Source organism: Ornithorhynchus anatinus, chromosome 6, assembly GCF_004115215.2.
Source record: "Ornithorhynchus anatinus isolate Pmale09 chromosome 6, mOrnAna1.pri.v4, whole genome shotgun sequence".
NCBI classification, from domain to species: domain Eukaryota; kingdom Metazoa; phylum Chordata; class Mammalia; order Monotremata; family Ornithorhynchidae; genus Ornithorhynchus; species Ornithorhynchus anatinus.
In genome coordinates this window covers 16,237,394-16,302,500 of record NC_041733.1, presented here as the reverse complement: position 1 = coordinate 16,302,500, position 65,107 = coordinate 16,237,394, and the positions used below count along the sequence as shown (strand labels likewise).

The following is a 65,107-nucleotide window of genomic DNA, read 5'->3' as shown; positions in this document are numbered from 1 at the left end:
TGAATTTGGGAGAGTCACAACTTCCCTGGGCCTCATTTCTCATCTGTAAAATGGGGATGAAGACCGTGAGCTCCATTTGGGGCATAATAATAATAAGAAGAAGAATAAGGGCATGAACTGTGCCCAACCTATTATCATGTATCCATCTCAGTGCTTACTACAGTGCCTAGTACATAGTGAGAGCTAAACAGATACCATTAAAAAAAGGTCCTCTGACTCCCCACTCTGGTATGGAATTTGTCAGTTTATTTTAGGGGCATGCTGCTCTCTCAAAAATACATACCTGCCTCTGCTCATGGGGATGGGGAAGAGGTCCAAAGGGGTTTTCAGAACTAGTAGGAAGAAAGAGGGAGTGGTGAGAAATACCAGAAGGAAGGCTGTGTGATCCAGAAGTCTATTCTTCTCACCTCTGGTGTCACCAATGCGTTCTGGGCCAGCCCATGCCTGGGTCGGAGGCCTATCACTGTGGGTCTCAGGCAAGTCACAAATCTCCTCGGTTTGAGGATAAAAACTGCCATCCGTTCCATGGAGATTTTTCCTGGGAAAAATCGAGCTTCCGCCTGCGACGCTCACCACCAAAAGAACGGTTGGAAGGATGTCATGGTTCTAGTGGAGAGGTGGGGTGGCAGGAGAGCAGAGTTCTGCTGAAGCCTGAGACTGCTCTCATCAGCCCTTTCGTGCTCTCCTAAGTGCTTAGAACAATGAACTGCACTGAGAAGTAGCAGAGTCTAGTGGAAAGAATCCAGGCCTGGGAGTCAGGCGACCTGGATTCTAATCCCGGCTCCACTGCTTACCTTCAGTGTGACCTTGGACAAGTCTCTTAAATTCTCTGTCCCTCAGTTTCCTCATCTGTAAAATGGAGATTCAATTAATTAACATTTGCTAAGCACTTACTATGTGTCAAGCAAGCCCTGGAGTAGATACAAGGGAGTCAGGTTGGACACAGTCCCTGTCCCACATGGTCTCTCTCCTACTTTAACTGGAAGTAAAAGGGGCAAGGACTGTGTCCAACCTGATTGTCTTGTATCTACCCCAGTGCTTAGTACAGCGCGGGGCACCCAGTAAACACTTAACGAACACCACCATTTTTATAACTGGAAGCTTTCTCAAGGGTGGAGATCACATTTTATATTTCCCCAAGTCTTGAGTTTTTTGCACTGTGCATTCTAGGCACCCGATTAATATTGCTGACTGACAGACTGATTGAAATCTCTTCCTTCCACTCTTCAAAGAGAGACTTCTAAGGAAGCAGAAGCTGGGGTTCCTGTAGACTTGTACATTCTGGGCCCTCTGGGGAAATTAAGGTTACCCTCTGGGCCCCGCTACCCAGTTGTTAAATGGCCAGAAGGCTTCTCTGTAGATGCCTGAATCATTCTCCCTCACCTTCTCTGTGCTGCAGATCTGCTTTGTCGATGTGTCTGCCCTAAACATAGAAGAGAAAGATCCCTCTTCCAAGGTGAGTCGGTTCTGGTTCTGGGGCTCCTCACTAGGGTGGTGCAAGGACAGATGGGGAAGGGAGCTCCTGGGAGATTAGAAGGTTTAAAAGGGTTTTTTTTTAAGCTTTTTGAAAACTTAAAAGCCCCAATAACCCAGCCAGAGAACTCCGCCAAGAGAGGAAGCAGGGGGAGGAAGGGGAAAGAAGGGTCTTGCCTGAGGAAGAGGCGGAGTTCCAAATTTCAGGATCCATTTGCCCCAAACTCCTTTCCTGGGAAAATCCCAAATCACTTCCTTTAGAGGATAATGGGGAGGAGAAAGTTCAGTCATCGATGGGGAGCCGGTTATCTTGTCTTTATCCCGGTGCTTAGTACAGTGCCTGGCACATAGTAAGCACTTAACAAATACCGTCATTATTCTTAGCCCAGGAAATAGTGCTCTAGGAAAATGGGAGGAGGGGAAAAAAACCACCTAAGAGGGAAAATGACAGGCGAGAGGTCAGGAAGTTGATGGCTTTAGGCTTCTGGGTAACAGGCTCAGAGCCAGTGGGTAGAGATGTTGAACTCATGGTAATTTTTCTTTGGATGGGTGATCTCAGCACTCTTCCTTTCCCCTGCAGGGATGGATAGGATGAGAGAGACACACTTTTAAGTGTCATTCAACTCTAGTGTATTGTACTCTCCCACATGCTTAGTACAATGCTCTGTACATACTAAGCACTCAGTAAATACCGCTGATTAACTGATTGATCCTTGGCATCTATCTGGGGTAAAGAGCAGCTGGTTGAGGGTATGTGGGAGGTGGCGGGGGGAGGCGGCGAGGGGGAGTCTGCAAGTGATCAAGAAGTGTACAATGCTCTGCACACAGTAAGTGCTCAATAAATACGACTGAATGAATTGAATGAATGGGTTGGTAAGGAGAAGCAGCATATTCATCTGTGCCTCATTGTCCTCATCTATATAATGGGGACTAAGACCTTGAACCCCATGTGGGACAGACGCTGCGTCCAACCCGATCAACTTGTATCTGCCTCAGAGCTTGAGTACAGTGCCTGGCACAGAGTAAGGGCTTTACTCTGCTACTATTATTATTAGAGAGGACGAGAGAGAGAGAGAAAGAGAGAGAGGGCACCGTCTTTACAAGGACATTTTCATTCTTCATTTCACAGGACAATGCTGGTTCCAACCCAGATGGAGACCTGGACCTGGAGAACTTAGAGGATAAGGAAATCATTGTGATCAAGGACACAGAGAAACAGGATCAGTCTAAGGTAGCACTTGGGCCTGGAGATTGTTGTCCTCCAGTTAGTGGTGTTTCTTACATCCCCAGATCAGAAGGGTAGGGTTAGTGGGTTTCTTACATCCCCAAGAATTAGCACTGCCAAATAAGATGGATTCTTCTGCCTGCCTCCCGTAGGGCCTAGCAATGCTGAAATTCTCCCACCTCAAGACTGGAAATTCATCTCTAGACTGGAAGCTCGTTGAGGGCAGGGCTTGTGTCTCCCAACTCTGTTGTGTTGTACTACACAGGGTAAGTGCTCAGTAGAAGCAGCATGGAATAGTGGAGAGAACACAGGCCTGGGAGTCAGAAAGTTCTGATCCTGGCTCCGCCACTTGTCTGCTGCGTGACCTTGGGCAAGTCACTTCACTTATCTTTGCCTCAGTTACCTCATCTGCAAAATGGGGATTGAGACTGTGAGCCCCACATGAGACACTGTGTCCAACTTCTCTGTGCCTCAGTTATCTCATCTGTAAAATGGGGATTAAGACTGTGAGTCCCCCGTGGGACAACCTGATAACCTGGTATCTACCCCCGCGCTTAGAACAGTGCTTGGCACATAGTAAGCACTTAATAAATACCATTATTATTATTTGCTCGTATGCACCCCAGAGCTTGGCACAGTGCCTGGAACATAGCACATAACAAATACCATTCTTCTTAGTAGTATTGGTAGTCAATACCATCCGTTGATTAATTGCCATCCCCTGGCTGCTTCTAATGGTCAAAATCCCCAGTTTCCTCTTCTGACCAGTGAGTGACCGCTCCCCCCGACCCACCCACCAACCCCGATTCAGGTATTTCCATTCTATCCAAGATGGGAAGTAGCCCAGACCCTCTGATTCGTGCCCTGTCAACTGGGGTAGGAATTCCAGGCCGGCCAAAGCTGGCGAATGGGGACCCCTGAGGAATCCTGGCTCCTCACCCTACTCTGCTATCTGCTCTGTTATCGAGTCCCTCCCCTCTTTGCCGTTTCTCCAACATCCTTCTGAGAGCCGGAAACTTCCAGCGAAAAGATAGGCGAGATGCTATGAGGAGTTTCAGTTTCAGTTAGGAACTTCTGAGAAAGAAAAATAATTACCAGGATTTATTTATAAATCCAAGAGAGACGGTATTCCTTCCCCTAATTGTAAGTTGGGTCCTGACTCCATCTGACCAGGCGTGACATTTCCAGGAATTAGGGGAGGTTGTGGGAAGGCAGGGGCAGGGAGGGGTGATCCCTGGGGTGGACCGAACGGAGGGTGTGACGGAGAAGACTTTGGACTGTAGGCTCGTGGTGGGCAGGGGATGTCTCTGTGTATTGTTTTGTACTCTCCGAGCACTTAGTACGGTGCTCAGCACACAGGAAATGCTTAATAAATACAAATGAACGAATGGGGACACAGGGAGGGACCCTGGATGGGGAACACGGTCCGACGGGGAATGGGTGGGGCCGGACTACCCGTCCAGGCCCTCGGACCCCTTGCTTGTTCTCGCTTTTCCAGTTCACTACCGGTCCCCTTTCCGTCCCGGAAATTCCAAACCCCAGGGCAGAGCCTTCTGAGGCGTGGCCTAGAGGTTCCCAGCCCGGGGAGAGCGGGGCAGGGAGAGGAACCCCCCGACTCCCCTGCCCGTCCCCCCTCGCCCGCTGACGGCCGAGCGCGATTCTGTTCACCTCCAGACCGAGGGATCGGTGTGCCTCTTCAAACAAGCCCCCTCGGATGCCATCAGCGTCCTCAACTGGCTCCTCAACGACCTGCAGAAATACGCCCTGGGCTTCCAGCACGCCCTGAGCCCCTCAGCCTCCAGCTGCAAACACAAAGTGGGCGACGCGGTCGGGGAGGGCGGCCACTACAGCCGCTCCTCTCATGGCGGCAACTGCTACAGCGTCTACGCGGACGAGCTGAGCGTGGACCTCAACAGGCCCTACTGCCGGAGCTACGAGATGGCGGCGGCCAAGAACACGAACAACAACCAGAGCCCCTCCAGCCCCTCGGCCAAGTCGCCCAGCTTCCAGAGGGCCCACGTCAACCCCGAGGGAGAGTGCTCCATGGATGACCTCTCGTTCTACGTCAACCGGCTCTCCTCCCTGGTCATCCAGATGGCCCGCAAGGAGATCAAGGAGAAGCTGGAGGGCGGAGGCAAGTGCCTGCACCAGGCCATCTACGCCTCGACCAGCGGGGAACGGGGCAACAAGAACGGCCCCCGCAGCGCCGTCAGCAAGATCGCCTCCGAGATGGCCCACGACGCCGTGGAGATGACCTCGGCCGAGATCCGGGGCCCCGGGGAGCAGCCCGGCGACGAGCAGCCGAGGGAGGAGGGCGGGGTCCCCCGCAAGACCTTCCTGTACGGGGAGGTGTCCAGGAAGGGCGGCCCCAAGGGCGGAGACAAGCAGATGTGCCAGTCGGGCAGCAAGGACTTCGCCGACTCCATCAGCAAGGGCATCATGGTCTACGCCAACCAGGTGGCCTCCGACATGATGCTGTCCGTCATGAAGACCCTGAGGGTCCAGAGCTCGGGCAAGTCGCCCATCCCGGCCTGCGTGGTCCTGAAGAAGGTCTTGCTCAAGCACACCAAGGACATCGTGTCCGACCTCATCGACTCGTGCATGAAGAACCTGCACAACATCACCGGCGTCCTGATGACCGACTCGGACTTCGTCTCGGCCGTCAAGAGGAACCTGTTCAAGCAGGGCAAGCAGAACGCCGCCGACATCATGGAAGCCATGCTCAAGCGGCTCGTCAGTGCCCTCCTCGGGGAGAAGAAGGACCAGTCCAAGTCCGGGAGCCTGGCCTACGCCTCGCTGAAGGCCGGCTCCCACGACTCCAGGAGCAAGAACCAGAGCCTGGACTACACCGTCATGAAGGCCGAGATGAAGGGCAAGGACAAGGACAAGGGGAAGTCCGGCCAGACCAAGTCGCTGACCTCCGCCGAGAAGGTCGGGGAGCACATCCTCAAAGAGAGCCTGACCATGTGGAACCAGAAGCAGCAGGGCCAGCAGGGCCAGCAGGCCAAGGGGCAAGGCAAGAGCTGCTACGGGAGGGAGGAGAAACGGGAGAAGATCAGCCCTTCCACCGACTCCCTGGCCAAGGACCTGATCGTCTCGGCCCTCATGCTGATCCAGTACCACCTGACGCAGCAGGCCAAAGGCAGAGACTCGCTCGAGGACGACCAGTCGGGGAACTCCGCCATGGGCTACTCAGCCCAGGGCGCCCACTATGAGAAATCCGGCTCCAACCAGAGCACCAAGGCGCTCTCCATGAAGCACATGGAAGCCACCCGGAACGGCCCCCACGCCGGCCCCTCCAACCAGCCCTCCAAGGAGGCCCAGATGGACACCCACAAGCTGGACATCTCCAACCTGGTGCTGGCCGTCATCCAGAAGCTCCTGAGCGACAACTTCAACATCGACGGGGATCAGGCGGAGACCGAGAGCAGGCGCTCCGACTTCCACCCGCCCAAGGTCTCCTCGCTCACCAAGAGGGGAGAGCAGGAGCATCAGGAGATCGACTTCGTCAGCGGCATCAAGCAGGTCAACCGGCAGTTCGTCGACCAGCTGGTGGAGTCCGTCATGAAGCTCTGCCTCATCATGGCCAAGTACAGCAATGGCGCCGGCCTCCCGGAGGCCGAAGAGCCGGCCATGAGCTACCGCGGTTCGCACTGCGACTCGGTCGTCCCCAGCCACTGCCAAGATGCGCCCGGGCCCGAGGTCATCGTCAACAACCAGAACTCCACCGGAAACTTGCAGAAGCAGCTGCAGGCCGTCCTCCAGTGGATCGCCGCCTCCCAGTTCAACGTGCCCATGCTCTACTTCATGGGAGACGACGAGGGGCTTCTGGAGAAGGTGAGGGAGCGGGGCCTGGAGGTTCGTGGGGAGGATCCCAAGGGGGAGGGAGCGGGGTGGAGGGACCATAAATGGAGTTTTCCGAGCCCCCCAGTTGGAATCCGCAGCTTCGGTGTTCTTCCCCACCATGCGACCACCAGGTAAGCCAGTTGCCCGATCCATTTTACAGGTAGAGAGGCAGTGTGGCTTAGTAGATAGAGCATTGGCCTGGGAGTCAGAAGGACCTGGGTTCTAGCCACTTGTCTGCTGGGTGACCTTGGGCAAGGTACTTCTCTTCTCTGGGCCTCAGCTCCCTCACCTGGAAAATGGGGATTAAGAGTGCGAGCCCCATGTGGGACGGGGATTGTGTCCAACCTGATTACCTTGTATGTGCCCCAGCACTTAAAACAGTTTTTGATACATAGTAAGCACTTAACAAGTACCATAATTATTATTATTATTAAGGAGGCAGAGCTGGCCCAGGGGGAGGATAATAAAGTCAATCAGTCAATCGTATTGAGTGCTTTTTGAGTGCCGGGCACTGTACTAAGCACTTGGGAGAGTACAATAGAACGATAGAAACAGACACGTTCCCTGCCCGCAATAAGCTTACAGTCAGGAAGGACTTAGGGAAGGAAGGAGGAAAGAACTGCAGTTCTTTTGCTGCTCCGAAGTGCCTTGTCCAGGAAACAAGCTGAAGACTGAGGTCTCTCAGCATCTCGGCATAACTATTTTGTATCATCCCTTATGTTTGGGTGAACTTTTCAGGTTTCCTGTCGGAAGGCTTCAGAGCTGCCGGGGGACGAAAGGAGGAGAGGCAGTCAGGGTCAAGGTCTCCAAAGGGCTTCCCACCCCCGCACCTCTCAGAGACTTACATCCGCCTTTGTTCTTCGACTTCTCCCCTCACCTCTTCCCCTTGAATTTCTTCCTTCTCTCAACCCCAAGCCAGCGCTATTTGCCGGAGATTGGGCTAGTAGCAAACAGCCTGCAGATGCTGACTCCCCACCCACGTGAAAACCCAAGACATCTGGTGGTGTTTTTCTTTCTTTTTTTTTTGTTTCCTCCTCTCCTCAGGCAGGAAGGTTGCAAAAGAGATGATGCAAGCTAGGCTGGAGAAGATCCTTTTTTGTTTGTCTCTATTTCTGTCCTGCCCAGACAGTGGGTCCTTGTCTTTAATAAGGAGGTTGCAGGGGGTAGCCCTGGCGGCGGGGAGTGCACGCATTAAAAATAACTACTCTCCAAGCAAGCGGCGGCACTGTTTGACGGGTTACAGATGATAAACAAAACTGGAGAGCTGAATGATTTTCCCGCCCTGAGGCAATATCTTCGTACGGCATTGAATTTTAACCCAGGTCCCAAGATGAGGATTTCAATTCGTTCCTGGCAGATCTCGGCCCCGACCTTGGCCTAGAGAGGAATAAATCCAGGCCAGCTGGAGCATCCTGCATTCCTCCAGCCTACTTCAGCTGCTTGTGGGCAGTGAATGTGTCTGCTACATTGTCGTTTCGTACTCTCCCAAGCGCTTAATACAGTGCCCTGCACAGAGTAAGCGTTCAACAAAATGATCGATTTGGCTGCGGCTGTCGAATCCTGTAGCCAACAGTTTCCATCTTCTAAGAGCCCAGGAATAAAAGGCCCTTGTCCTAGTGAAGAGTCACAGCTCCGGGCTCTTGGTTCCAAGGTGAACCTCAAGCAGATACAGGATGAGTCCCCCCCTCCCCGAACCCCCGCCAACCAGTTCCCTTGGCAGAGGGAGAGAGACCAATTGCAGGTTGACCCGATTCCTCCATTCTGGAGCACATGTGAGTGAATCCAAGTCAGTGGAGGTCAGAAACTGAATTGCTTCGGGAGAGTCTCTGAAGCTAAGAAGCAGTATGGCCTAGTGGATAGACCACTGGCCCGGGAGTCAGATGGACCTGGGTTCTAATCCCGGCTCTACTATCTGTCTGCTGTGTGACCTTGGGTGGGTCACTTCACGTCTCCGGGCCTCAATTACGTCATCTGTAAAATGGTGATTAAGACTGCGAGCCCTGTGTGAGACAGGGACCGTGTCCAAACCGATTATCTTATATCTACCCCAGGATTTGCTTCAGTACCTGGCACATGCTTAACAAATACCATAGCAATAGCCCTGGACTTTATTCCTGGCTCTACCCAAACGAGATTATCAGTAGCTCCCTCCTTTCCTGTCCTGACCTCAGTTTTCCTACCTGGAAAATGAAGCTGATCCTAGGGGAGTGGGGCACGGGGACCCTGTAACCTGAGTCTGTGAAGTTTCCTTGTGAGCGGCGAAAAATGCAAAGGGCAAAGGCAGTCAGGAGCCAGTTCAAGGAAGTCTAATTCCCTTGCTTACTCCCCTGTCTCTTCCCCCCGGCAGCTTCCCGAAGTTTCAGCCAAAGCCGCCGAAAAGGGGTACAGCGTCGGGGACCTCCTCCAGGAGGTCATGAAATTCGCCAAGGAAAGACAACTGGACGATGCCGTGGGAAACATAACGCGGAAACAACTGCTGGACTGGCTGCTTGCCAACCTGTGAACTCGCCCCAACTCCTCCTCCTCCACATTCCTCCCTCCGGCTACGGCCCCAACCTAAGTGGGGTGTCCCCCTCCGCTTGACTGCTCACGTGACACCACCGGGGTCCCGTGCCATGCGATAGCACTGGGCATGTCATGGTGACAGGCCGGGGGGGGGGGGGCAACAACACGGCTGGCAAGACCATGAATAAAAACGCTGCACAAAAAAGGAGGCCTCCTGGATTGCGGTTGAGAAGTCTTCCCTAGTTGGGGGAGCAGGGGGCAAGAGGGCCCAGAAGGGAAGGGGTTGGGTGCGCCTTCCTGGTGGAACCACGTTCATTCATTTATTCATTTGTATTGAGTCCTTACTGTGGCCAGAGCACTGTACTAAGCGCTTGGGAGAGTACATATAACAATCAACAGACACATTCCCTGCCCACAACGAGCTTACAGTCTAACCAGAAGAGAAGTAGCGTGGCTCAGTGGAAAGAACCCGGGCTTGAGAGTCAGAAGTCATGGGTTCGACTCCCGGATCTGCCACTTGTCAGCTGTGTGACTGTGGGCAAGTCTCTTCACTTCTCTGTGCCTCAGTTACTTCATCTGTAAAATGGGGATTAAGACTGTGAGCCTCACATGGGACAACCTGATTACCCTGTATCTACCCCAGCGCTTAGAACAGTGCTCTGCACATAGTAAGCGCTTAACAAATACCAACAATAACCACATGTCCCAAACTGCCAAGTGCTTGAAGAATGACTTGGTCAGAATAATAATAATAATGTTGGTATTTGTTAAGCGCTTACTAGGTGCCGAGCACTGTTCTAAGTGCTGGGGGAGATACAGGGTCATCAGGTTGTCCCACGTGGGGCTCACAAACTTTTAATCCCCATTTTACAGATAAGGGAACTGAGGCACAGAGAAGTTAAGTGACTTGCCCACAGTCACACAGCTGACAAGTGGCAGAGCTGGGAGTCGAACTCATGACCTCTGACTCCGAAGCCCGGGCTCTTTCCACTGAGCCACGCTGCTTCTACACAGAAGCAGTGTAGCTTAGTGGATAGAGCGCTCCCCTGGGAGTCAGAAGGATGTGGGTTCTAATCTTGTCCATCTCTTGTCTGCCGTGTGACCTTGGGCAAGTCACTAAGGTTCCAACCCAATTTGCTTGCATTCACCCCAGCACTTAGTACAGTGCTTGGCACTTGGGGAAGTGCAATATAAAACGGTTGGTGTAATCTCTGTCCCCAGAGAGCTTACAGTCTTTGTCCTCCAAATAGGAAGAAGTGCTCACATACTAGAGTAGGAAATGGCTATGAACAAAGAAATCTGATGAAAGGCTGTGAGTCTTCCAAAGCAGAAGGATTCATTCAGACTCCGATTTGATAAGACTGTAAGCTCCTCGAGGGCAGGAAACATGTCTACCAAGTGGGTTGTATTGTCCTCTCCCAAGTGCTTAGTAGAGTGCTCTGCACACGAGAAGCGTTCAATAAATACGGTAATTGAAGACCACCAGCTGTGAGACTGTAGGGATCCCACCCATGTTCAAGTTGGTGTTAGGGCAGGAACAGCTTTTCATCTCCCACGAGGTGGCACTTTGTAATTAATTATGGTATTTGTTAAGCGCTTACTATGTGCCAAGCACTGTTCTAAGCACTGGGCACCGGGAGTGTTCAAAGCCCTGCAATGGGGTGACTTTGAAGTAATGCAGGGAGGCGTTGAGCGCTTTCAAAAATCAGATCAGCCAACGGCCAACTGAGGTCCACTACCATCTTAGGGCTGATTGGCCTCAAATGTTGGGTCTAGAGCCCAGCTAGAAAATGGGTAAGGTTGTTTTGGGGTTTTTCTTAAATAGTATTTGTTAAGCGCTTACTATGTGTCAAACACTGTTCTAAGCATTGGGGTAGGTACACATTAATTAGACATGCTCCCTGTCCCACATGGGGCTCATAGTCCAAATAAGAGGGAGAACAGGCACTTGTCTGCTGTGTGACCTTGGACAAGTCACTTCACTTCTCTGGGCCTCAATTACCACATCTGTAAAATGGGAATTAAAACCGTGAGCTCCATGGTGGACAGGGACTGTGTCCAACCTGATGTGCTCGTATTCACCTCAGTGCTTAACAGATGCCATAATTATTATTAATTCCCGCTTTACAAGTTGAGGAAACTGAGGCCCAGAGAAATTAAGGGACTTGCCTAAGGTCAGACAGCAAGCAATTGGCAGAGCTGGGATTAGAATCTCAACTGTAAGCTTGTTGAGGGCAGGGAATGTGTCTGCTTATCGATGTATTGAACTCTCCCAATATAGTGCACTGCACACAGTAAGAGCTCAATAAATAAGACTGAAAGAATGATTGAATGAACCCAGGCCCTCAAGACTCCCAGGCCCACGCTCTTTCACTGGGCCATGCTGCTTCTTGGTGTTTCTCATGTTTCTCAACAGGACTCTCTGCTCACTGGTGTTTACCAACTCATAATGTCTCGCTTCTGCTTCCTGACTCTTAAAACTACCCTTTCCCTCTAGCTCCAAACCTGTCCCAATTAATCAATCAATCGATCAATCAAGCCCCCAGACCCTGGAACAACTCCACTGAAGGAAAGCAGTCAAAGCAACTTTTCTGGGCCATAGTATCCACCCGTTCTCTGGGAAGGAAAGAGTGTCATCACCATAAAATAAAAAGCTTCTGGGGTAAAAGTTTATATCCCCTTTGGGCTAAGGAGATTCTTTTCCTTGCCCACTGAAAATGACATGAGAAGGAAAAATGAATCATAAAATGGTCCTCTCTTGGTAGCTTGATGACATAGTTTGAGAGTCAGGAAATGAGTGTATGGAAGATTCACAATTTGACCCATCATCATCATCATCATCATCATCATCATCATCATCATCATCATCATTTCTATTAGTTCTATGACGAGCCTTGCCAAAGGCCTTAAGACAATTAACAAAAAGCATTATTTGACAGTGATCCTCACTGGGTACTGGCAAAAAAAAAAATGATTCAAAGAGAATTATTCCTGTCCCTTCTGGACCTTTCCTACCCCATTATCTCTTTACTCTTCTTTCAAAATTAGTCTATCTTATGAAAAGCTCCCATTATGGGCTTTTCTACACTGGCAGAGTAAAGTGTATTGTCCGGAAAACCATCACAACACATCACTCATGCCTGGCTTTTCATGCACTGGGGTGCAAAATGGCAGATTCTCCTACTTTCCTGGGCTGGGTAGACCCTGACAAAGGGGAAAGAAGTTAACACGGTTTTCCAAAAAACTTGGTGAGAGCTATATAGCTCTGCTTTATTTCCTGAGCCAGGCTGGAAATACCTGAAGACTTAGAGTCAGGAGACCTGGATTCAAATCCCAGCTACACATCTTCATACCCGGTCTCTTTCTCCCTTAGCCTGGGAGCACCATGTAGGGCAGGAATTGTGTCCAACCCGATCATCGATCAATCGATTGTATTTATTGAGAGCTTACTATGCGCAGGGCACTGTATTAAGCGTGTGGGAGAGTACAATATAGCAGAATCGGTAGACCCGTTCCCTGTCCACAAAGAGCTTACAATCTAGAAGATCTTGCACTTAGCTCAGCACTTGGCACAGCACTTGGAACATAGTAAGTGCTTCACAGAAACCACTATTATTATTATCATTATTAACTTACCATGATTAGCTTATTATGCGCTAAGGCACTGAGGGGGACACTGGGGTTCAGAGCAAGCTATGTCAGACAATGGCAGAGAAGCAGTGTGGCCTAGTGGATAGACCACAGGCGTGGGAATCAGAGGATCTGGGCTCTAATTCCATCTCTGCCACTTGCCTGCTGTGTGATCTTGGGCAAGTCACTTGAGTATCCTGTGCCTCAGTCACTTCATCTGTAAAACAGGGATTAAGACTGTGAGCACCATGTGGGGCAAGGATTGTGTCCAACCTGATTATTTTATATCTTCCCCAGCACCTAGTACAGTGCCTGGCACACTTCATACATTCATTTATTCATTCAATCGTATTTATTAAGCACTTACTGTGTGTAGAGCACTGTACTAAGCTCTTGGGAAAGTACAATACAACGATAAAGAGTGACAATCCCTGTCCGCAACGAGTTCGCAGTCTAGAGGGGAGAGACAGACATCAGTACAATAAACAGACGTCAATATAAATAAATAAAATGACAGATATATGTATAAGTGCTGTGGGGCTGGGGCCCGGGGGAGAGCAAAAGAAGTGAGTCAGGGTGACGCAGAAAGGAGTGGGAGATGAGGAAAAGTGGGGCTTAGTCTGGGAAGGCCTCTTGGAGGAGATGTGCCTTCAGTAAGGCATTGAAGTCAGGGAGAGTAATTGGTGGATTTGAGGAGGGAGGGCTTTCCGGGCCAGAAATAGGATGTGGGCCAGGGGTCGGTGGCGAGACAGGAGAGATCGAGGCAGAGTTGGAAGTTTAGCACAGTAAATAGTTTACAAATGCCATAAAAAAAAAAGCAGGGCCCAGAGATTCTTATTTAAGTCTCCATTTTTATTGTTTCTCTCACTAACTCTAATAATGAAATAATGATATTTGATAAGCACTTATCAAGTGCCAAGTACTGTGGAAGTTAAAAAATTTAGTCAGAGCTTACAATCTAGAGACAACGAGCTTACAGTCTAGAGACTGTATGGAGAATGGGGGGGAATACTAGAAGCTCAGTCCGCTGCCAGGAAAATCCCTCCAGCCCGTGCCAGAGACACAAGAGGCCGAGGAGGGGTACTCAGAAGTCTGGAGGGAGAGTGAGGAAAAAGATGCCAAGGGCATGAGTAAGAGAGCATCTGAGACAAAGAGAGAGAAACCTTTAGTCAGTGGAAACTGAGGGAGCACTTACATTTTCAGTGACTCAGTTCCATCTGCGCCCAGTTGGGTCTCGTTGTGGTTTGTTTTCCAGATTCATGCGTTTCTCACACTTCTCCGAGTTTCTGGAGAAATCCCAGAATCCCCAGGGGAACTTACGGAGAGACATCTTTTATGGTGGTTTCTCATGGGGAGCTCGGGCTGAGAGCTGAAGAAAACAGGGAGGTATCCTCCCTGCCACGAGTCAAGAGGGGCACTCAGGATCAGACAGAAAGAGCGTTTCAGAGCTGGAATGTCAAGGGGAATGGGCCTGGAGTTAGCGTGGGATCTGACAGCAATAGTGAGAGACCATCCTTGTTTAGAGGTTTGAAGCCCTACCAAAGGTCGGGGCCGGCGTATGACCTTTGCCAATCTCAAGAAGAAAGACAGTCCCCAGCTTCCTAGAGGAAACAGGCCCTCCTGATTTTCTCCCCTCCTCCTTCCCACGCCTGCTGGAAACAGAACGTTTGTCTGCAGTTGGTGCTATGCCCCTGCTTGTGCCTGGACACCCAGCACCCTGCCATCATTGGCACCAATCCTTCAAACAGGAATAATAAAAATGGTATTTGTTAAGCACTCACTGTGCGCCAACCACTGCGCCGAACACTGGGGTAGATACAAGACGATCAGATCGGATACAGTCCCTCATGGGACTCACAGTTTAAAGGGGAGGGAGAACAGATACTTTATCTCCACTTTATAGATGGGGAAAGTGAGGCACAGAGAAGCCAGATGACTTGCCCAAGATCGCCCAGATGGCAGAGTCAGGATTAGAACCCAGGTTTCCTGACTTCCAGTCCTGTGCCCTTTCCTCTAGACCACGCTGCTTCCAGTGCAGGATGAGGGGTGAGGATCGGTGAGGAAGTTGGGAAGAGATGTCAAACCAGGAAGGGGAGGAAGAATGGCCAACTAAGCTCACTGTGGGTGGGGAATGTGTCTATTTATTGTTATATTATACTCTCCCAAGCGCTTAGTACAGTGCTCTGCACACAGTAAGTGCTCAATAAATACAATTGAATTGAACTCTGTCGTATCGTACTCTCCCAAGTGCTTAGTATGATGCTCTGCACATAGTAAGCACTCACTAAACGCCACTGATGATGACTGAGTTCCTCCTGCGGAATTTGATGATGATGATGGTATTTGTTAAGCGCTTACTATGTACCAAGAACCGTTCTAAGCGCTGGCACTGTTTGCTTCTAGGGGCTTGGAAGGGACCATAAGAAGTCGTCCCCTTATATAATATACATGGTGTAATGGCTACAGCCTGGGCCTGGGAATTGGAAAGTCATGAGTTCTAATCCAGACTCTGCCACCTGTCCACTGTGTGCCCTTGTAAAGTAAAGCAAGTCACTTTACTTCTCTGTGCCTCAGTTACCTCATCTGTCAAATGGGGATCGAGACTGTGCCCCTTGTGGGATGGGGACTGTGTCCATCCTGATTTGCTTGTATCCACCCCAGCGTTTAGTACAGTGCCTGGCACATAGTAAGGGCTTAACAAATATCAGGTATTATTATATACTCCCTTGCCTTATTTCTGAAGGGACTTTTGGAGGGCTTTGGAGAGTGGGGAAGGGGGAAACTCTCTGAAATTCCCTTGTGAGGGGCAGTGGCATGGTTTGTCACAATGCTTTCTGGAGCCTGAAGACTTCGGTTGGAATCTTTGGGCTTCTTAGGAAGGTTGCACACTGAGTAAACTTTTCTTGGGTTTGAAAACCAAACTACTAAGGTAAAAGTAGGGCATAACCCTCTTGTCACCCTTAAAACCCTCAGTGGGTAAGGCATTCATTCAGTCATTCAGACACATTTATTGAGCACTTACTGTGTGCAAAACACTGTACTAAGCACTTGGGAGAGTACACTATAACAACAGACACCTTCCTGCCCGAAATAAGCTCGCAGTCTAGAAAGGGAGATAAATATAAATAAATAGATAAGAAAAATAAATGACAGAAATATACAGATATATTCAAGGCACCTAAGCTGAATACCCTTGGCTCAGATGGACAGTTCACTCTCCAGTTATAATCTCCAGGGTTTGTCCTCTGACCATTAAAAACTCACCAGTAAGCAACAGCATTTATAATATCTTTAGTTTCATAGCAGCTGGCTCCTAAGGATCACTCAGTCAATCGATCAATCAATAATGGTATTTATTGAGCACCTACTGTGTGCAGAACACTGTTCTAGGTGCTTGGGAGAGTATATTAGAGTTGGTAGAGTTGGTTGATTACTACTCAGTTTTGAATAAATACCACCACAGAGCAAGTCAGTGGAGGCATAAGAAGAGGGGCCAGGCTCTTCAGATTCCCATCTTGGTGCTTTACCTTGCAGACCACCCTCTCCTCCTGAAGTTTTCAGCTCTAACAAGGCCACAGCCAGAGAGGCACAGAGACCCCCACCACAGCGCTGAACTTAATAATAATAATGGTATTTGTTAAGCACTTACTTTGTGCCAGGCACTGTTCTAAGCACTGGAGTAGATACAAGATAATTGGGTTGGACACAGTTCCTGTCCCACATTGGGCTCACAGTCTTAATCCCCATTTTACAGATGAGGGAACTGAGGCATAGAGAAGTGAAGTGACTTGCTCAAAGTCACCCAGCACACAAGTGGCAGAGCTGGGTTTAGAACCCAAAACCTTCTGACTCCCAGTGTGCTCTATCCACTAGGCCTTGCTGCTTCTCTGATCAATAATTAGAAGACCTGGGTTCTAACCCCAGATCCCCCACTTGTCTGCTGTGGAATCTTGGGCAAGTCATTTAACTTCCCTGTGCCTCACTGACCTCATCTGTAAAACGGGGATTAAGACTGTGAGCCTCAATTGGGACAAGGAACTGTGTCCATTCTAATTAGCTTGACTCTACCCTGGCACTTAGAACAGTGCTTGACACATAGTCAGCACTTAACAAATACCATCATCATCATCATCTGTTTCCAGCATCCCAAATCCCAGCACTTATTCATATCCACATCATTCAAACCCGTGGGGTGTTGAAAACCCAACTCCCTCCTTCCCATCAGCAAACAGGGTGTGTGCAAGAGGCTTAAAGCATCTGAGGAATATTGGGGGAAAACAACATTCTTCCCTGGGAGCCACCTGAGAAGAAACCTTATTTCATCTCGGAGTTTCCTGTTCCCTAAAAAAAATCCCCCTAGCTGGTTACAAAAGCTTATTTGAAATGACCTCCTGCAGGTGCTCAGTCCAGTCAGGGGATGTTTTGGGAAATCTAATCTCTTCCTCACCGGCAGATGGATTGTCTGAGCTCTCCCAAACGGTGGGTGGCCAGAATCCTTTGTCCACTGAAGCACCTGACATCCTCCCAGGGTGTCTAGAAAGCCTGAAGTGGTGAGGTAAGGGAGATTCAGAGAGTTAAAACCAAATCCCCAATGTTAAGCAGTCAGAAAGTTCAAATTCTACACATCTTTAGACTGTGAGTCCCAAGAAGGGCAGAGGGTTAATCTGATGGTATTTGTTAAGTGCTGACTATGTGTTAATTATCCGATCTGCTTATCCTCTATCTACCCCAGTGCTCCGTAGAGTGTTTGGCCCCATTTAGGACAGGGGCTGTGACCGTTTTGATTATAATAATAATAATTGTGGTATTTGTTAAGTGCTTACTATGTGCCAGGCACCGCACTAAATGCTGGGGTGGATACAAGCAAACTGGGTTGGATGCAGTCCCTGTCCCATGTAGGGCTCATAGGCTCAATCCCCATTTTACAGATGAGGTAACTGAGGCACAGAGAAGTGACGGAGACAGGATTAGAACCCCTGACATTCTGACTCCCAGGCACGTGCTCTTTCCACTACGCCATGCTGTTCTGTGACCCCCATGTGGGACAGGGACTGTGTCCAACCCAACTTGTTTGTAACTATCCCAGCGCTTAGTACAGTGTCTGGCACATGGTAAGTGCTTAACAAATACCACAATTATTATTCTCTATTATCCTGTGCCTACCCCAGCACTCAGTAGAGTGCTGTTTAGCGCGTGGGCTCTGTCCAATCTGATTTTCCTGTGTCTACCCCAGTGCTCTCAACACAGTGCTTGGCATGAAGTAGAGCCCCATCTAGGACAGGGGCTGAATCTGATCTGATTATCCGATGTCTCATCACAGAACAATGCTTGGCACGGAGTCCTTAACCAATAATACCATTATTAATACTGATAGAAGTGAGCCGGCCTTGCTGCAGCCTACCAGAAGATCAGATAACTTGGAGGGCTCTCTATGAGTTGCCCAGGTCGCTGGTTTGGTAGGTTGCCCAGGGCTCTGACAGGGAAGGAATAGCCAAGCAATAGCCATTCCTTCCTCCTCCCTCTCCCTGATCCAGGCCTGAATCCACAGTGGAGAACACAGAACAGATGTGCCTGTCTGTCACCCTGAAGACAAAGACTTGGATTTTTTACATATCGACAGCTGCCTGCCTTCCTATCAACACAGTCCTCTGTTTACCCCTAAACATGCCTCTTCACTCACTCACTCACTCCGGACACTAGTCACGGGTCATCTACCGGCCCTCCACCAGGGCCCACCTCCAACCTTTTGAAGCTTTTCTATCCCTTTCATACATTCTTTCCCTCTTTCTCCATCCCTCCATCGATCCTTGGGGACTTCAATATCCATGTGGATATTCCTGTTGATGTTTCCACTGCCCCTATTTTATCACTCCTCAACTCCTCTGACCTCCTGCTTCCCCCCACCTCACCCACTCACCAACTTGCACACACACTCGATCCCAGCCTCTCTAGTTACAATCTCCACCCTCACCGACTCTGAAATCCCACAACCACCTCACCTGCCTTCTCTCCCACACCCCCCATCCCCACAAACCCCTCCAAAAGAGACCTCCAATATTTTGACCCCATCCAATTTCCTCAAGTCATCATCCCCCATTTAGTTTCCATACCCAAACTACCTTCCCTTGACCACAAAATTGTGGCCCTCAACAGCACCCTCTCTACTGAACTTAACTCACTCTCTCCCCTATCCCTTTGCCGATCTCGTACCACTAATCCACAGCACTGGATCACCTCCACGGTCTGCCTCCTCTTCTCTGCACAAGTTGCAGAGTGCTGCTGGTGGAAATGCAGATATTAGGCCAACTTCAAGTATATCCTTGCTCATATTCATCTAAGAATAATAATAATGTTAGTATTGGTTAAGCGCTTACTATGTGCCAAGCACTGTTCTAAGCGCTGGGGTAGATACAAGGTAATCAGATTGTCCCACATAGGTCTCACAGTCTTAATCCCCATTTTCCTGATGAGGGAACTGAGGCCCAGAGAATTTAAATGACTTGCCCAAGGTCACACGGTGGAGCGGGGATTAGAACCCATGACCTCTGATTCCCAAGCCTGGGCTCTTCTTTCCACTGAGCCACGCTCCTTCCTATCATTCCTCTCCAAACTCCTAGCTAGTTGTCTATGCCCACTGATGATGATGGTATTTGTTAAGAGCTTACTAGGTGCCAGGTACTGTATTACGCACTGTCTCCAGTTCTTCTCCTCCAATTCTCTCCTCGACCCCCCTCCAACCCGGCTTCCATCCCCTTCCCTCCACAGAAACTCCCTTCTTAAAGGTCACAAGTGATCTCCTTGCTAAATCAAATGATCTCTACTCCATCCTAATCCTCCTTGACCTCCCAGCCACCTTTGACACTGTTGACCAACCTCTTCTCTGGGAAACATTATCCAACCGCGACTCCACTGACACTATCCTCTCCTGGTTCTCCTCCTATCTCTCTGGCCGCTCATTCTCTTTTGCGGGCTCCTCCTCTGCCTCCCACCCCTTAACTGTGAGGAGAGTCCCTCAAGGCTCAGTTCTGGGTTGTAGGCAGTGCATCTGGTATATTATTATCTCAGGCGCTTATTGACTGAACCACTCTCTTGGAGAACTCACTCGTTCCCATGGCTTCAATTGCCATCTCTATGCGGATGATTCCAAATCTGCATCTCCAGCCCTGATCTCTCTCCTTCTCTGCAGCCTCACATTTCCTCCGGTCTGCAGGATATGTCTGCTTGGATATCCCACTGACAACTCTAATTTAATGTGTCCAAAACAGAACTCCTCTTCCCATGCAAACTCTGGCTTCCCTGTGATATTTTTCAGGGCTCCTGTAGCCCCTCCAGCTGAGGTGCTGATTCTTGCACCCGTTTCAGAGCCTAGGGTCTCTGAGGATTGGGATTTCCTCATCTTTGGGCAGCTTTCAATTCCTTCTAAGTGTCAGGACTGTCTCCCTTCACCGTCTACTCCATGCCACAAGAGAGGGATTTAGGCGTCTCAGTGCCTCAGTTCTTCTGTTCTCTTGCCTACATAGACTGTGAGCCCCATGTGGGATAGGGACTGTGACCAACCTAATTAACTTGTATCTACCCCAGTGCTTCTTGTAGACTAATTGTAGATAGTGTTCTATTTTTCAGATCGATCAATCAATTAATGGTATTTATTGAGCCATTCCTATGTGTAGAGCACTATACTAAGTGGTTGGGGCAGTGCAATATGACATTGCTTAGCACGTCATTCCTTAATCACAAGGATCTCCAAGAAGTAGTGTAAAATGAATACAGGTTTGGGAGTCAGAGGACCAGGCTTCTAATCCCGGCTCTGGCACTAGTGTGCTGTGTGACCTTGGACAAGTCACTTGATTTCTCTGCATCTCAGTTCCCTCATCTGTAAAATAGAGATTAAGACTGTGAGCCCAATGTGGGACAGGGACTGTGATCAACCCAATTATCTTGTATCTACCCAAATGCTTCTTACAGTCTCTGGCACATAGTAAGCCCTGTACAAATACAATAATAATAATAATAATGTTGGTATTTGTTAAGCGCTTACTATGTGCCGAGCACTGTTCTAAGCGCTGGGGTAGACACAGGGGAATCAGGTTGTCCCACGTGGGGCTCACAGTCTTAATCCCCTTTTTACAGATGAGGGAACTGAGGCACGGAGAAGTTAAGTGACTTGCCCACAGTCACACAGCCGACAAGTGGCAGAGCTGGGATTCGAACTCATGAGCCCTGACTCCAAAGCCCGTGCGCTTTCCACTGCGCCACGCTGCTTCTCAAATACCATTAAAAAAAACAAGGATTCCTGCCCCCTTTGGACTGTAAGCTCAGTGAGCGTAGGGAACATGTCTACCATCTCTGTTATACTGTAATAATAATAATAATTATCGTATTTGTTAAGCATTTACTATGTGCCAGGCACTGTTCTAAGCGCTGGGGTAGATACAAGACATTCGGGTTAGGCACGGTCCCTGATCTACATAGAGCTCACAGTCTTAATCCCCATTTTACAAATGAGGGAAACTGAGGCGCAGAGAAGTGAAGTGACTTGCCCAAGGTCACACAGCAGACAAGTGGCAGAGCCGGAATTGGAACCCATCACCTCTGACTCTCAGGCCCGTGCTCCACTAGGCCATGCTGCTCCTAAGTGTACTCTCCCAAGTGCTTAGTAGAGTGCTCTGCTCACAGGAAGCGCTCAAAAAATGCCACTGATTTATTGACTGATTGATTGAAGGAGTTTATGGTCCACAGGATCCAAATCTATGATTATCCGGGGCTTCTTCCCAAAAAAGAGATCAAAAGCAGGCTCCCACGGGTCCTGGCCCAGGCCTGCTCCCTACCATTTTGTGAGCCACGCCCGGCCAAGGCAAGGATCTGCAGGAAGCAACATGTGCGGAGACCAAATGTCTAGACCGTGACTCACTGTGATGCCCCTAAAAGACCTCAGCGAGAAGCATCTTGACCTAATGGAAAGAGACTGGGCCTGGTAGTGGGAACACATAATCCCAGCTCCGCCATTTATCCAATGTGTGACCTTGGGCAAGTCACTTCACTTCTCTGTGCCTCAGTTACCTCGTCAATAAAATGGGGATGAAGACTGGGAGCCCCATGTGGGACAAGGCTCTGTTAAACCTGATAAATTTGCATCTACTCCAGCGCTACGTACAGGGCCTGGCACATAGAGAGCGCTCAACGAGTACTATAAAAAATGAAGCAAAAATATCTAAGATGGCCCCGTGTGGTACCATGAGGTCACTTCCTACACACTGCTAACCTGGCACGTAGAGAAGCAGCATGGCATAGTGGAGGCACGGTACTGGGAGTCAGAAAGTCGTGGATTCTACTCCGCCACTTGTCTGAAGTGTGACCATGGGCAAGAGTCGCTTCTCTGTGCCTCAGTGACCTCATCTGTAAAATGGAGATTGAGGCTGTGAGCCCTAAATGAGACAGGGACTATCTCAATTTGCTTGGATCCTCCCCCAGCGCTTAGTACAGTGCCTGCCACATAGTAAGCACTTACAAATACCATTATTATTAATATTATGTAGTCTCCTCTGCACCTCTCTGGTTAGTCTTCCTCTGTCCAAGCCTGCCATAGGAAGGGAGGGCATTTTTTCAACCCAGGAGTGAGAGGAATTCTCTCGGGACAGAATTCTGCTTGCCGCTGCTTGACACATCACTGTGGCCCCTGGACAGGAGGGAAGGGAAGGGGAGGGGAGGAATTCTGGTCACTGCACATTTCTTCAATAGCTGCAGCCATTTGGGTTTGGAAACATAGAGGGTTTGCGTAATGGAGTCCAGCCCTATGGGCCTGTGAACCAGGCTTGCTTTCGCATGTGCTTCCCAGCTGTCTGGCAAGGATCCCCTGGGCTTAAAGAGCAAGTTGTCATCAATGAATGGTATGTTTTGAATGCTTATTGTGTACAGAGCACTGTACTAAGCACTTGGGAGGGCAAGCCTAGACAGAGCTTGGCCTAGTGCAAAAAGCTCGGGCCTGGGTTCTAATCCCAGCGGTGTCACTTGTCTGCTGTGTGACCTAGGGAAAGTCACTTCACTTCTCTGTGCCTCAGCTTGCTCATCTGTAAAATGGGGATTCAATACCTGTTCTCTCTCCCTCTTACAGTGTGAGCCCCATGTGGGGCAGGGACCACATTTGACCTGTTGAACTTGTATCTACCCCAGCCCTTAGTACAGGACTTACATAATCAGCCCTTAAATACCGTAATTATCATTAAATTAATTAATCCATTCATTCAATCTTATTTATTGAGCACTTACTGTGTGCAGAGCACTGTACTAAGCGCTTGGGAGAGTACAACAATAAACAGTCACATTCCCTGCCCACAACCCAGTAGAGTTGGTAAACATGAACCCTGCTCCTCAAGGGGCTTACAGTTTAGTGGGGCCACAAAACAACTCTACCACTTGGGAAGGTAGTATCAGGGTGCTTTTTCATTCTCTCTCTCCCTTCCTGTCTCTCTTCTTCCCTCCCTCTTTCTTCCTTTCATTCTCTCCCCCCTTCCTTCTCTTTCTTTACCTCTCCCTCCCTGACTCTTCTCCTTCTTTCTCCCCACTCTTCTCTTTTTCTCCATGTTCTCTTTTTCTCTCTCCCTCCCTCCCCTTTCTTTCTCCCTCTCTCCTCTTTCTTTTTTTCTCTCTCTCCGTCTTCTTTCTTTCCCTCTCTCTCTCCTCCATCTCTCTCCTCTTTCTCTCTCCATTCCTCTTTTTTCTCTCTCCTTCTTCTTTCTGTCTCTCCTCTCCCCTCTCTCTCCTTCTTCTTTCTCTCTCTTCCTCTACCTCTTTCTCTCTTTTCTTCTCTCTCCTCTCTCCTAGAGGGAGCAGGCATGATGCCTCTAAAACCAATTGCTTTCTTTCCCTTTATCTGTATTAATTTTTATTTCTATCCCCCCCGTAGACTGGAAGCTCTTTGTGGACATGGATCTGTCCACCGTGTCTACCACTTCTGTTATATCGTACGCTCTCAAGCACTTAGTACAAGTCCTCAGCACACAGGAAGCACTCAATAAATATTTTCGGATTGAGTGATTTCACTGCTTGGACTCAGAAGACACTCACTAAATATCAGGGATTGATTAATCGTCTTTCTCAAATACACCCAAACCACCCCACCCTCAATTCTTGCTGGCTGTCGCAACACTGAATGACAGGTGACCAGGAAGTGCAGCCTAAAACTGCACCTGGATGCCAAAGTAACAAGGTACAGCCTTGCCCCTTTGTCTCTACCAGGAATTGACCTGGTTCCTAACAACAAAATATAAGCCGCTTGCAACAAAACTCTGGACCCTCAAAGCTGAGAGGAAAGCAAAAGGACAGAGAAAAGGAGGCAAGAGAGCAGATCTAAACAGGAAGGGGTATTTTGAAATAAAACAAACCAGCGAGGGGAGGCCAAGGAGACTGGAGCTGAGCATCACAACCTCTTCACGACCCTCGCCGGGCCGAGCACGGAGGACACCCCTCTAGCTGCTCTGGAAAGGATCTCAGGAGGACCATCGCCACAGCACTCAATCAGAGCCACCTGGAAGACTTGAAGTTGTGGTTGTGATGTCACTGAAAGTTAACTAGCTTTTGAAAAGCACTACCAAACACAAAATGATCTGAGCCCAGTCCCCAAATACCAACTGTTGTTACTAATTAGTAAAACAGAAGGAAGTAAAGTGGACTAGTGGAAAGATCACAGGATAATAGTCAGAGGAGGAGCCTCTGAGAGGCCAAGAGACTGATTTTTTAAAAATGGTATATGTTAAGCATTCACTATGTGCCAAGCACTTTACTAAGCACTGGGATAGATACAAACTAATCAGATTGCACTCAGTCACCATCCCATATGGGTCTCACAGTCTTAATTCCCATTTTATAGATGAGGGTATTGAGGCCCAGAGAAGGCAAGTATCTTGCCCAAGGTCACACTGCAGACAAGTGGCAGAGCTGGGATAAGAAGCCAGGGATAAGAAGCCAGGTCTGAGCTCCTTATCTTCTCTCCCAAACCCTGTCCTCTCCCTTACTTCCCTGTCACTGTGGACGGTACAACCATCCTTCCCGTCTCACAGGCCCGAAACCTTGGTGTCATTCTTGACTCAGCTCTCTCATTCACCCCGCGCATCCAATCCGTCACCAACACCTGCCGGTCTCACCTTTACAGTGTCACAAGATCCACCCTTTCCTCTCCATCCAAACAGCTATCGTGCTGGTATAAACTCTCATAATAGCCCGACTGGATTATTGTGTCAGCCTCCTCTCGGATCTCCCTTCTTCTTGTCTCTCCCCACTCCAGTCTATTCTTCATTCCACTGCCCGGATCATCTTCCTATAGAAACGCTCTGGGCATGTTCACTCCCCTCCTCAAAAACCTCCACTGGTTGCCTATTGACCTTCGCACGAAACAAAACCTCCTCACTCTTGGCTTCAAAGCTCTCCATCACCTTGCCCCCTCCTACCTCACCTCCCTTCTCTCTTTCTACTGCCCACCCCCCCCATACACTCTGTTCCTCTGCCGCTCACCTCCTCACTGTCTCCCGTTCACACCTATCCCGCCGTCGACCCCTGACCAACGTGCTACTGCTGTCCTGGAACGCCCTCCCTCCTCACCTCCGCCAAACTAACTCTCTTCCCTTCTTCAAAGCCTTACTGAGAGCTCACCTCTTCCAAGAGACCTTCCCAGACTGAGCCCCCACCCACCTTTTCCCTTTCCTCCCCCTCCACTCCCCCGGACCCTAGGGTTTTTCCCCCTCCCCTCTCCTCAGCACTGTGCTCATTTGAATATATTATTTGTATATACTATTTATTATGTTAATGAGGTATAAATCCCCTTGATTCTATTTATCTTGATGATGTTGTCTTGTGTTTATTTTGTTCTGTTTTGTTTTGCTGTCTCCTCACGTTTAGATTGTGAGCCTGTCATTGGGCAGGGATTGTCCCTAACTGTTGCCAAATTGTACATTCCAAGCACTTAGTCCAGTGCTCTGCACATAGTAAGCGCTTAATAAATACTACTGAATGAAGGAATGAATGAATGAAAATGTCCTTCTGACACCTAGGCCTGTGCTCTATCCACTGGGCCACTGATTCTTCTCCTCCTTTAGTCACAGGATTCTATAGATCTTTTTCTTCTGTCCTTATGTTGTCTTAGTGTTTTGTTTCATCTCTTCTTAGGTCACCAGCCCCTCTTCCCCTTCATTTCTAGGACTCTGAACCCCCTGTGGGACAGGGACCATGTCAAATTCCCATGTGTGTAGTCATCCCCAGCATTTAGTACAGTGCTTGGCACTCAACATTTAATAACTACTACTACTACTACTACTAGTGGGAGACCTGGATTCTAATCCCTGCTCTGCCAATTTCCTGCTGCACGTGACCTTGGACAAGTCACCTCACTTCTCTGTGCCTTGGCTTTCTCATTTGTAAAAAGAGGGATTAAGTATCTGTCCTCCCTCCCAAGGAGGCACTGTGTCTGATCCATCTGAACTTATTGAATTGTTTCTACCTGGGCACTTGACACAGAGTGAAAGTATGTGCCTGTACACAGCATGTGCAGTTGGCAGGTAGTATTTCATTATTATTATTATTTTATTATTATTATTAATATTAACAGTCTATAGTGAATATCCGTATGTGCAGCACACTTTGTTAAATACAAGACACAGTCCTCTGCCTCAAGTAACTTAGAATGGAGGGGGAAGGATTAGTCGATTCTGGAACCTTTTGCTATAACACCGAAGACAACCATAGGCTTTGTTAATTACCAATCAATAAATCCATCGTATTTACTGAGCTCTTATCGTGTGTAGAGCTCAGTACTAAGTGTGTGGGTGAGTACAACATAGCAATATGACAGACATATTCCCTGCCCACAAAGAGCTTACAGTCTAGACTCTGTATATAATTACTATTACCACTTCTCTGATTGTAGTACAGGATTCCTCTTCCTCTTTACTTTTCTCTTCTTCCTATTATCAATCAATGGTATTTATTGAGCACTTACTGTGTGCGGAGTACTGTACTAATGCTTAGGAGAGTACAGTCTAATAGAATTGGTAGGTACGTTCCCTGCTCACAACAAGCTAAGAGTCTCGAGGGGGAGCCAGACATGAATATATAAAAAAAATTATGGATATATACATAAGTGCTGAGGGAGGAGGTGAATACAGGGTACACTAAGGAAATGTAGAGAAGCAGCGTGGTTCAGTGGCAAGAGTCTGGGTTTGGGAGTCAAAGGTCATGGGTTCGAATCCCCTCTCTGCCGCTTGCCAGCTGAGTGACTGTGGGCAAGTTCACTTCACTTCTCTCGCCCTCAGTTCCCTCATCTGTAAAATGGGGATGAAGACTGTGAGCCCCACATGGGACAACCTGATCACCTTGTATCCCCCCAGAGCTTAGAACAGTGCTTTGCACATAGTAAGCACTTAACGGATACCACCATTATTATTACAAGGGCGACAGAGAAGGGAAAGGGAGAAGAGAAAATGTGGGTCTAGGTGAAAAACCAGTCCTTCTGATTCTCTATCCAGAGATGCTTTCCCCAGTCAATCGGCCAGTCAGTCAGTTTATCGTACTTGGGAAAGTACAATATAATAAACAGTCCCATTCCCTGACCACAATGAGCTTACAGTCTAGTGGGGGAGACAGACATTAATATAAATAAATAAATGACAGATATACACATAAATGTTTTGGGGCTGGGAGAAAGGATGACTAAAGGGAACAAGGCAGGGTGATGTAGAAGGGAGTGGGGGAAAGAGAAAGGAAGGCTAAGTCAGGGAAGGTCTCTTGGAGGAGGTGTGCCTTCAATAAGGATTTGAAGTGGGGGGAGAGTACTTGTCAGATTTGAGGAGGGAGGGTGTTCCAGGCCAGAGGCAGGATGTGGGCGAGAGGTCGGCGGTGAGATAGATGAGATGGTGGCACGGCGAGAAGCTTGGCATTAGAGGAGCGAGGTGTGCGGGCTGGGTTGTAGTAAGAGAGTAGCAAGGTGAGGTAGGAGGGAGCAAGGTGATTGATTGACTGCACTTTCCCGGAGTTATTCCCCATGAGTTTATTCCCCATGAATCCTAGCCCAAATTCAGCACTGTGGCTGAGTGTCAATGTTCCCAGGAGGTGTGAGTGGGGCGGAGAATCCGACGTAAGACATGTAGTTCAGGCTGCACCACGAACCATGTTGCCCCTGGACAAAGGAGGTGCTGCTACTCCCCTGCGGGCTTACTGAGAGGGGACCCCCTCATTCCCCAGGGCACCCCTTTGGGAAGGCTACTTCTATCAATGACTGTCCATCCATTGCCAATCTAGAGTTAAAAATTCTCAGAAAAGAATAGTAGGAGAAGAGAAGAGCTATTACACTTCTTTGCACATAGTAAGTGCTCGATGAACATGAGTGATTAACTGAGTTCTGATACAACGACCGGGCCTCTAGGCTGTGAACTTGGTGTGGGCAGGGAATGTGCCTGTTTATCGTTGTATTGTACTTTCCCAAATACAGTACTCTGCACACAGTAAGCACTCAATAAATACGATTGAATGAATGGACTAAGCCATCCAGAACATTCTTGGGGTTTGGTCCGCTGTGCTTTTTTTATGGCATTTGTTAAACGCTTACTATGTGCCTGGCACTCTACTAAGTGCTGAGGTTGGCCCAAGCTAATCAAGTTGGCACAGAGGCACAGAGAAATCAAAAGACTTGCCGAAGGTCACATGACAGACAAGTGGCGGAGCCGGGATTAGAACCCAGGTCCTTCGGACTCCCAGAGACGTGCTCTGTCCACTGGGCATGCTGCCTCCCAGGGAGCATTGTCCAGGGATTGAGTGGCACATTCCACCAAAGCCGACTGAGGCCCCATGAGCATCGAGCAACTTGGCCGGGTTCTGGGGAAGCAGCAGCAAGAAGCAACAAGGAGCCAGGAAACCTTTCACTTACACATGAGATGTCCTTGCGGTAAAACTAATAAAATTATTTCAACAGGATACCAAAAAAAAAAATCAAAACCCAAACCCCCTGAATCAGAGTGAGTGAAAGGCACTGATTTCCTGCTGAAGCTTTGGGGATTGGCTCACCCCAGTGACAAGGGACAGTTTGGCGACCTTGGTGACCCTGTAATAATAATGTTGGTATTTGTTAAGCGCTTACTAGGTGCCGAGCACTGTTCTAAGCGCTGGGGGAGATACAGGGTAATCAGGTTGTCCCACGTGGGGCTCACACACTTTTAATCCCTATTTTGCAGATGAGGGAACTGAGGCACAGAGAAGTTAAGTGACTTTCCCACAGTCACACAGCCGACAAGTGGCAGAGCCGGGAGTCAAACTCATGACCTCTGACTCCGAAACCCAGGCTCTTTCCACTGAGCCACGCTGCTTCTCCAAGCAGCTTCTACTGACCCTGTAGAAGTCAGGGGGGAGCGGGAGTGAACCTTCATGAGCAGGGAAGAATCCCGGTCTCCCCAGCCCTCTCCGCTACACTCCCCAGTCCACCCGGCCCAAACTCCAGACGGGACGAAAATATCCTCACGACCGGAGATGAAGAAAAACTCCAGAACCGAAATCCTGCGAAGCAAAGCCCGGCCTGGATGGATACCACAACTTCCCCTTTTCTATTCCCGGGCTTCCGTCTGCTTGTTTCAATTCTTCCTTCCTTTTCATTCCTCTAACTCCCCATCCCCATGTCCCATCTGGTCATGGGTTCGAATCCCTGCTCTGCCACTTGTCAGCTGTGTGACTTTGGGCAAGTCACTTCACTTCTCTGTGCCTCAGTTACCTCATCTGTAAAATGGGGATTAAGACTGTGAGCCTCATGTGAGGCAACCTGATTACCCTGTATCTCCCCCAGCGCTTAGAACAGTGCTCTGCACATAGTAAGCACTTAACAAATACCAACATTATTATTATTATTATCTTTGTCTTAATAATAGTAATTGCGGTATTTGTTAAGCACTTCACCTGTGCCGGGGTCGATACTGGATAATCGGGTCAGACACTGTCCCTGTTCCATGTGGAGCTCACAGTCTAACAAGGAAGGAGAAGAGGTGTTGAATCCTCATTTTAGAGATGAGAAAATGGAAGCACAGAGAAGGTAAATGACTTGTTCCAGGTCACACAGCAGGTTAGTGGTGGAGCTGGAATTAGAACCTAGGTCTTCTGACTCCCACGAACGTGCTCTTTCCACTAGCCCACATTGCTTCTTTCGTTGTACTCTCCTTTCTTTGGATCGAAGTAAAAACAGTGTATTCTCTAAAGAGAGTTTGGCCACCCCTGTACTAAAGACACAATTGGGTCCTGAAAATCTGGTTGTAAGTCAAATTGTTGTTATGTGAACCATATTTGTCACAGGAGTCACAGTATAATCGGGAAATTGGTTCCTGAACCACAGCAGGCAGAGAATGTGTCTATGAACTCTGCTATGTTGTACTCTCCCAAACGCTTAGTACAATCCTCTTCACACAGTAAGCTCTCAATAAAAACCATTGGTTGACTGACTGCTAGGCCTGTTGGACTCTGAGCCGCCAGAATTCTGAGACTCACCCTTCTAGATTGTGAGCCCGTTGTTGGGTAGGGATTGTCTCAATCTGTTGCTGAATTGTCCTTTCCAAGCGCTTAGTACAGTGGTCTGCACACAGTAAGCACTCAATAAATATGAAGGAATGAATAACTCTTCTGGCACAGCTTTTAGTTTATTTTTTTTGCACGGGCTTTGTTCTGTTAGTATTTTATTTTCTCCTTTTATGTCTGTAACCGGTCCCCTCCCCTCTGTATATTCTTAGTTTGTGAACTCTTTGTTTAATGCTCACCCACGTATTCTTTCACTCTTGTCAGTGCTTTGTATGGTGCTTTGCTCCCAGTATTCATTCATTCATTCATTCATTCATTCAATCATATTTATTGAGCACTTACTTTGTGCAGAGCACTGTAATAAGTGCTTGGAAGAGTACATTATAACAATAAACAGACATATTCCCTGCCCATAGGAAGCTTAAGGTCTTAGAGGGGGAGGCAGACATTAATATACATAAATTAAAGGACAGAAATGTACATTAGTACTATAGGAGGGGGGAAAGATAAAGGGAGCTGGTCAGGGCGATGTAGAAGGGACGGGGAGAAGAGGAAAGGGAGGCTTAGTCAGGGCAGGCACCTTGGAGGAGATGTGCCTTCAATAAGGCTTCGAAGAAGGAGAGAGTAATTGTAGACTTTGAGGAGGGAGGGCGTTCTAGACCAGAGGTAGGAGCGGGTGAGGGTACTTAATAGTAAATACTATTACTATTAGAACTCCCACCACCTGAGCCCCTGGAGCCGGTGCTGTAAGGGAGGCTAGTGTTACGAAGTCAAAAAAAACTAGGCCATAAAGATAGACCACTCTGTAAATTTAGAAACATTACAGATGCCATTTCTTATAACCGGAAACTCTGAAGTTGAGGTCTACCTTTGTGCTATTTTGTCCCCAGATTAGGTTGCCGGGGAAGGGAAAAAGGCAAAGTGCTATTCTTATCTCCCTGTTAACAGGAGCTGGGAGGAAATACGAAATCCTTTCAGGCATTAGTTGAGGACCTAAATTGCCACCTTTTCCCCTGGGCACTCCCCAGACCTTTCCCCACCCACTGGAAACTGAGGCCACTAGGGGAATCAACAATTCATTCAATTGTATTTATTGAGCACTTACTGTGGGCAAAGCACTGTACTAAGCACTTGGGGGAGTATGACATAACAATAAACAATGGCCAAATGCTGACCATTGACCAAAAGCGTGAGAAGCAGCATTGCCTAGTGGATAGAGCACGGCCCCGGGGAAACAGAAGGACCTGGGTTCTAATCCCAGCTTCTGCCACTTGTCTGCTGTGGGACTTTGGGCAAGTTCTCCATTTTCTACTGACCCCCGCCCCCCCCAAATTCAGAGTCCATATTAGCTGGCATTTCTCTTTTGCACCGAACAAGGGGCAGTTCCAGACCCCATGAAAGCAGCGTGGCCTAGTGGATAGAGCACAGGCCTGGGAGTCAGACGACGTAGGTTCTAACCCTGGCTCTGCCGCTTGTCTTCCGTGGCATCTTCGGCAAGTCATTTCACTTCTCTGTGCCTCGATTCCCTCATCTGTAAAATAGACATTAAGACTGTGAGCCCCAGGTGGGACAGGGTCTGTGTCCAACCTAATTATCTTGTATCTACCCCAGCTCTTAGTACAGCGTCTGGCACACAGTAAGTGCTTAATAAATACCATTTAAAAAAAAATAGAAGAGCTTCCCCAAGTCCCACCCTGTCCCCTCCATTGTCTCCTACCACATCCATTCTAAAAAAATCAGGCAATGGTATTTATTACTGTGTGCAGACCACTGTCCTAAGAGCTTGGGAGAGTATAATTCAACAGAGTTGGTAAACATGTTCACTGCCCACTGGGACCTCTGCAGGTCCCTGTCAAAGACTGATAGCAGGATAATAAAGATAGGATAATAAAGATAATAAAAATAGGAGCAAGAGGCCAGGGGACACAGGTGCCCATCACTCCCTGCAGCCCTCAGGACACTGTGCATATATTAGCACCAGTGGGGCAGCATGATGCCACCGAGAGAGAAGGGCCACATCATAAGGGCTCCTTGAGGCAAGGAAATGTGTCTGCTTATTGTTGTACTCTCCCAATCGCTTAGTACAGTGCTCTGCACACAGCAAGCGCTCAATAAATGAATGAATGAATGAGGTGGCACATTTTGCCACCACTTCCTTCTAAATACATTCTTCTTTGGAGCAGCTTTGGCATCCGTATGGTGTCGGCAAGCCCGCACACTTCGCTCCTCTACTGCCAACCTATTCACTGTACCTCGATCTCATCTATCTCATCGCCAATCTCTCACCCACATCCTGCTTCTGGCCTGGAGCGTCCTCCCTCCTCATATCCCACAGACGATCACTCTCCCCATCTCCAAAGTCTTATTAAGACCCCATCTCCTCTATGAGGCGAGGCCTTCGCCGACTTACACTTCATTTCCTCTTCTCCCACTCCCTTCTTAGTCACCTCGCACTTGGATTTGTATTCTTTTTTCACCCCCCTCTCAGCATGGCCTAGTGGGCAGGGCACGGGCCTAAGAGTCAGAAGGTCATGGGTTCTAATCCCAGCTCCGCCACTTGTCGGCTGAGTGACCTTAGGCAAGAGTCACTTCTCTTCTCTGGGCCTCAGTTCACTCACCTGCTAAATAGGGATTAAGCCTGTGAGCACCGTGTGGGAAAGGGACTGCGTCCAACCTAATTATCTTGATTCTACCCCAGTGCTGCCCCTCTCGGGGTCGCACCTGGAGAGTTTCCAGCCCTCTCCCAGTCTCGGCTACAGGAGGGAGAGTCACGCAGAGGCCTGTCCATTCCATTCCTAGCTTGGGCAGTGGCTAGAGAGTGGAAGGCCATCTGCTCCAAGTCAAAACTCCCCCGTGATGGGCAGCAGCGGCACGGGAGAGAGTCGAGGGTGGAGACTCAAGTTTACTACATGGAAGGAGGCAGTGGTAAACCACTTGTGGATTTTTAACAAAAAAACTCTCTGTATCCACTACCAAAACGATTGCAGATGAAGAGAGGGGTGTTCTGGAAGAGATGTGTCCATGGTGTCGCTATGGGTCGGGAATGACTCGATGGCATAAGACAAGACCCCAGTGCTTAGAACAGTGCCTGGAACATAATAAGCACTTAACAAATACCATAACTGCTATTATTATGTCCATGTCTGTCATTTATTCACATGAATGTCTGTCTCCCCCTCTAGACCGTAAACTCATTGTGGGCAGGGAACGTGTTACATTGTGGTATATCGTACTCTCCTACGTGCTTATTTTCAGTACTCTGCACTTGATTCATCTTTCAAGTTATCTCACACACACCTTCTGGCCACATGAGGCTTTATTTCATGGTGTCATACTAAAAACATGGTCACGAAGGTACACGCAATCTAGACCATGACAAAGGAGCAAATAAATTGAGCCTTGCATGGGGGGGCGAGGGAGGAGGGAAAGTTGGAAAGTGTTGGAAAGTTTTCTCTTTTCTGGTCCAGGAAGGAGCATCACTAGGATCTCCCAAATGGGAAGGAGCAAATCAGATCTGGAGAGTTCCACGCTTATGGGCGTAAATTGTGACCTTGTAAGTGCCTCGATTCTGATGAAATTCTTGAAGGCGTCAGAGCAAGAATCAAACCCCCAGGGAGGCTAGAAACAATTTGGTATTTCCAGTTCATGTGAGAAATGTAAATCCTGTTTGTCAAAAAGAAGTTTAGAAATTAGTAAAACTTGGTGACTGTCAAAATGGAGAGGGAGAATTTTATAGTTTTTTCATTATAGACGTGCTTAGCAAAGATGTAAATGGGGCTAAAGAGTGGATGGTACATCCACATATAAGCTGGAATTTCTTTGAGTGTATTATTTTCCAATAAGTACCACTGATTGATTGAAGATGAAACAGAGATATACATTTTTACAAGTTACCATTCTCTAAGAGCACGCTTTATGGACCACCTATCTCAATCTCCCAGGTAAGCAGAATGTATATCCAACTTTGGCAGGAACTGGGGAAATAGTATTTGTTGACTTGTGTCATACAGGGGTTTCAAATGTAAATGCATTATTGGCATGATATCTGGCCTATGTAGAGAAGCAGGGTGGTCTAGGGGAAAGAGCCGAGGCTTGGGAGTCGGAGGTTGTGGGTTCTAATCCCGGATCCATCACTTGTCAGCTGTGTGACTTTGGGCAAGTCACTTAACTTCTCCATGCCTCAGCAACCCCATCTGCAAAATGAGGATTAAGACTGTGAGCCCCATGTGGGACAACCTGATTACCTTGTATCTACCCCAGCGTTTAGAACAATGCTAGGCACATAGTAAGCTCTTAACAAATACCATCATCATCATCATTATTATTATTATTATTATTATATATCTGGTGAAGATGGACCAAGAGGAAGAGTCTCCTTTAGACCATAAACTCATTGTGGGCAGGGAATGTGTCTATTGTGGCATTGTACTCTCTCAAGTGCTTTACAGAGCTCTGCATACAGTAAGCGCTTAACAAATACCATCATTATTATGATGATGATGATGTATAGCTGGTGGAGATGGACCAAGAGGAAGACTCTCCTCTAGACTCCTCTAGAATGTGTCTATTATGGCATTGTACTCTCCCAAGCGCTTAGTACAGAACTCTGCACACAGTAAGCACTCAGTAAAGACTACTGAATGAATGAATGAGTGAAGACAGGGCAAGAACAGTTGGATGAGGGAAGAGCAGAAAGTAGAGGAAGTGGAAGGGAGTCCATCCGTGGAGAAGTCAATCGGTGATATTTGTTGAGCGATGACTCTATTATGCACTTATGAGAGTACGATACAGTTGGGTCGGTAGACACCATCCCTGCCCTTAAAGAGCTTTTTTTTTCTTTTTTAAATGGTTTTGTTAAGCACATACTTTGTGCCAGGTGATCTATTGGGTCAGATACAAGATAATCGGGTTGGACACAGACCCTATCCCACATAGGGCTCACAGCCTTAATCTCCATTTTTCAGATGAGGTAACCGAGGTTTGGAGCAGTGAAGTGCCTTGCCCAAGGTCACATAGTAGGCAGGTGGGAGAGCCAAGATTAGAACCCAGGTCTTCTGACTCCCAGGCCTGGGCTCCTTCCACTAGGCCAATTGCTTCCCACAATCTGGTGGGAGAAACAAATGGCGAGAACAGAAAGAGGTATTTGGAGCAAGCAGCCACTTGATCCAAGAAAGCAGCGGGGTGAGCAGCTCACTACAGAGTGAGTCTGACGTTTATCTGGTGTCAACACCGGCTTAACTTAAAGAGATGCTGTAGGCATTACTAAGGAAAGGGAAGATGTGGTCCTTTCCCTTGAGGCAGTTACAGTGTAATGGAGGAAAGAGCCACTTCCATTCTCTTCCCTGTAGTCTGGTACCCTGAAAATTGTTCAACGACCTCTGAAGAGACAGCCCGACTATATGTAATCATTACCCTATTTATTTTGTTAATGAGACGTACATCACCCTGATTCTATTTATTTGCTATTGTTTTAATGAGATGTTCTTCCCCTTGATTCTATCTATTGCCATTGTTCTTGACTGTCTGTCACCCCCGATTAGACTGTAAGCCCGTCAAAGGGCAGGGACTGTCTCTATCTGTTACTGATTTGTCCATTCCAAGGGCTTAGTATAGTGCTCTGCACATAGTAAGTGCTCAATAAATACTATTGAATATATGTAATCAACCAATCCGCAGTATTTATTGAGCGATTACTGGGTGCAGAGCACTGTACTAATTACATGTAATCAATCGATCTGTGGCATTTACTGAGGGCTTACTGGGTGCAGAGCACTGTACTAATGGTTTGGGAGAGGACAATAATTCGTACCATAATGATCCCTGCCCTCAGAGAGTTTATAATCTTTAAGGGAGCCCCGTCCTCTTCTCCCCAGAAGGAGAGCTTTGTCAATCAAATACCCAGGCAGTATGAAATTCATCAGTTCCCCCCAGGGTAGGCACCCTGAACTAGGGGAAAAGATGATTTCCAAGTTAGAGGCTCCGAATTCCCGGGTTTCAGTGAGACAAACAGAAAGGCGGCATGGCCTAATGGCTAGAGCACGGATCTGGTAATCAGAGAATCTGGGTTCTAAACTCGGATTCTCCATTTTCCTGCTGCATCAATTTGGCATGTCTCAACTTTTCGATGCCTCAATTCCCTCATCCGCAAAATGGGGATTCCAAACCTGTTGTCCCTCCTGCTTAGATTACGAGCCCTATTTGGGACCTGAACATCTTGTATCTACCTCAGTGCTTAGTGCAATGCTTGGCACATAGTAAGCACTTAACAAACGCTGCAATTATCATGATGATGATGATGATGAAGATGATAATAATGGTGATGATGATGGATGAAAAGAGAATTTCATAATCTTCCAAAGATTCATCTAGGGTTACTTTTCAGATACATCACTGCTTTTTCCTCAAGGGATTCCTCTGGCATTTTACCAAAGAAACTGTTTCCACTCCACACTTCCATTCCCCGCCTTGCTCCTCTTCTCCCATTCCCTTCTGGGCTTCTCTTACTTGCTCCTTTTTCATCCTCCCTCCCAACTCCACAGCACATATGTATACATCTGTAATTGATTAATTTGTTTAATTATTTATTTATATTAATACCTGTTCCCCCTCTAGCCTGTGACTCGTTGTGGGAAGGAATGTGTCTGTTGTTACACTGAACTCTACCAAGGGCTTAGCTCAGTGCTCTGCACACAATAAGCGCTCAATAAATACGATTGATTGAATGAATGAATGCAGTGCCCCAGCATTTGAAGGCAGACTCCAGAGTGAGCTGATTTAGATTCCCAGATGAAGCCCCACTTTTCCTCATCCCCTACTTCCTTCTGCATCACCCTGACTTGCTCCTTTTGCTCTTCCCCTGTCTCCTCTTCCCCCGTCTCCCTGCCCCACAGCCCTTTTGTATAGATGTCATTTTATTTATTTATATGGATGTCTTTTTATCTGTATCGATGTCTGTCTCCCACCCTCTAGACTGTGAGTTTGTTGTGGACAGGGATCGTCTCTCTTTCTTGCCGTACTGTACTTTCCCAAGCCCTTAGTACAAAGGTCTGCACACAGTAAGCGCTCAATAAATACAAATGAATAATAATTCATTCATTCAATAGTATTTATTGAGCGCTTACCACGTGCAGAGCACTGTACGAAGCCCTTGGAATGAACAGTTCGGTAACAGATAGAGACAATCCCTGCCCATTGATGGGTTTACAGTCTAATCGGGGGAAATTATAACGATGGCATTTGTGCCCTACTATGCACATTATACTATACTATACTAATACTATACTATCTCTTACTATGTGCCAGGCACTGTATTAGATGTTGGGATGGATACAAGCAAAATGAATGCATGACTTTAGATCCAAGGACCTGGTTGGATGTTGGGAGGGGGCAGGCAGACAAGGAGTTAAACCGGAGGAGGAGGGGGAGGAGGAGGAGGAGGAGGAGAAGGAGGAGAAAGAGGAGAGGGAGGAGGGGGAGAAAGGAGGGAGAGGAGGGGAAAAAGGAGAAGGGGGTGGGGAAAAGAGGAGGAGGAGGAGAGGGAGGGGGAAAGAGAAGGAGGAAGGGGAGAAGGAGGAGGAGAAAGAGGAGAGGGAGGAGGGGAAGAAAGGAGGAGGAGGGGAAGAGGAGGAGGGGGAGGGGAAAAGAGGAGGAGGAGGGGAAAAGGGGAAAGAGGAGGAGGAAAAAGAGAAGGAGGAGGAGCGGGAAGAGGAGGGGGAGAAGGAGAAGAAAGAGGAGAAAGGGGAGGGGGAGAAAGAGGAGGAGAAGGAGGAGAAAGAGGAGAGGGAGAAGGGGGAGAAAGAGAAGGAGGAGGAGCAGGAGGAGGAGCGGTGATCCACAAAGGGTCGTGCCGAGCTTCTAAGGGCCTTTGGGGAGATCCAGGGCCCAGATAAAGTCCGGAAAGGCCGGCCGGGAGGCGGGGGCTGTGGATTGGGGCCGGGAAGGGAGAATTAATGCAACTCCGCTTCATGTGAGCCGAGCCGGGAGGGGGCGGGCGGGGGTGGGGGGGCAAGGAGGGCTCCGGATTGGGGCTGGAGAGGGGGAATTATTGCCGCTCTGCCGGGCGCCAGCGGCCCCGCCCGGGAGGGCTCCAGAATGGGGGCCGGGCAAAGGGGGCATTTAATGCCAACTCCGCCCGCTCTGAACTGAGCCGGGCGGGAGGGAGAGTCCGGCCTGGGGCCGCAGACGAGGGCGGGGGATTCATGCCACTCACTCACTCATTTATTCGGTGGCATTTATTGAGCGCTTACGGAGCGCGGAGCACTGTGCTAAGCGTTTAGGACTGGACTGTCCCGGATTTAGGAGTCTGCCGGGCGGGAACGGGTCTGGGAGGTGAATTCCTCCAGGGGGGGAGGAGGGGGAGAGGTGGGTGGTGCCTCGGTCCTCCCCACGCCCCCTCTTTCTTCGCCTCCAGGCTGGAGCTTTTCTCCAGGTGGTTTCTTTGAGGTGGAGGGTGGGGAAGGGGAGGAAGGAAAGGGCGAGGGATGCGGGTCCGGGGGTCCCGGGGGGGCGGGCTGGGGCCGGGCCGGTCCTGGTAGGCCCCATCCCATCCCATCCCATCCCATCCCATCCCCTCCCCTCCCATCCCATCCCATCCCATCCCATCCCATCCCATCCCATCCCATCCCATCCCATCCCATCCCATCCCATCCCATCCCATCCCATCCCATCCCCTCCCATCCCATCCCATCCCATCCCATCCCATCCCATCCCATCCCATCCCATCCCATCCCGTCCCCGATGGCCGGGTGTCCCGGGGTCCAGCCGTATTTTCGCTCGGCCAGCAGCGACTCCTCGGCCCGCATGATGGGGTCGGAGGAGGCCGGGCCCAGGAGGAGGAGGAGGAGGAGGAAGGAGGCGCCGTGCGGCCCGGCCTGGGTGGCCATGGCCCTCATGTCCGTCCTGGCCCTGCAGATCGCCTCCACCACCGGACTCTTTGTCTACTTCACCATGGCCATCTCCAAGGTGAGGGACCCGCCGGGGGGCCGCCGCGACTGGCGCCCAAACCGCCCCGGCGCTTAGTACAGTGCCCGGCACGTAGTCAGCGCCTAAGGCCATCATTGGGATTCTCTCCAAGGTGAGGGAGCAGGAGGGCGGGGGGCGGGGGGGGGGCTCTTGGTCCACTTCACCGTGCCCAGACGGGGACCGGAGCCGCTCCAATTCGCTCGTAAACCTCTCCAGCGCTTCGTACGGTGCCCGGCACGTAGTAAGCGCCTAATACCATCATTAGGATTATCTCCAAGGTGAGGGACCCCGGAGGGCTCTTGGTCCACTTCACCGTGCCCAGACGGGGACCGGGACCGCTCCGAGAGGCACGCAAACCTCTCCAGCGCTTAGTACGGTGCCCGGCACGTAGTAAGCGCCTAATGCCATCGTTGGGATTCTCTCCAAGGTGAGGGAACCCGGGGGCGCTTTGTCCACTTCGTCCTGAACGGACGGGGACCGGGGCCGCTCCAATTGGCTCGCAAACTTCTCCAGCGCTTAGTAGAGTGCCCGGCACATAATAAGCGCCTAATACCATCATTAGGATTCTTTCCAAGGTGAGGGACCCCGGGGGGCTCTTGGTCCACTTCACCGTGCCCAGACGGAGACCGGGACCGCTCCAATTGGCTCGCAAATCTCTCCAGCGCTTAGTACAGTGCCCAGCACGTAGTAAGCGCCTAATGTCATTATTGGGATCATCTCCAAGGTGAGGGAGCCGGCGGGGGGGCTCTTGGTCCACTTCACCGTGCCCAGATGGGGACCGGGGCCGCTCCAATTGGCTCGTGAAACTCTCCAGCGCTTAGTACAGTGTCTGGCACATAGTAAGCACCTAATACCATTATTAGCATTGTCTCCAAAGTAAGGGGCCAAAGGAGCTCTTGGTCCATTTCACTGTGGCCAGACAGGGACCGGGGCCAGTCCAATTTGCTTGTACCCACACCAGCGCTTAGTACAGTGCCTGGCACATAGTAACCCTTAACAAAATGTGCCGAGGGTGAGTTTGTACATTTTGCCGTGGCCAGACGGGGACTGGGCCAGTCCAGTTTGCTTGCAACCACTCCGGCGCTTAGAACAGCGCCTGGCACATAGTAAGCGCTCGATACCATTATAGTTCTTATGATTATCTCCAAGGTAAGGGGGCGAGGGGGCTCTTTGTCTACTTCCCCATGACCGGCTCTGGTGGAAGGGGCCGGAGTTTGTATAGTTCACCATAGGACAGGGACTGGGACCGATCCAATTTGCTCCTATCCGCTCCGGCGCTTAGTACAGTGCTCGGCACATAGTAAGCGTTTAAGGAATGGGCCGAGGGGGAGTTTGTACATTTCACGATGTCCAGACAGGGACTGATGTCCAACCAATCCAATTCGCTTGTATCCACTACAGCGCTTAGTACAGTGATTGGCACAGATTAAGCACTTAATGAATACCATCATTATTATAATAATTATTATTTTGAAGGTAAGGGGCCAAAGGGGCTCTTTGTCCACTTCGCTGTGGCCATCTCCAGGATAAGGGAAGGAGGGGGGTCTTTGTCCACCTTGCCGCCTCCAGGATTAGGGGCCGAGGGGTCGTTTGTGCACTTCACCGTTATTATTATTCACCGTGGCCATCCCCATGGTAAGGGGCGGCCAAGGCAGAGTAGCCTAGTGGCTAGAGCACGGGTCTGGGAGTCGGGAGGACCTGGGTTCTAATCCCTGCTCCACCACTTGTTTTCTGTGGGACCTTGGGCAAGTCACTTCACTTCTCTGTGCCTCAACTACTTCACCTGTAAAATGAGGATTAAGACTGTGGGGCAGGGACTGTGTCCAACCTGCTCACTGTGCCTCTCCCCCAGCCCTTAGAACAGTGCCTGGCACATAGTTAAGTGCTTAACAATAATAATAATAATGTTGGTATTTGTTAAGCGCTTATTATGTGCAGAGCACTGTTCCAAGCGCTGGGGTAGATACGAGGTAATCAGGTTGTCCCACGTGAGGCTCATAGTTAATCCCCATTTTACAGATGAGGGAACTGAGGCACAGAGAAGTGAAGTGACTTGCTCACAGTCACACAGCTGACAAGTGGCAGGGCCGGGATTCAAACCCATGACCCCTGCCTCCCAAGCCCGGGCTCTTTCCACTGAGCCACGCTGCTCCTCTGTTATGCTTAATAAATACCACTAAAAAAATGAAGAGGGGGCTCGTTGTCCACTTCACCGTGGCCATCTCCGGGGTAAGGGGCCGAGGGGACAGTTTGCCTGTTGAGCTTTTTGAACTTGGACTCCAAGCTCAGTGACCGGGAAAGCGGTATAAGTAGGTCCTCCATCATTAACTGAGCGCCTGGTGGGTGCAGAGCACTGCACTAAGCGCTGGGGACGAGGCGATAGAGTGAGTAGACCCGGTCCCTGGCCTTGAAGAGCTTGCCATCTCCGGTTTTAGACATTCATATTTCATTTCACTGGGAATCGCAGTTTTTCTTCCCGAGGGGACAATCTGGGGAAAGTTGGCGTCCGCAGCCGGGAGGCAGATGTTGTTGTGGGTTGGATTTTGTTTGTTTTTCTGGTCCCGGATCGCCCTTGATTGTGCACGCTTGAGGAGGGAGGCCGGGCCTTGGGCAAGCTGGGCATTGCTTGGCTGCCTGCTGGCCTTCTCTGCTTCCCTCCCGCCACCCTGCTCCGGGTACTCCCTGCCCGCCCCCGCAGCTTGGCCGAGAGGAGAGAGCGTGGGTCTGAGAGACAGAGGACCTGGGTTCTAATTCCAGGCTCCGCCACTCGTCTGCTGTGTCTGTCTCCCCTCTAATGGTATTTATTTGTTAAGCGCTTACTAGGTGCCGAGCACTGTTCTAAGCACTCGGGTAGATACAAAGTAATCGGGTAGTCAGTCCCTACCCACATGGGGCTCACAGTCTTAATTGCCGTTTTACAGATAGGGTAACTGAGGCACAGGGAAGTTAAGTGACTTGCCTAAGGTCACACAGCAGACAAGTGGGGCCGTCCGGATTAGAACCCACGTCCCCCCACTCCCAAGCCCATGATCTTGCCACTAGGCCATGTGGCTTCTCTAGACCTTAAGCTCATTGTGGGCAGGGAATGTGACTGTTATATCGATATATTGTACTCTCCCAAGCGCTTAGTACAGTGCTCTGCACACAGTAAATACGATTGACTGTGTAACCTTGGTCAAGTCATTTCACTTCTCTGGGCCTCAGTTCCCTCAACTAGAAAATGAGGATTAAGCCTGTGAGCCCCATGTGGGACGGGGACTGTGTCCAAACTGACTAGTTTGTATCTACCCCAGCGTTTAGCACAGCGCCTGCTAAAGAGTAAACAGATACCCCCCAAAAAAGGCACCTGGTCTCCCCCCGGCCCAAGAACCTCTCGCTAGGTAAGTGCCCCAAACAGGCGGTGGCCAGAGAGCGATATGGGGAGGGGCTGAGGTCCCGTTACCCCACCATCCCCTCCCCCAGCCCCAGGCCCCGGCCTGACCCACATTGGAAAGGAAGATTTACCGGGAAAAGAAATGCAACACTCCTCCCTGACCCTCCCCTCCGGAGGGTGGAGAGAAAGGAAAACAAAACCTAACCTCGCTTGCCCTGGGCGGCCCTTGGCGGCCCTTCCAGAGCCAGCACCGGGTGGGGTGGGGTGGAGTGGGGGGAAAGAGCACGGGACTCCTGGGTCCTAACCCCAGCCGGCGGCCGGCTCTGTCTAGCCCTTGGCTTTGGGAGCCGAGGAAAACATCCAGGAAGGTGACTTCTGTCGATCGAACCTGCTCGCCCTGCCAAGGAAGAGAACGTTCTTTGTTGAATTCCAAGCCCTCCTCTCCGATTCTCGAAAAACGGGGCTCTCGCCCTGAAAGTGACCACAGTCTTTGCCCGCTACCCCGGTGGCATTTTTGCAACTTATCATATTTTCTCTAAAAATGCCCCCATTTGAAATCTACCAGATCGTAAACTCCCAGTTCTTTTGTACCCTAATGCCAACCTTCTCACTATACCTCCATCTCATCTATCTCACCGCCAACCCCTCGCCCGTGTCCTGCCTCTGGCCTGTATCACCCTCCCTCCTCAAATCCGACAGTTACTCTCCTTCCCCTTCAAAGCCTATTGAAGGCCCACCTCCTCCAAGAGGTCTTCCCTGACTAAGCCTTCCTTTCCTCTTCTCCCTCTCCTTTCTGTGCCGTTGCGGCTTGCTCCCTTTATTCATTTTTCAGAGGAGCAGCGTGGCTCAGTGGAAAGAGCATGGTCTTGGGAGTTGGAGGTTGTGGGTTTTAATCCTGGCTCCTCCACTTGTCAGCTGTGTGACTTTGGGCAAGTCGCTTGATTTCTCTGTGCCTCAGTTACCTCATCTGTAAAAAGGAGATTAAGACTGTGAACCCCATGTGGGACAACCTGAAGACTTTGTATCTACCCCAGCGCTTAGAACAGTGCTTGGCATATGATGCTTAACAAATACCATCATTATTATTATTATTATCATCTCCCCTCCCAGTCCCACAGCACTAATGTTCATAGGTGTAATTTTATTTATTTATAAATAGATAATTCCTCTCTAGACTGTAAACTTGTCGTGGGTGGGGAATGTGTCTCTTGTATTGTCTTCTCTCCAGCACTTAGTACAGTGCTTCTCATGCAGTAAGCGCTCAATAAATACTACTGACTGACTGATTGACTACTTCCCCCCTGTTTAGACTGTGAGCCCGTTACTGGGCAGGGATTGTCTCTGTATGTTGCCGAATTGTACATTCTAAACACTTAAGACCGTGCTCTGCACAAAGTAAGCGCTCAATAAATACTGTTGATTGAATGAATCTTAGTACTTTGCTGCTTCTTCGTGGATGCCCCCAGGACCCAAATCCACAACAAAATAGAATGGAAAGGTGCAAAGGGAAAAGAGAGGAGAGGCTCCGTTAAAGGAATATGCCATAAATCACCCAGATGCCCTGTGATATAAACATGTAACTGAGGGATTCCTTTCAACAGTTTTGCCCCTGGATCCCTGCTCCCCTGATCGCAAAACGTTTAAAGCATCTGCTTTATAGGGAAACTGGGGAAACGGGAAGGGTGTGGATGGCTCAGCACAAAACAACACCGCTATTGCAAAAACAACTCAACCCCTGGTGATACGTGTGTTATATTGTACTCTCCCAAGCGCTTAGTGCAGAGCTCTGCACCCAGTAAGTGCTCAGTTAAATATGAATGGTTGATAGTTTCTAATGCTCACCCAACTGGCTAGGGGCCAGAAAAGGTGTCCGACTGTATTTTCACAGACAAAGTGAGAGAGTTTGCAAGAGTAAACAGAGGGACATCTCTACCATACTTTCAGACAGTTTCCACACCCCAGGGAACTTCAGGAATATTACGCAATTTTTGAGAGTGTTTTTGCCAGGTGTTTTAGTTCAGGATAGTCTTATCATGCACTGTACTTCACGTGATCCTACCTGGTATTTTCTTGAGTCCCAGAGGTATATTTATGGGAAACAGCCTGTTCTTATGAGAAGGAAATAGATCCTGGAGATGGGAGATCTAGGTTCTAGTTTTGCTCGGCCGCTCATCTGCTTCATGATCTTGAGCAAGTTACTTATCTCATATGTAAAATGGGGATAATTACATGCCTCTCTGCTAATGTAGAAAACCCCAAGCCCAGGCTTGCAGGCTTTTACAAAGAAAAAAAAAATCCTGCTTGGGTATTCGATTGTTTGAGTCACTTATACACATCTTGGAGTGAGAGGGAGAGTTTTCTGGAGATCAAACCCTTTGAGGTAATTATCCCGTTAATTCAGCCTCCCCCCAAGAAAAAACCCTAATTAGTGGGTAATTGTCTCAGTTCTCTGTTTCACCTAACTAATGAACCCCAGGCCTTTGGGGGGCACAAATTTATCTATCGATGGCATTTATCGAGGTCTTTGCGGGGTATCTGTCTCATGGCCATCCTGCAGTATAGGGCAGTGAGAGGGCACCCCGAGTTTTTACTGGAGACGTCGTACCTACACCACTAGGGAAGGGACGTGGCCTAGCAGCTAGAACACAGGCCTGGGAGTCAAAAGGACCTGGGTTCTAATGCCGGCTCTGCCACTTGTCTGCTGGGTGACCTTGGGCAAGTCACTTCACTTCTCTGTGTCTCAGTGACCTCCCCTGAAAAATGGGGATTAAGACTGTGAGCCCAAAGTGGGATAGGGATTGTGTCCAACCTGATTTGCTTGTATCTACCCCAGTGCTTAGTATAGTGTCTGGCACATAGTAAGCACTTAGCAAGTACCATTAAACCCTCCCGCCCAGTTTATTGGGACTGCATCTAATAATGATAATAATAATGATTCTGGTATTTGTTAAGCACTTACTATGTGCCAGGCACTGTACTAAACCCTGGAGTGAATAAAGCATATCGGGTTGGACACCGTCCCTGTTCCTTGGCTCACAGTCTCAATCCCCATTTTACAGATGAGGTCGCTGAGGCCCAGAGAAGTGAAGTGACTTGCCCCAGGTCACACAGCAAGCAAGTGGCGGAGCCAGGATTAGAATCCACGACCTTCTGACTCCCAGGCCCATGCTCTATCCACCATGCTACTTCCCATCTATTTAGGAAAAGGCAAAATGCCTAGGGGAAAGTGACTTTAAGACCTATTGACATTGAATTTGTTTTATTTCCTGGTATCTTTTGGCTACCGGAGTGGCTGAATCTTCAGACAGATGGTGTGTCCAGCCAGGGGGACTTGGGTGGAGCGTGATGTAAAAGGGTTCACTTTCATCTCCACTAATGTTGCCTCTCTGGCCACCACCTTGCCTCGCTTTCTCAGCCTCCCTTGGCGGGAGAGGACTTCACACTTAAATCTTTTCTAATGGGCAGAGTCTGGGAGTGGGAATGAAAACAAAGTGGTTTTGTTTCTAGCTCCCGCCCTGGTTTGCTGTAAACAAATCATTCTACCTTCTTAACTTTCCCCTCCAGAAAGTGGAAATGATTCAATCAGTTAATCAGTGGTATTTATTGAGCTCTTACTGGGTGCAGAGCACTGTGCTACTGCACTTCGGATAATTCATTGCAAGTCAGTCAGTCAATTGTATTTATTGAGCGCTTACCGTGTGAGGAGCACTGTACTAAGCGCTTGGGAGAGTACAGTAAGTCAGTCGATTGCATTTATTGAGCATATACTGTGTGCAGAGCACTGTACTAAGCGCTTGTGCGAGTACAATATAACAATAAACAGACACATTCCTTGCCCACAATGAGCTTATGGTCCAATTGTGCTCTCCCTCCTCTCCTGGCCTGGGTTTGCTGAGACCTTGGTAAGTAAGAGAGACACGAGGCTAGTGAGATATTATTGTTGTTGTGTTGTTGTGTTGTTCTGCCAGGTATGCACGTGGCAGAGATATGCAGCAAGCATGGTCTGCTATAAAGGACACTCCACAGTGCTTGCATTTCAGGTAGTAAAACAGGAGACGAGAGTAATAATAACAATAATAATAATAGTGATGCTTGTTAAGCACTTACTATGTGCTGACTACTGTTCTAAACGCTGAGGAAGATACGAGTTAATCCGGTTCCTTCATTCATTCAGTTCATTTATTCGTATTTATTACTTACTGTGTGCAGGGCGCTGTACTATGCACTTGGGAGAGTACGATATAACAATAAACAGATACATTCCCTGTCCACAACAAACTTACAGTCTAGAGGGGGAGACATTAATAAAAATAAATAAATGACAGATATGGACAAAGGTGCTGTGAGGCTGGGATGGGGGGGGGGGGATGAAAGAAGGGAGCAAGTCAGGGCGATGCAGAAGGGAGTAGGGGAAGAGGAAAAGAGGGTTTAGTCAGGGAAGGCCTCTTGGAGGAGATGGGCCTTAAATAAGGATTTGAAGCCAGGGGGAACTCATTATCAATTGGATTTGAGGAGGGAGGGTGTTCCAAGACAGAGGCAGGATGTGGGCAAGGGGTTGGTGACAAGATAGACGAGCTCGAGGATCACTGACAAGGTTGGCATTAGCGGAAGTTGGACACAGTCTCTGTCCCATATGGGGCTCGCACTCTTAATCCCCATTTTCCAGATGAGGAAACTGAGGCCCAGAGAAGTGAAATGACTTCCCAAGGTCACACACATCAGACATGTGGGGAACGGGGATTAGAACCCAAGTCCTTTCAATTCCCAGGCCTGTGCTCTATCCAGAGAGGCAGACAGAAGAGCAGAAAGAGTGTGCCGGTAGAAGATGACAAACCACAAAAAAGAAACTCTGTTGAGTCTTTGGTATTCTAATCCAGGGGCATGGGATTCTTCTATCTCAGGAAAAAGCCAATTGCAAAAGCCAGTTAAGAGCCCGCAAATAAACAAAGTCCCCACAGAGCAGTCAGGCTGACTGGTGCTGAGATGAGCTGTTCGAGGATTATTTGACTTGAAGTGCTCTCTCCACAGCCGGCAGAAAGGCAACCCGAACGTGCCTCAGCGTGGAGAGAGAATTACCCAGGATTAGCGGACCCGTCTCTCTGTTATATTGTACTCTCCCAACCGCTTAGTATGGTGCTCTGCATAACATAAGCGCTCAATAAATACGACCGACTGAATGAATGAATGAATTTGGATTTGGCGATGCTCCTTGGTGACAGTCAGGCTCTGATGTGTGAGGCTAAAGCAGGGGAGAGGTTGGGGTTACCATTCCAAGGACAAACAGAGAATTCAGGTCCTTAGCCGTCAGCCATGGCAGCCCTCTGAGCCTAAAAGGACCTGGAAATGAGACTGTCAGCCAGCCTGGTGTTGTACTGCTCAGTGTGCCACTCTAAAACCTCTTTAAGGTATTTATCACACTTTGTGTGTAGTTCCTGAGGCTACACTTTAATAACAGTAATAATAATAATAATAAATATGCTCTTATTATGTGCCAGGAACTCTGGGGTGGGTACAAGCAAATCAGATTGGACACAGTCCCCGTCCCACATGGGACTCACAGTCTCAATCCCCATTTTACAGATGCCCTCATAGCAGAGCACGGGCTTTGGAGTCAGAGGTCATGGGTTCGAATCCCAGCTCTGCCACTTGTCAGCTGTGTGAGTGTGGGCAAGTCACTTCACTTCTCTGTGCCTCAGTTACCTCATCTGTAAAATGGGGATTAAGACTGTGAGCCCCACGTGGGACAACCTGCTTTACTTGTGTCTACCCCAGCGCTTAGAGTAGTGCTCTGCACATAGTAAGCGCTTAACAAATACCAACATCATCATAGCCCCATTTTATGGTATTGATTAAGTGCTTACTATGTTCCAGGCACTGTACTAAGATGTAGGGGTGGATTACAAGCGCTTAGTACAGGGCTCTGCACATAGTAAGCGCTCAGTAAATACTATTGAATGAATGAATTACAAGCAAATTGGATTGGACAGGCCCTGTCCCACTTGGGGCTCACAGTCTCAATCCCCATTTTACAGATATGGGAACTGAGGCACCAGCATAACTCCTTTTCTATGGTATTTGTTAAGCGCTTACTATGTGCCAGCAACTGTTCTAAGAACTGGGGTAGATCCAAGCTAAGATACAAGATAATCAGATTGGAAACAGTCCGAGTTTCACATGGGGTTCACAGTCTTCATCCCCATTTTACAGATGAGGCCCAGAGAAGTGAAGTGAGTTGCCCAGGGTCACATACCAGACAAGTGGAGGAGCTGGGATTAGAGGAAAAGTGCAGGGTCCAGATGACGGCATCTGGCCGGCCTCGGTGATAGCAAGGGGAGAATTCCACCCCACCGAGTGAGTCAGAATCTGTGTTCAGCCGCGGATCACATTCCAAAACATGTCTGATTTCCCTGATCTTGTGCTCTCAGGCTCCCCTCTTTTGTCTACTTGAAATCTGGGGGCAGAGCCCACTAGACATCTCTGCCTTTCCTCTCCCCTCCTCCCCTCCTGTAGAGAAGACCGGACCTCCTTCTCTTGAGCGCTGACATTTCCATTTTTCAGAGGATAATGATAATGATGATAATAATACATTCCCTCATCTGTAAAATGGAGATTAAGACTGTGAGCCCCATGTGGAACATGGACTGTGTGCCACCTGATTAGCTTGTATCTGCCACAGCTCTTAGTACAGTGCTTGGCACGTAGTAAATGCTTAGCAAAGACCTTTTTTTTTTTAAAGGAAGAATCAGAACAGCGGTGAGCCCATTGTTGGGCAGGGTTGTCTGTATCTGTTGCCAAATTGTACATTCCGAGTGCTTAGTACAGTGCTCTGCACATAGTAAGGGCTCAATAAATACGATTGGATGAATGAATGAATGAGATTGCTCATTGATAAAGGGCTAATTTGGGGCTAAGATTAGGTTGGTCTACAGCCAAACTTAACATATATAACCCTCCCACTCTGATTCAAGTGGATGCAAGGTATAAAATACAATTCATTCATTCAATTGTTATTATTGGGCACGTACTGTGTGCAGAACACTGTACTAAGCGTTTGTAAAGTACAATTCGGCAACAGAGACAATCCCTACCCAACAAAGGGCTCACACTCTACTAAGTGCTAGAATCAATTTGTTATTACTTAGTACGTAGGACCTGCCTCTCTTGTTCTCCTTGAAGGAAGGGACCATGTCTATCAGTCCCTAACTAAAGCCCTCATTTCCCCCCTTCTGCCCTCTCTGCTACATGGTCTATGCATTGCGTACCCCTTAAGCATTTTGATACTCACTCCAGCCTCACAGCACTTGTGTTCATAGTCTACTGTTTCCCAGATTTGTGATGTATTTTAATGTCTGTCTCCCCATTTAGACTGTAAACTCCTTGTGGGAAGGGGATCACATCTACCAACTCTACCGTATTGTCATTTTTCAATCAATCGATCAATGGAATTTATTGAGCACTTTCTATGGGCAGAGCACTGTACTAAGCATTCGGGAGAGTACAATACAATAGAATTGGTAATAATAATAACGATGGCATTTGTTAAGCGCTTACTATGTGCCAGGCACTGTACTAAGCACTGGGGTGATTAAAGCAAATCGGGTTGGACACAGTCCCTGTCCCACATGGGGCTCACAGTCTCAATCCCCATTTTGCAGATGAGGTATCTAAGGCACAGAGAAGTGAAGCGACTTGCCCAAGGTCACAGAGCAGACAGCTGGCGATGCCGGGATTAGAACCCATGACCTTCTGGCTTCCAGGCGCAACACCATACTGCTTCTCTAGGGATGTGCCCTGTCTACAGGGAACCTATAGGAGGGGCAAAGTGTGGGTGTAGAGGTTGTGTGACTGATGAATTGTAGATTAATCAGGGAAGACTTCCTGGAGGAGGTGGACTTTTTGGATGACTTTGAAGATGGGGAGATCTGTGGCCTGGCAGATTTGGTGGGGAGGGAGTTGCAAACTGCAGGCGGGGGACAGTCTGAGAGGACTTGAAAGGGGCAGAGGTGAGAGTGAGGTACTAGAGTTGGAAGTGAAGTGTGGTGGACGGGTAGAGAGAGTTGACCTGTAAGATGGCTATGTATTATTGCTACATCTGAATCACCAGCGTGAAACTTTGATTTTTTTAATCAATCACTTGTATCTATTGAGTGCTTACTCTGTGCAGAATACTGGACAGAGCTCTTGAGGGAATACGATATAGTAATATAATAGTAATTTTGGTATTTGTTAAAGGCTTACTATATGCCGAACACTGTTTAAGCACTGAGGAGATACAAGGTAATTAGGTTGTCCCCCGTGGGGCTCACAGTCTTAATCCCCATTTTACAGATGAGGTAACTGAGGCACAGAGAAGTTAAGTGATTTGCCCAAAGTCACACAGCTAAGTGGCAGAGCCAGGATTAGAACCCACAACCTCTGACTCCCAAACCATGCTCTTTCCACTGAGTCGTGCTGCTTCTCCTTGAGAATAATGTCTGGTAATATAACAGACATTATTCCCTGCCCACAACAAGCTTACAGTCTAGAGGGAGCTTACAGTCAAGCAATCTTTATAGTCTTACAGTCTTTTTATGATATTTGTTAAGCACTTACTATGTGTCAGGCACTGTTTTAAGTGCTGGGGTAGTTACCAGCTTATCAGGTAGGTCACAGTCCCTGTCCCACATGTGGCTCACAGTCTAAGTAGGAGAGAGGAAGATTTAAACCCCATTTTACAGTTGAGGAAACTGAGGCACAAAGAAGTTAAGTGACTTTTTTAAGGTCACAGAGCAGGAAAGTGGCAGAACTGGGATTAGAACCCAGGTCCTCTGACTTCCAGGCCCGTGCTCTTCACACTAGGCCACATGGCTTCTCATGCTGATTTCTAGCTAAAATTTGTGAGAAGGGCAGGAGCAAGTGATTCCTAGCTCAATACTTGTCAGTCAGCCGTATTTATTGAGCATTTACTGTGTGCAGAGCACTGTAGCGCTTGGGAGAGTACAGTACAACAATAAATTGACACATTCCCAGCCTACAACGAATTTACAATCTAGAGGGTGAGTCTACTCGATATATCTCCCCTTCCCTGAAGCAAGTTCCCCAGTGCTCCCGCCATCAGCATATTGAACTCCTCGCTTTTATGTTGGCAGTGAAGGTGAGGGTTCTAATCTCGGCTTCGCCACTTGTCTTCTGTATGACATTGGGCAAGCCACTTCTCTGTGCCTCAGGTACCTCATTTATAAAATGGGGATTGAAACTGCGAGCCCCTCGCGGGGCAGGGACTATGTCCAACCTGATTTGCTTGTATCCACCCCGGTGCTTTGTTCAGTGCCTGGCACAGAGTAAGCGCTTAACAAATACCACAGTTATTATTAATTATTATTATCTTCAGCACCAGGCAGACGACTGGGATTCCAGATCAGCTGGAGAATCCCTGACACTTCAGCTGCAAAGAATCTTTCTGTCTTTTACCTGTTCTCCCTCCGACTCAGTGTGTGAGCCCCATGTGGGACAGGGACTGTGTCCAACCTGATGATCATGTACTATTATTATTATTGTGGTTTTTGTACTAAGCACTGGGGTAGATACGAGGTAATTGGGTTGGACACAGTCCCTGTCCCACATGGGGCTCACAGTCTTAATCCCCATTTTCCAGATGAGGGAACTGAGGCACAGAGAAGTGAAGTAACTTGCCCAAGTTCACCCAGCAGACACGTGGCACAGCCAGGATTAGAACCCAGGTTTTAATCCCAACTTTCAAGAGCCCCTTCCAAATTAGCTGGAACAATAATAATAATTATGGTATTTGTTAAACGATTACTATGTGCCAGGCACTGTACTAAGCACTGGGGTGGATACAAGCAAATCAAGTTGGACACAGTCCCTGTCTCATGAGGTGCTCATACTCTCAATCTCCATTTTACAGATGAGGTAACTGAGGCAAAGAGATGTAAAGTGACTTGTCCAAGATCACACAGCAGACATGTGGTAGATGCGGGATTTGAACCCATGACCTTCTGACTCCCAGGCCTGTGCTTTATCCACTACGCCATGCCTCCCAGCAAAAGGGGGGCCTTTTCGGCTTTCTAAAGGGAAGAACTCAAAGCACGGAGGACTCTGAAGAAAATTGAGGACATTCAATAAAATGAGTGAGGAGCAGAGCAAAAGACAGTGCCCACTTGTTCCCAGAGATAACAATCATAATAAAAATGATAGTATTTATTAAGTGAGTATGAGGTCTCAAACACTGTGCTGAGCTCTGGAGTAGGGGTACAAGATCATCAGCTTGGAAGCAGCGTGGCTCAGCGGAAAGAGCCCGGGCTCGGGAGTCAGAGGTCATGGGTTTGAGTTCCGGCTCTGCCGCTTGTCAGCTGTGTGACTGTGGGCAAGTCACGTCACTTCTCTGGGCCTCAATTACCTCATCTGGAAAATGGGGATTAAGACTGTGAGCCTCATGTGGGACAACCTGATTACCCTGTATCTACCCCAGCGCTTAGAACAGTGCTCTGCACATAGTAAGCGCTTAACAAAAACCAATATTATTATTATTATTATTATCAGCTTGGACTTCTGTCCGACATGGGGCTCACAACGTAATAGGGCGGGAGAACAGGTATCTTATGCTTACTTGACAGATGAGAGCTGGAGGTGAATCGTATCAAACAAAAACTCCTCACCATTGGCAATCAATCACCTTTCCCCCTCTGACCTCACCTCGCTTTTCTCCTTCTTCAGCCCAGCCGGCACACTTCATTTTCCTAAGGCTAACCTTCTCACTGGGCCTCGATCTCATCTATCTCGCCACCGACCTCTCGCCCACATCCTACCTCAGGCCTGGAACTCCCTCCCTCCTCATATCAGACCGATAATGGCTCTCCCCACTTCAAAACATCTCCTCCATCTCCTCCAAGAAGCCTTCCCTGACTGAACCCTCCTCTCCTCTTCTCCCACTCCCTTCTGCGCCGCTCTTACTTGCTTCTTTATTGAATATCCTCCCTCCCATCTCCAGAGAACATATGTATATATCTGTAAGTTATTTATATTAATTTCTTTCTCCCCCTCTAGACTGTGAGCTCGTTGTGGGCAGGAATGTGTCCGTTGTTATACCGTACTCTCCCGAGCGCTTAGTACAGTACTTTGCATACCGTAAGCGCTCAATAAATGATTGAATGCATGAATAAATGAACCCTAGGGCATGGTGTGGTACAGAGATCTGAATCACCTTCTCCACCTTGTAGACTCTCACCTGCCCGCCGGTCCCGTCTCTGCCATATCTCATCCCGGGCCGCCCCTGGGTGGTGGATCAGGGTTGGGTCACGGCACTGGAGCAACGCCGTGCTTCCTCGGGTGTCTCCCATCGGAGAACGGAGACACAACCCCCCTGGAACGTCTGCTCTTCTTCCTGCTCTCTCTGATTGCCGGTCGGGACAGTAGACATACGCATGCACTTAAAGCATTACTCAGCAGCGGAATAAAGCCTTGCGGTTTCTGGGGCGCAGTGAAAGCGATTCTTGCCTTTGTCCGTGGGAGAGGTGAATTCTGCGAAGTGAGGCTGGGTGAAGGGGATGAGAGCGGAGCTCCTCTGGCCTGCTTTTTACGGGGCTTATTTGAGCTCTGTTTGGTCCAGGACAGAATCGGCTGCGTGGAATGATTCGGCGAGACTGTAGCGTGGCCTAGTGGAAAGATCGTCAGAGGAGCTGGGTTCTGATCCTGGCTCGGCCGCTGGTCTGCTGTGTGACCTTGAGCAAGTCACTTCACCTCCTCTGTGCCTTAGTTTCCTCGTATGTAAAATGGGGATTAAATCCTACTCCCTCTTATGTAGACTGTGAGCCCCATGGGGGATAGAGGTCGTATTCAACCTGGTTATCTTATATTAATGTTGGTATTTGTTAAGCGCTTACTATGTGCAGAGCACTGTTCTAAGCACTGGAATAGATACAGGGTAATCAGGTTGTCCCATGTGAGGCTCACAGTTAATCCTCATTTTACAGATGAGGTAACTGAGGCACAGAGAAGTGAAGTGACTTGCCCACAAGCTGACAAGTTGCAGAGCTGGGATTTGAACCCATGACCTCTGACTCCCAAGGCCGGGCTCTTTCCACTGAGCCACGCTGCTTTTCTACTCCAGCTCTTGAAACAACGCTTGACACATAGTAAGCGCTGAACAAATATAATAATAATAATAGTAGACTGTGAGTCCCATTTGGGATAGGCACTGTGTCCAACTTGATTATCTTGTCTCTACCCCAGCACTTAGAATAGTTTGACACATTGTAGGTGCTTAACAGATACCATAATTATTTTTACTGTGAAATACCTTTGAGAGAAGCCTCAGGGCTTCTTTACAATTTTTCACCCTATATTTCCAGCGGGATTACCGTTGATTTTTGGGTGGTAATCATCTTTAGCCAGAAAGGTTAGATCTCTGGGTAGCGCTGGCCAGGTGGAGAGTGGGAAGGCAGTGGGTTCTGGATCACTCTGACCCAAAACCAGATCAGTGAGATTTAGATCTAATCTAGATTTCCCTCTCACCTTGCACCGTCTTCTCTTTCGGGATTGTTTCAGTTTGGGGTTGAGGCAGAGGAGAGGGAGATGGGAAAAGTAGAAATATGTGCAGTTTCCTTCCCTCCATGGTTGTGGACTGGACCTGTTAATAATAGTACTTTTTGGTATTTGTTAAGTGCTTACTCCCCTCACAGGATGGCAGCTGGAGAGTTTCCAGTCCTCTACCAGTCTTGGCTAGGGGAGGGGGAGTCAAGCAGAGGCCTACCCATTCCGTTCCTGGCTTGGGCAGTGGCTAGGGAGTGGAAGGCAATCTGCTACAAGTCAAAATTCTCCCATGCTGGGCAGCAGCGGCAGGGGAGAGAGTCAAGGATGGAGACTTAGGTTTACTGTGTGGAAGGAGGCCATGGTAAACCGCTTCCGTATTTTTATCAAGAAAACTCTCTGGATCCACTACCTGAACGATTGCAGATGGAAGTGGAGCGTTCTGGGAGAGATGTGTCCGTGGTGTCGCTATGGGTCGGAGACGACTCGACGGCATAAGACAAGTGCTTACAATGTGCCAGTCACTGGGGTAGATACAACATAACCAGTCCTGACTGCCCAAGCCAGTCCCTATCCCTGTCCCACATGGGTCTCGGTCTGAGTAAGAGGGAGAAAAGTTATTAAATTCCCATTTTACAGATGAGTAACTGAGGCACAGTGAAGTTAAGTGATGTGCCCCAGGTCACACAGCAGGCAGAATGCAGACTACAACCCAGGTCTCTTGCTTGACTCCCAAGCCTGTGCTTCTTCCGCACCCCAGCCCGGAGGCTGTCAGGAATGGAATACAGACAGAGAAGCAGCATGGCCTAATGGAAAGAGCCCGGGCCTGGGAGTCAGGAGGTCCTGGGTTCTAATCCTGGCTCCGCCTCTTTTCTGCTGTGTGACCTTGGGTAAGTCCCTTCACTACTCGGTGCGTCAGTTCCCTCGTTGGTAAAATGGGGATTAAGATTGTGAGCCCCATGAAGGACAGGGACTGTTTCCAACTTGATTAGCTTGCGGTGCTTAGTTCAGTTCCTGGCCCATAGTAAGTGCTTACAAATACCACAGTTAGGATTATTAGACAGGTCTGGCTGCAAAACGTCCGTCCGTGCAGATCTCCCCCTTCTAGACTGTGGGCCCGTTATTGGGTAGGGATTGTCTCTATCTGTTGCCCAATTGTACTTTCCAAGTGCTTAGTAACAGTGAGAAGCAGTGTGGCTCAGTGGAAAGAGCACGGGCTGGGGATTCAGAGGTCATGGGTCCAAATCCCAGCTCCACCGCTTGTCAGCTGTGTGACTTTGGGCAAGTCACTTCACTTCTCTGTGCCTCAGTTACTTCATCTGTCAAATGAGGATTAAGACTGTGAGGCCCAAGTGGGACAACCCGATCACCTTGTATCCGCCCCCCAGCGCTTAGAACAGTGCTTTGCACATAGTAAGTGCTTAACAAATGCCATCATTATTTTTCTTACAGTGCTCTGCACACAGTAAGTGCTCAATAAATGTGATTGAATGAATGAATGAATGAATCCCTCTGGTAGGTGGCTCAGGTCTGGGATCCTCATTTTACAGATGAGGAAACAGACAGAGAAAGGTTAAAGAAAGTCAAACTGTGAGTCAGAAATCAGGCCAGGGCCTGGCCCTGTTTTCCAGAAACTGACAGTGGTGACTCCCAAGTTACCCTCCCATCTAGCTCTCGCCAATCGGGATCCTTCTCCTGTCCGGCCTACAGGAGAGACCCTAGCCAATATCAGGAGCATCCTCCTGTCAGGGCCTACCAGAGAGACCCGTGCACCTTCCTTAATAATAATATTGGTATTTGTTAAGCGCTTACTATGTGCCGAGCACTCTTCTAAGCTCTGGGGTAGATACAGGGTAATCAGGTTGTCCCACGTGGGGCTCACAGTCTTCATCCCCATTTTACAGATGAGGTCACTGAGGCACTGAGAAGTGAAGTGACTTGCCCAAAGTCACACAGCTGACAGGAGGAGTTGGAGGTCCAGGCCAACCGCACCGGCGGCTTCGTTTCCTTTTCCAGCCATCCAATGGGCTTTCTCACCGGATGTTTTTAGGGAAATGTTTGTTATTTTCTCAGAAGCGTGGCCAGATTTCAACCTTTGTCTCTCTCGCCTCAGTTTCCCAGGGTCAGACTCCCTCCCCCCCAGCACGACTGGGGTGAGGGCCCACTAGCCAGAGCTCACTGTGCGCAGAGAATGTGTCTGTTATGTTATACTCTCCCTAGCACTTAGTACAGTGCATTCAGGAAGCGCTCAATAAATACGACTGACTGTGTCTGCTGGACTAATTGATGCCTGTCTACTTGTTTGCTGTCTGTCTCCCCCTTTTAGACTGTGAGCCCGTCGTTGGACAGGGATTGCCCGTGTCTGTTGCCGAATAGTACATTCCGAGCGCTTAGTACAGTGCTATGTCTGTAGTAAGCGCTCAATAAATACGATTGAATGAATAAATGCCACCAACTAAAGGCAGTCCGAGCAGCAGGCTGACGAAGCTGCTGCTCCCTGGCTCTCTCTGGAACCGTCCAAAATGAGCGGTTTAGCTAGAAGCCGCTGGGCCAAAGCCCAAGTGCCTTCTGGGGGGTGTTCCACCCGCATCACTTCTATTTCAAGCAGGAATAATAATAATGCTTGTATTTGTTGAGCGCTTACTCTTTGCAAAACACTGTTCTAAGCGCTGGGGGAGATACAAGGCGATCAGGTTGTCCCACGTGGGGCTCACAGTCTTAATCCCCATTTTTCAGATGAGATAACTGAGGCCCAGAGAAGATAAGTGACCTGCCCAAAGTCACACAGCTGACAAGTGGCGGAGCCGGGATTAGAACCCATGACCTCCGACTCCCAAGCCGAGCTCTTTCCAAATAGTCCTCCTCTCTCAAGATAATGTTGGAAGGTGCTTTGAGTGCCTCGATTGAATGTACTGTTCTCTGCCTAGGGCTTAGTACAGGGCTGTGCACACAGTAAGCTCTCAATAACTGATTGATGCGTGATTAAGAGATATAAACTTCCTCTCTCCCCTTCTTGACAGAGGCCAGGAGTAGGTATTGTCCTGGAGCCTGCGTTTGAAGTGGGCAGGAATGTGAACTAGAGCTGTGTTGTTTTTGTCTTTCAGTTAAAGTCCCAAGCTCAGGGGAGTCCTGAGGAGCTGAAGTGCTTGCAGCTCATCAACAGCCTTCAGGAAGTCGAAGATCTGGAGGACCTTTTTAGCAACCAGTCCTGCCTCAAGCTGGTTGGCAACCTCAAGTCCTATGTGACCACGGTGAGAGACGCCTCTTCCGCCTCCCTCCTCTCCCCTCACAACCTTGGGCCGAGCATAGCCCAGAGTCCTCACTGTCTCGGGCTGAACGCCTTCTCCAGATGTATTTCAGTTCATTCCTTCATTGAGTTGTATTTATTGAGTGCTTACCGTGTGCAGAGCAGTGTACTAAGCGCTTGGGAGAGTACGATACAACAATAAACAGGCACGTTCCTTGCCCACAAGGAGCTTATAGTCTAGAGGGGAGAGACTGACATTAATATACATAAATAAATGACAGATGTGTACATAAGTGCTGTGGGACTGGGTGGGGATGAATAAAGGGAGCAAATCAGGGTGATGCAGAAGGGAGTGGGAGAAAAGGAAGTGAGGGCTTAGTCAGGGAAGGCCTCTTGGAGGAGATGTATCTTCGATAAGGCTTGGAAAGGGAGGATGGCAATTGTCGGATTTGAGGAGGGAGGGCGTTCCAGGCCAGAGACAGGACGTGGCGAGGGGTCAGCGGTGAGATAGATGAGGTGGTGGCACAGTGAGAAGGTTGGCATTAGAGGAATGATTTGCAGGCTGGGTTGTAGTAGAAGAGAAATGAGGTGAGGTAGGAGGGGGAAGGTGGTGAACTGCTTTAAAGCCGTTGGTGAGGAAATTTTGTTTGATGTGGAGGTTGTTGGGTAACCACTGGAGTCTTTTGAGGAGTGGGGAAATATGACCTGAGGGCTTTTGTAGAAAAGAAACGATCCGGGCGGCAAAGTGAAGTTCATCCTCAATGCGGGTCTTCAGGTTTAAACAAACTTTTACCCAGAAGTAGATTCCAGAACACTGAGGGGCGGGTGGTTCTGAAATCAGGCTCAGGACCATGACCCGAATGGCTGCATCCCCAACCTGGCCCCTACCTGTAATTTATTTGAGTGTCTGTCTCCCCTGCTTGATTGTCATCTCCTCGAGAATGGCCTATTGTACTCTCCCAAGCGCTCAGTAGAGTGCTCAGCACCGAGTACGTGCTAAGTAAATTCCAGATTTTTTAAAATGGTGCTTGCTAAGGGCTTACTATAGTAATCATAATCATAATTCTGGTATTTGTTTCGTGCTTCCTACGTGTCAGGCACTGTACTAAGCATTGGGATAGATAGAAGCCAATCAGGTTGGACGCAGTCCATATCCCAAATGGGGCTCGTCATCTTAATCCCATTTTACAGATGAGGGGACTGAGGCACAGAGAGGTTAAGTAACTTGTCCAAGGACAAAACAAAATCCCGATGCCCATAGTAAGTTGCTCTCCTCTGTGCTGGCCCCTGGAGAGGCACTCATCACATGTTGATGTTCGGGGTGGTGTCCCACCCTCCCACAATGTCCTTCAATCAATCAGTTGTATTTATTGAGTCCTTACTGGGTGGAATGTTGTACTAAGCCCTTGGGAGAGTACAGTATTACAGAGTTGGTAGACTCATCCCCTGCCCACAACAAGCTTATAGACTTGTCTTATTCCCCACCCTTTTTCCTTCCAGGTGACAGAAGACATTCTTCGCAGGAGCATCCAGAAGGGTGAGTTGATTTTTTAATGGTAATAATAATTGTGGTATATGTTAAGCCTTTACTATTTGCCAGGCACTCTGCTAAGCGCTGGGATGGATACAGGCAAATAGGGCTGGACACAATCCCTGTCCCATAAGGGGCTTAGGGTCTCAATCCCCATTTTCCAGATGAGGTAACTGAGGCCCAGAGAAGTGAAGTGACTGGCCCAAGGTCACCCAGTAGACAAGTGGTGGAGCCGGGATTAGAACCCAGGTCCTTCTGACTCCCAGGCCTGGGCTCTATCCACTAGTCCACGCTGCTTCGACTCCATTTCCCGGAGTGTTCCAGGGCCCTGCGAAGGGGCGCCCCAGAGGCTGCAGAGGCATCTTTCTAATAATGATAAGTGCTTACTATGTGCCAGGCACTGTACTAAGCAGTCAGGTTAGGTGATCAGGTTCCACCTGAGACTGGGATGCCTGGAGCTTTAAAGAATTATTGGACCTGTGAGCTCTCTGTGTCCAAAGATCTTGCACACTCGACTGAGCGTTGGGGTAGATCCAAGATAATCGGGTGGGTCACCGTCCCTGCCCCACATGGGGCTCACAGTATAAGGGGAAGGGAGCACAAGTTTTTAGTCCCCATTTTACAGAGGAGGAAACTGAGGCACAAAGAAGTTAAGTGACTTGCTCAAGGTCATACAGTGAGCCGGGATTAGAACCCAGGTCCTCTGACTCCCAGGCTCATGCCTTTTTCACCAAGCGCGTAGTGTAGTGCTCTGCACATGGTAAGCGCTCAATAAATACGATTGAATGAATGAATGAACTAGGCCACGCTGCTACTACTACTACTACTAATGATGGCATTTGTTAAGTATTTATTATTATATTATATATAATATACGGTTATTATTACTACTACCCCATAACTATTACTCCCACTGTTCCCTTTGCTCTCCCCGCCCCAGCCCCACAGCACTTCCATACATATCTCTAACTTTATTTATTTGCATTGATGCCTATCTCTCTCCCTCCCCGCCCCCCCAGACTGTAAGCTCGCTGTGGGCAGGGAATGGCACTGTTTATTCTTGTATTGTACTTTCCCCAGCGCTTAGGACAGTGCCGCGCACACGGTAAGTGCTTAATAAATACAATGATGATGATGATGGTATTTGCGAAGCGCTTCCTATGTGCCAAGCACCATTCTAAGCGCCAGGGGAGATACAGGCTAATCAAGTTGTCCCACATGGGGCTCACAGTCTTCGTCCCCCTTTTACACATGAGGGAACTGAGGCACCAAGAAGTGAAGTGACTTGCCCAAAGTCACAGAGCTGACAGATGGTAGAGCGGGGATTAATAACAATAATAATAATGTTGGTATCTGTTAAGCGCTTACTATGTGCCGAGCACTGTTCTAAGCTCTGGGGTAGATACAGGGTAATCAGGTTGTCCTACGTGAGGCTCACAGTTAATCCCCATTTTACAGATGAGGTAACTGAGGCACCAAGAAGTTGAGTGACTTGCCCACAGTCACAGAGCTGACAAGTGGCAGAGCCGGGATTCGAACTCATGACCTCTGACTTCCAAGCCCGCGCTCTTTCCACTGAGCCACGCTGCTTCTCAATGGATACAATGGAATCAATGACTATTACTCCTGCTCCTCCTCCTCCTGCTAGAACCACCACTACAACGTGCAGGCTGCAGCCCAAGTCCCACAGGTGGGAGGGGAGAGAACCAGCCCCTCTGGGTCCCTGGGACGAGGAGGGGCCCTCCTCTAGCCATCCGGAGGAGGGCCCAGTGGCGATCGTGTCGTATCTCGCTCCCCTCAGGACCTGTTTTTCCTCTGCTTCCTCTGCAGGAGCTAGGTCAGGCTTCGCCAACGCGTCGGAGGGACAGCTGATGCCCGGCTCCTTGGCCCCCGGGGCGCAGCCCTCCGCGCACCTCACTCTGCAGCCCCACGGCTCTCCCTCGGACGGTGAGTCGGCGCCCCCGACCCCCAGAAGGTGCATCGGGCACCCGGGCCGGGGCCGTCCTTCCTTCTCCAGGGCCCGAGGGCAGAGGAGGCGGCGGCAGTCTCGCCGCTCAGAATGGGGCCTCCTCCCTCCCCTTCCCCAGCACAGCCTAAAGTCTCACGCCTGGATCCCTCTGACTCCCAGGCCGTGCTCCATCCACTAGGCTACGCTGCTTCGGCTCCACTTCCCGGCTCCCCCAGAGGCTGCAGAGGCGTCTTTATGATCATAATTATGATAATAAGTGCTTACTATGTGCCAGGCACTGTACTAAGCACTGGGGTAGATACAAGGTAATCCGGCTCCACCTAGGGCTGGGATGCCTGGAGCTTTAAAGAATCATGAGGCCTGTAAACCTTTGTGGGCAGGGAATGTTGTGGTGGACACGTTCCCTACCCTACCCAGCACAGCGGGGACCCTGGGGCTTGGCCTTGGATGGGTACCTGGGGGCCGTAATTATAATAATAATAATAATTATGGTACTTGTTAAGAACTTACTATGTGCCAAGCACTGTTCTAAGTCACTTGGGTAGATACAAGCTAATCATGTTGGACACAGTCCCTGTCCCACATGGGGCTCACGCCCGTTATCCCCATTTTACAGATGAGGTAACTGAGGCTCAGAGAAGTAAAGTGATTTGCCAAGGTCACACAGCAGACATACGGTGGAGCCGGGATTAGAACGCAGGTCCTTCTGACTCCCAGGCCCGGGGTCTGGAGCCCTCGCCCCTCTGATTGGTGATCCAACCCCGAATGGTACGGGAGGGGGCCGGAAATCATCGTCAAAATAGTGGGGCTATTTACTAAGCACTTTCTCTGTTCCAAGCGCTTGGGTCAGTGCAGTCAGATCAAACACAGTCCCTATCCAGGGCTCACAGTATAAGGGAGAGGGAGAACAGGTATTGAATCCCCATTTTACAGATGAGGAAGATGAGGCACAGAGAAATGAAGGGACTTACCTAAGGTAAACCAGAAGGCCAGACCTGGAGCCGGGTTTAGTACCCCAATATCCAGACTCCCAGGCCTGTGCTGTTTCCACTTGGCCACTTGACTTCTTTCCCGGAAGTGGGGAAGAGATTCACCATGTTTTCTGGAAAGTATTTCATTTCTGCTCATTGGCAACCTGGGAATGGGTGGGAAGGAGGTGGAGTGAATTCTTCAGTGGCAGGATTGGAACCCAGTTCCTCTATCTCCCAGCAAGCCCAGAGCTCGTAGCATCTTGGGCCCCCTCTAGCCCTAAGAGTCAGAGCCCCCTACCACCTTGTGATCAGAATGGTGGTATTTGCTAAGCGCTTACTCTGTGCCCATCATTAAACCAAACACTGGGACAGATACAAGATAATCACGTTGGACACCGTCACTCTCCCTCGTGAGGCTCACAGCATGCCAAGCCCAGAGAAGTGAAGTGACTTGCCCAAGGTCACCCGGAGGGCCAGCGGCGGAGCCGAGATCAGAACCCAGATCCGTTGACTCCCAGGCCCGGGCTCTTTCCGCTAGGCTCGATTTGTCCCCCTTTCTCTGAGCCTCCCCGCTCCCCGCAGGACAACTCGGAAGCCGGGGGCTTCCGGAAATGGGGGGCGACCGGACGGTTGGGCGAGAGGGGAGAGAGCCGGCGGCGGATGAGGGGGAAGGGACGTGCAGCCCCCCGGCCGTGGCCACCCTGACGTCCCCTCCCCGCCCTCTTGCTCCAGCAGCCTCGGCGGCGTTCGGGGAGCTCCCCCAGTCCTGCCGCCACCCGATCCAGAACTGGGAGGACCTAGGGCTGCTCTCGCACCTGCGCAACGTGACCCACCGTGCGGGGGCCCTCCGGATCAACCAGGGCGGCAAGTACTACGTCTACTCGCAGATCTACTTCCGCTACCTGGCCGAGGGCCCCGGGGCCCGGCCGTCCGCCCGCCAGCTGGTGCAGTGCGTCAGCCGCCGCACCTCCTACCGCCAGCCCATCCTGCTCCTCAAAGGCGTCGGCACCAAGTGCTGGGCCCCCGAGGCCGAGTACGGGCTCCACGCCGTCTACCAGGGCGGCCTCTTCGAGCTCAGGGCCGGGGACGAGCTCCTCGTCTCCGTCTCCACCCCGGCCATCGACTACACCGACGGGGCCGCCAGCTACTTCGGGGTCTTCCGGCTGGACGTGTGAGGAGGCTTGGGGGACGGGCGACCGGCCGGCCGGAGGGGCGGAGGAGCAGAGACTCGCGGTCCGGCGAGGCGCGGCCTGCTTCGTTCGCCTTCCCGCCGTTGTGGCCTCCCGGGGGGCAGGGGAGGTTTCTTCCTTCACCCCATCTCTCCCGTGAACACCTCTGGGGAGTTAGAAGGAGATGGGCCTAGTCTCCGGATAGCCCTCTGGGGACCGAGGAGGCCGGAGGGGACGACGGACAAAGCCCAGAGACTCGTGTAGGTTTCCTCTCCTGCCCCAGCTCATGCCTCCTCACGCTCCCTCAGCCTCTCCCGGGGGATTCTGAGCCACGGGAGCAGAGGGAGAATCGGACCCCTCGGCCCAGAGGCAGTGAACCCAGAGGCCTCCAGGTGCCTTATTTTTGGGGATCCACGTCTGGCGGGGCCCAGATTAGAACCCAGGTCCTTCCCGACTTCCAGGTCCTTCCGATCTGGAACCCTCGCCCCTCGGATTGGGGATTGAACCCCGAATGATACCTGGTGGGGCTGGAAGTCATCATTGTCTTAATAGTAGGGCGATTTACTAAGTGCTTTCTCTGCCCAAGCACTTGGGTAGGTAGAAACGCAGTCTCTGGGGCTCTCTTCCCTGAGGGAGTTGGGGTCCCCAAGGAGCCAGGAAACAGCTAGGAAAGAAAGATGGTGGCAACAGTCTAGAACGGTCTAGAACACTTTCCCCAGGACTCTCTTCTGGTTAGAACACTGAGGAGGGCAACCTACCAGGGAAGGAAGAATGATGATAAAAATAATAATAATAGCAATAATAATAATAATCACTGTGGTATCTGTAAAGTACTTACTATGTTCCGAGCCCCGTCCTAAGCAGTACGGTCAGAGTGGACACGGTCTGTGCCCCGTATGGGGCTCACGGTCTAAGTAATTAGGTAGGAGAGAGAACAGGTATCGAACCCCCCTTTTACAGATAAGGAAACCGAGGCACAGAGAAGTGAAGCGTCGGAGCCGAGGTCACAGCAGACAAATGGCCGAGCCGGGATTAGAACTCGGGTCGTCTGGTTCCTGGGCCGAGGCTCCTTCCTGAAGATAAAGCACCTGCCCCACTCTGAATAGAAAACCCACGTGCCACCCTGCCCTTCCAAGCACTCGAGTCC

General features: G+C 49.4%; 2 protein-coding genes and 2 non-coding genes across 9 annotated transcripts in view; all 4 read left to right on the top strand.

Annotated features, from left to right (window-relative positions):
* The window catches only part of AKAP4 (A-kinase anchoring protein 4), a 16,020-nt gene extending 6,766 nt beyond the window's left edge, over nt 1–9,254 (top strand). For both annotated transcript variants that reach the window (XM_007668285.3, XM_001509743.6), the window contains exons 3-6: nt 1,400–1,456; nt 2,603–2,704; nt 4,373–6,535; nt 8,892–9,254. In XM_007668285.3, the coding sequence (XP_007666475.1) occupies nt 1,400–1,456; nt 2,603–2,704; nt 4,373–6,535; nt 8,892–9,047 (2,478 nt within the window). In that variant the 3' untranslated portion in view covers nt 9,048–9,254. The remainder of the gene's footprint in view (nt 1–1,399; nt 1,457–2,602; nt 2,705–4,372; nt 6,536–8,891) is intronic.
* A 23,663-nt stretch (nt 9,255–32,917) lies between these two features.
* On the top strand, nt 32,918–33,055 carry LOC114812972. Its single transcript, XR_003760583.1, has one exon. It is a non-coding gene; the product is annotated as a small nucleolar RNA SNORA7 (small nucleolar RNA).
* A 4,962-nt stretch (nt 33,056–38,017) lies between these two features.
* LOC107547878 (tumor necrosis factor ligand superfamily member 10-like) lies at nt 38,018–64,780 on the top strand. Of its 5 annotated transcripts, none has more exons than XM_029067371.2 (6): nt 38,018–38,180; nt 39,125–39,175; nt 58,178–58,324; nt 59,821–59,857; nt 61,682–61,798; nt 63,524–64,780. In XM_029067371.2, the coding sequence occupies exons 2-6, from the start codon at nt 39,161–39,163 to the stop codon at nt 63,964–63,966; spliced, it is 759 nt and encodes a 252-aa protein (XP_028923204.1). In that variant the 5' UTR covers nt 38,018–38,180; nt 39,125–39,160; the 3' UTR covers nt 63,967–64,780. The 5 variants fall into 5 exon arrangements, with proteins under 5 accessions (XP_028923204.1, XP_028923202.1, XP_028923201.1 ...); XM_029067369.2 differs by having other exon boundaries at nt 38,998–39,175; XM_029067368.2 differs by having other exon boundaries at nt 38,995–39,175.
* On the top strand, nt 55,216–55,353 carry LOC114813014. Its single transcript, XR_003760625.1, has one exon. It is a non-coding gene; the product is annotated as a small nucleolar RNA SNORA7 (small nucleolar RNA).
* Nucleotides 64,781–65,107: the final 327 nt, after the last annotated feature.

Excerpts from the sequence above, each read along its gene's own strand:
- LOC107547878 (XM_029067366.1), top strand. The coding sequence starts at position 38,951 with ATGGCCGGGTGTCCCGGGGTCCAGCCGTATTTTCGCTCGGCCAGCAGC. Across the intron at positions 39,176-58,177 it reads TCACCATGGCCATCTCCAAG|TTAAAGTCCCAAGCTCAGGG; the intron begins GTGAGGGACCCG and ends TTTGTCTTTCAG. Across the intron at positions 58,325-59,820 it reads TCAAGTCCTATGTGACCACG|GTGACAGAAGACATTCTTCG; the intron begins GTGAGAGACGCC and ends TTTTCCTTCCAG.